This window comes from the organism of the source record quoted next, unplaced genomic scaffold (assembly GCF_019419815.1).
Source record: "Pyrus x bretschneideri cultivar Hongxiangsu unplaced genomic scaffold, Pyrus_bretschneideri_v1 Contig28, whole genome shotgun sequence".
Lineage (NCBI taxonomy): Eukaryota > Viridiplantae > Streptophyta > Magnoliopsida > Rosales > Rosaceae > Pyrus > Pyrus x bretschneideri.
In genome coordinates, this window is record NW_025999590.1 from 2,773,282 (window position 1) to 2,836,504 (window position 63,223).

Sequence of the window (63,223 nt, forward strand, 5' to 3'; positions counted from 1 at the left end):
TCCCTTTTGATTACAATAGTCATGGTCCCTAAACTCCCACTATCTCTCTTGAAACTTATTTCAAATGTGTTATACACATCAAACGATTTGGAGAGCGTGCGGTTATTGTTCACTATATAGTTTACAATAAACTTAGTGAACCATTAGGATAGGGACACAAAGGTGAAGTCCTTGCCTAGTTTCCGTCTCATTAAGTGTTTTAACACTTCAACACTCAATGATTCAAAATCATCATAAGTCCATATAAATGGACTATTTTTGTCAACCAACCATTATGTTCTAAACATAACAACAAACTCTCAAGAGTTGTTCAAGGCAACTCTCATTTCTTCATACAACAATTTGTAAGTGAAGAATCATGGCACATAAAGTGTCCATGCCCTTGTGCTTACTTCTCAAGTTCCTTGTTCGTGTAACAAAGAGACAAGCACTAGAGTTTGCATTGTCCTCTTCATGGTAGACTTATCTAACATGTTCTTCCATTGATACATTATCAATAGGAAGATTGTGAGGATGAGACTACTTAGTTACATCTACAAGCCATTAAAGACAATCTATGGGATTGTAGAACTAAGTCCGGAAATTAAAGCGTTCGGTTTTTCTTTGTCAAGTTTTGGATAGCGTTTGCAAATATATTGGTAAACAAATACATAACTAATATAAATTGATTGATTTTAAGCCATTTGATTCGGGTCTTTAAATCAAATAGCACCACCCACTATTTTTGGCAAATTCCATATCCCTCATCGGAATTCGAGAGTTTTGGAGGAAACTCTTAGTAGGGTATGGGAGGCTCACTATTACCAAGCCCACCTCACGATGATACGATATTGGCTAGCATTAATAATAATGAGAGAGTACGCTTACTCATTTGCATCTCATGCAAGTACCCATCTTATTTGGCCTCTAGAGAATGTTGCCTCACAATGATATGATATCGGCGCCATTGCACTTAGTTAAGTTATTCCCACCATGCTTAGTTCATGAAGGGGTTCAAGAATAACCTCACAATGATATGATATTGGCCATCCTCGTTGCCTACACTCACCTCATCATATGCGTATAGACTCCTCCTGAGTGTAAGCATGCACTTTGTACTCCCCCATGATAGGGTGAAGCCGGTGTACAAGTCACAAACGATTGGAGCCTACCACGGTGGAAGGCCACGAAGAGATATTCAAAGCATCTCTCGCTTATCAACTTAATATTGGTTTGTTGAGGGTTTTAGGTCTCATCACATATAAACATACATTTTAATCCAATTAAAACATTTTGGTCCTATTACAACTATTGGTCCATTTGATTGATTTAGTTGTATATAATACTCCCACTAAGCTTTTAAAACGGTTTTTAAAGCAAGAGTATATGATACTACTAACATAAGGTTTGCATTCATTGATGGATTATATAGTTGCCTTAGGGCCTTAGGATGACTATGAACCTTTGATTCGATTCAAACACGAGCCTAGTGTTGAATCTCGGTCTAGGGATGGTGATTGATTTTAGTTACGCGTTTAATCACATTAAGGCGTGTTGTCTTATTGGGCGTTGGACCCAACTACTCCAATTTCATGCATATCGAATAAAACAAGAAAGGAGTACTTCAAAGTAAATAAGAGCTTATGCTCTTTTACAACAATTGATCAAATCAAATTACTTTAAAGTAAAGAAGAGCTTATGCTCTTTTACAACAATTGATCATATCAAATTACAACCAAAATTTAATCTACACATTCCCATGGTTCAAACAAATTTGAAACGGCCTTTCACATAGCTCAATTATCGTAGGCTAAGGTTCATAATCACCCTTTCTTTAATTAATTAACGCTTTAACTAATTAAACTTGAATGCAACATTTTCATTTGGTTTTTGTATCCATAGAATTGATTTAAATGGAACTAAATATAATGAAAATCCAATTCTCATTAAAGAGACAAAACAATTTTTGTTCTCATTCTATTTGGGCCATTTTGCAAAAACACAAACTTTTGGGTCAAAATACAAATACACAAAAGTATCAAAACTTTATTTAATTGCACAAAAGCACCCCACTAAAGGGGTGGCCGGCCTTAGGATAGTAACATAGAGTTTTTTTTTGATAAAAAGAATTTTGTAAGTGGATTTTGGTGGGTGAGATTAAAGATGGTGGGGATGGTTTGAAAAGAAAATATACCTTTGATATAATTAAAAACATTTAATTATTTCTTACCAACAAACATCATCCATCAACTAATATTCAAAATTATATCTTTGACATAATCATCACCCATTAACTAATAATCAAAATTATATCTTTGACATAATCATCACCCATCAACTAATAATCAAAACTTTATGTAAAACATAAAACTTTTGAATCAAAACTTCAAAACTTTTTGTTCTTGATAAGAACTTCAAGAAATATGAAGAACATACATGAAAACTCATAATAGCTCCATGGATGTTTTCTTTCATCAAAAACTCAAATTTTCACAACTCAAAAGAGGGTTAATATCCTAGGGTACTTAGGGGTTCCAAAAAACACTTTAAAACCATTTTAACAAGCCTAACATGAACCCAAAAAATCACCCTTTGGATTTGGCCGAATTTCCCAAAACACTTGGCACCAACTTTTAGTTCCATTATTCATGCTTATATGAACTACATCTACAACATTTGAGATGGCAAATTTTCTAACAAAATTTACATTCAAAGAAGCAAGAATAAAGCTTGTAACAATTACAACATTCAAATCATAAACTATGAACTACAAAACCCAAAAGGATTCACCAACTACTAGACTTAGGCTCTTGATACCACTTGAAGGAAAATTTGTGAAAAACATGTTCATTTAAGCAACATCAATAGCATGCAATTAACAATTAAAGGCGGAATCATGCTTGTATGCACTTAAAACAAAACATTTACCCATGAAATTCAAAGCCTAGTAGATAGGTGAATCAAGACTCAACTCAAAAATAAAGTGAGTTGAGAAATCAATACCTTTGTAGATTCTTCTTTGCATAAGCAAAGGCTAATCACCCAAAGAGAGGGCCTTCATTCCTTGCATCTTGGATCCATGGATTTGGATGGATGAAAAGGTTTCTCCAAGTTCCCAAAATTGAGAACCTCTAAGTCTCCACACCAAGGTATATTGTAGAAGAAATGAGTGACCTAGAGGAAGTAAGATTGCTAGCTATTCCCCTCTAGATTGGCCAAAATTTTAGAGAGAAAGGAGAGCTTGTGTTCTCATCCTTTCCCCAAAAAATAACCCTTAGTAAATTTTAGGCTATAAAGTCCTTTATATAGTCCCTTCAAAATAAGTGACCTAATGGACCAAAAGCCCTATTCTTTTACACATGGCTAGCCTATAGGTTTATTGGGCTTTCAAGCCCTTTGTTTTATTCAAGTTGTCATACAACTTGAGTTAATGGGCTTGACATTCAAATCCCATTGGGCCTTGCGGCCCAAAACTAACCCGAGGTCTTTAACGAACTTATTCGTTTGATTAATTAACATATTAATTAATCCTTGCCATAAATAATTAAACCATTTAATTATTCTTACTCATCTCCGTTGAATCTTCAAACTCTACCTTACACGGTGTACGATCCATTAGGTTCCTTTTAGCGAGGCAGTGGGTGATTCAAACTCTTTCAAATCGATTGTGAATTAAAACTTACTTTCAATTCTCCCGTTAGTGATAATACACTTTTAGGGCTTCCACAAACCATGAGTGACACCTAGCAGCATATCATGGTTACCCAAGCTAATCAGAAGAGGTGGAGAACCTATTCAGTTTAGGATTACAAATGCAATACGGTCTTTCTCTAATACAATACTCTTGACCACATTGTTTGGTTTGATAGTTTATTCATGTCTACTATCCAATGTGAATCTTTGTACTTATATGATTACCTTGAATGCGATCTGGAACGCATTCCAACATCTCATTCATACTCTGGCCAGAGATTCTAAATCATATCATAGAGTATTCTTCCTCAAACAGTTTGAAGGTTAGAGATCCCTTGTTGCGCATTCACTTGCCTCCATGGCTAAGTGGCTTAACCCCAACGATGCCGTGGACACCCTGATAGAGTGACGTTGACATAATCAAAGATTAAGGACCTAACCACAAGACAACTGTGATGCCTCAGGTCAAAAGACTAATTTGCATTATCCCAACCATGAGTTCTCATGTGACATGAATATGAGAACTCTTCGTTGATCGTGTTCAGTGAACTCATTCTCTATTGAGCACCTACGTACTTGTCTTGATGTCACACACACCAATGACTCGAGACTAGTCACTCTCCCTGAGAGAAGACATAGCACGTACTGATCTTAACGAACTGTCAATGCCCAATTGACAATCCTATGATCAGGAACGTTTAGGATGTGTCAACGAAAGAATGGTCTCATGAATCTAACTTCTTTAGATCACATTCTTCCAATCACATATTCCTTGGACTTATCGTTTAAGCATATAACATTTATATTAGACGGCTCAAACAATAATCTTTACCCTTTACATTTAAACTATATTAGTTTGAAATGAACTACATTAGTTTGAAATGTCCGTAAAGTATCATCATATGATTGGTTTTAGGGCACATTTCCAACAAGAGCTATGTTTAGTTCCTTGGTGGAGATGACTTTACAAAATGAGTAAGCTATTCGGGTTATATATGATCATTAAAATACTCGTGGTTCTGTTGTGATAGCAAATGACATGCAACTCAGTTGGTCAACATATGCATCCTTGCATACAAGAATCCAACTCCCTTTACCTCACTATCGCTCGTATAAAAAAAAAATGATACTAGGCCCACCCCATTGTCTTATTTTCTCAACCACATTATAATTTCACTCACCCTAAAATTTACAAAAAATCTAACTATCTTCCAACCCACCATTATTCCCTAACTATCTCTACTAGCTTAAGTTCTACAAAGTGAAAACAAAAAGACTGAAAAACTCAACAACAAAAAAAAGTAAAAACAAAAAGAACGAAAAAATCAAAATACAAACCAACAACCATAACGCCACCCACCCCAGCCATCGACAATAAATCAGGTATGGCATCTCTTTTTCTTATATTCTAACCACATTTTCTATTGCAATTGAAAATTAGAAAGAGAAAGACGGATGGAGATAGTTTTTTTTTTTTCTTTTTTTTCTTTTTGGGGGGGGGGGTGAAGAAGAGTGAGATAGGGGAAGAGAGAATTAGGGTTGGTGTAGGAATACAGAGGATAATGAGGGGAGGAAGAGAGAGAGGTTGAGCTCTTCATCTCATTATTTACTAGGGAGCTTTAATGAAAAGAGCTTCTCAAAATTTTTAATTAACCAAAAACCATTTACTAACTTTATTTAATAAAAAAAGATTCAAAATTTAATGACAATAACAAAAGTTTTACATAATACCAGAAAAAAAAAAAAAACATACACTGACGCGCGGGACCGTGCATCACATCACACACATACACTCTCTTCCTCGCTTAACCGCTCAACCTCTTTCTCTCTCTCTCTCTCACTCATTCATATATTCCCATCAATTTTTCTCTCTTCCTTTAATTCACCCATCCACATCAAATTTTTTTTTTTTCACATCTCCCCACTCTTCTCTCTCCTTTCACCTCACTCTATAAAAAATTTATTTTTTTATTATTTGACTATTCTTTCAATTGTTTTAGAACAAACTAAGTAATAATATTATAAGATCAAAAATAAAGAAAAATTTCATTATTCAGTTATATGAACATTAATACAGTCACTATTTATTAAACAGAACATTAATACTGTCACTATTTATTAAACAAAACATTGACTACTTCTTAAACCGAACATTATTTCTTAAACTGAACATTGACTACGTCTTAATCTGAACAATATTTCTTAAACTAAACACTGATTATTTCTTAAAATAAACGCTAGTACTATTACTATTTCGTAAACTAAACACCGACTATTTCTTAAACCGAACACCTTATAAACTAAACACTAGTTATTTCTTAAACCTAATACTAGTACTATCACTATTTCGTAAACTAAATAGACTATTTATTAAACCAAGTAATAGTACTATTACTATTTTGTAAACTAAGCACTGACTATTTTTCAAACCAAACACTCGTACTATCCCTATTTCGTAAACTAGTACTATCATTATTTCGTGAACTAAGCATTGACTATTTTTAAAACCAAAATCAAGTTTCTAGCGAATCGACTAAACTCGATCACAAAAGCCAAAATCACTAAAACCATAGCCAAAATCAAAGTAGTACTGGCACTGCTGGATGGGGAGGCTAGTAAGCTTGGCCATGATGCTTTTGTGACCCTTCAATCTTCTGACCTTCAAGGCTCAACATTGAGCCTTCACGGTATAGGTTAACCAAATCACAGATTAGCTAAATCAAATCAAATATACATTCCATGTTGTACTGAAACAAATATACCTAAGAGCCTTCCTTGGATCTTCTGACCTTCGAAGCTCAACATTGAGCTTTCTTGGTATAGAATAGCCATGGCCGCGCGGTTGGCATCAAACATGTACGTAGTACTGCTCAACAAAGGCCTTTAAAAATGCGTTTGAATTGCGCCGCACCTGATTTCCGCGCCAGAGAGGAAACTCGGCTGTGAAATTTGTTAGAAGGGACTGCCGCAAAACGAAGCGATAGGAGGAGACGGAGACTACTGCAAAACAAAGTGATGGGAGGAGAAATTAAAAGTTTTGAAACTCTTTTCATTAGTTTTCCTTACTTACTATTGTTCTTTACATGGGCCTTTTAGATCCAGGTCAAAAAACATGGATGATTTTTAGAAGTGAGTCAAGTTATCTATTTACATGTTATTATTTCTTTTATACTCATTTTACATTTTCTAAAAGTATTAAAAATCAATTAAAATATTCTAATATTATGTATTTTCCAACTCCAAAAATTCTAATTAATATCTTATAACAAAAAAAAAAAAAATATGCTAACATAAATCTATTTGCAAAACATTATATCCTAACTTAAGTAAAAAATATATGAATGTGTATTATACTTATAAGCGAGATATGAAACTCAACTAAAAGGTAGAAAAACATAATAAACCTAGAAGTAAGACACACCAATCTGTGACAGGTCGATTATAAAAAAGAATCTATCATATAGGTAGATAAATATAATTAACATGTGATATAGGTTGCTTATCAAAATTAAAAATAAAATCTATAAATAGGGTTTAAAGCAGGAAGAAGAATAAGAAATAGCAAAAAAAAAAAAAAAAAAAAAAAGGAACTTTAACAAAAAGCTCCTGATATTATTTGTAACATCTTATATCGCTTAGGGGAGTGGATCCTGTAGGCCTTATATGTATACTCTTATCTCTACCTAGCACGAAGCCTTTTGGGAGCTCACTAGCTTCGGGTTTTGTAGGAATTCCGAAGTTAAACGAGTTCGCGCGAGAACAATCCCAAGATGGATGACCCAGTGGGAAGTTCCTGTGTGAGTTACCAGAAACAAAATCGTGAGAGCATGGTCGGGGCCCAAAGCGGACAATATCTTGCTACGGTGGAATCGAGCCCAGGATGTGGTGGGGGCCCGAGCCGGGATGTGACAATTTGGTATTAGATCCAATCCTTGGCCGGAAGTGTGCCCACGAGGATGTCGGACCCCTAAGGGGGGTGGATTGTAACATTCCACATCGCCCATGGGAGTGGATCCTGTAAGCCTTATATGTATATTCTTATCTCTACATAGCACGAGGCCTTTTGGGAGCTCATTGACTTCTGGTTCTGTAGGAACTCCGAAGTTAAGCGAGTTCACGCAAGAGCAATCCCGGGCTCGACTCCACCGTAACACGATATGGTCCACTTTGAGCCCCGACCACGCCCTCATAGTTTTGTTTTTGGGAATTCACATGAGAACTTCTCAGTGGGTCACCCATCCTGGGATTGCTCTCGCGCGAACTCGCTTAACTTCGGAGTTCCTACGGAACCCGAAGCGAGTGAGCTCCCAAAAGGCCTCGTGGTAGGTAGAGATGAGAATATACATATAAGGCTTACAGGATCCTCACTCTTGGGCGATGTAGGATCTTACATATTCCCATTTCTACCTAGCACGAGGCCTTTTAGGAGCTCACTGGCTTCGGGTTCCATAAGAAATCCGAAGTTAAGTGAGTTTGTGTGATAGCAATCCCAAGATGGGTGACCCACTGGGAAGTTCTCGTGTGAGTTCCCAGAAACAAAATCGTGAGGGCGTGGTCGGGATCCAAAGCGGACAATATCGTGCTACGGTGGAGTCGAGCCCGGGATGTGGTGGGGGCCCGGGTCCAGATGTGATAATTTGGTATCAGATCCAATCCTTGACCGAAAATGTGCCGACATCGAGTCCTTAATAGGGGGTGGATTGTAACATCACACATCGCTCAGAGGAACGGATCCTATAAGCCTTATATGTATATTGTCATCTCTACCTAGCACGAGGCCTTTTGGGAGCTCACTGACTTCGGGTTCTATATGAACTCCGAAGTTAAGTGAGTTCGCGCAAGAGCAATCCCAAGATGGATGACCTATTGGGAAGTTCTCGTGTGAGTTCTCAAAAACAAAACTGTGAGGGGCGTGGTCGGGGCCCAAAGTGGACAATATCGTGCTACTATGGAGTCGAGCCAGAGATGTGGTGAGGGCCTAGGCCGGGATCTGACACTGTTCACTTTAACGAAAAACCACATTTTTACACTAAAAAATCAATCCTAGTACTATTCATTTTACCCTTTAATTTTTCCTTATCGTTAAAACTCAAAGTTTTCAAGCTATTTTCATTAGTTTTCCTTAAAAAAGAAAAAGAAAAATCAAATAGATAATTAAGAAGAAATTTGATTTTTATAATAAATTTTATCATTGAAGAGATAATTATTGATAATTAAATAATTAAATTTAAGGAATTTAACTTATCTTTACTAATTAATAAAATCTTTTTTGTCAACCAAAAGAGGGTGAAAAGACAAATTAGTCTTCTATCACACAAAAAAATGATGGGCAATAATGTAATTTCACAGGTTCAAATTTTACTGTTTTTTATTGAAAACTCACCTACATGTGATGTTAAAATACCTCAAATATTAAAATAAAAAAAATAAAAATCCAAAAACAAAAACCTCCCACTCCCTCCACATTCTCTCTCTCCCACTCCCCTTCTCATTTTCTAAAAAACTTTGTTCATACACTTGCAAATGCTAGTTTTAATAAAAGTAAAATGAAAGTGATGGCATACGGCGAAAAAAACCAATCTTTAAAAAGTTAGTTGAATAGTATTCAAAAAGAAAAAGAAAAAAAAAAAAAAGTTAGTAGACCAATTAACATGTCACAAATTATATAAAAGAAAGTCTTAGAAGGCAGAGAGCATAACTGAGAAGCATCGTCGAAACGCGCTATCCATAACAAGACAAACCATTTCACCTGCCGTAGTCGCACAGCTCCCACCACCACCAACAATGGCAGTGACGGACTTCTTCGTCGGCGAGATCACGATAGAGCTCCTGAAAAATTTAGTCGCCCTCTCCCGCAAGTCATGCAACAGCAGAGGAATCGCCGAGGAACTCAAAACCTCAGTCGAGCAGCTCCTCCCCATAATCCAAGAAATCAAGTACTCCGGCGTCGAGCTACCGGCCGAACGGCAATTCCAGCTCGACCGCATGTCTGAAGTTCTCCAGAAAGGCCTCGAACTGGTCCAAAAAATCCTCGCGACACCGCGCTGGAACTTTTACAGGCACGTCCGATTGGCGAAAAAGATGCAGGATTTGGAGAAGACAGTGTCCAGATTTCTTCAGGGCCCATTACAGGTCCATATCTTGGCCGACGTCCACCACATTAGGGCGGGGATGGATCAGCGGTTCGACCGGCTTGATTGGTCGAACCGGATGCTGGAACAGCGGCTTGGGACCTTAAAGATTGGGACTTGCGGGGGCGGGGGTGTCGGTAGCGGGTGGATGGAGGAAGCTGTGAGGAGGGTGGAGGAGGAAAGGCAGATGAAGTGGGAGGTGAGCAGTTCGGTGGTGTTGGGATTGGGGGTGGGGATGAAGACGGTGAAGGGAATGATTTTTGGGAGGGAGGATTTGAGGGTCGTTGGGATTTGTGGGATTGGTGGCTCTGGAAAAACCACTCTCGCTAGAGAACTTTGCAAGGATGATCAAGTTAGATGTAAGTAACTGAGTGCCTTTTTCGGATTGCGTACTTGTGATCATAATCGATTTTGCTAGAAGTGCTTTTATTTTATGAGAAACAAGTTGAAATTCGTATTGAAAATTCAAGTGCTTTTCAGATGATATAATCGCTTTTTCGCCAATTGTTGTCAAAAGCGTTTTTAGATGAATTTTCAAAAATCTGCTTTGTTTTCCTTCTTTTGAGAATGTTGTTTAATGGGTTTTATAGAACTTGAATTTTCTTTAATGGGTTCTCTAGAATTTGAGTTCTTTAGAATCAAACACTGACTCTGTTTTGTGTTCATCGCCGTTCGAATGCAGCTTATTTCAGTGAGAGAATTCTGTTCCTGACAGTATCACAGTCTCCAGATGTGAACCAGTTGAAGGCCAAGATTGTGCAGTTCATCATGGGGAACCAAATTCTCAGTCCCAATTCTGTGCTTCCCCAATGGAACTTGCAATATGAATGGATAACCACAACGAAAACTCTGGTGGTTTTGGATGACGTGTGGTCACTGGCAGTGCTTGAGCCGCTGCTCTTTAAGATCCCGGGCTGCAAGTTTCTTGTGGTCTCACGTTTCAAATTCCCAACCATTCTCGATGCCACTTATGATGTTGAGTTGTTGAGGGAAGAAGATGCACTCGCTCTGTTTTGTCACTCTGCTTTTGGCCAAAAGTCCATTCCTCCTGCTGCTGATAAAAATTTGGTCAAGCAGGTACTATCTTAGTGCCCGTTTGCAATTCTTTCCGCTCATAAGCGCTTTTGCTAGAATACAATTGCTTCTTTGAAAACCTCTAGAAAGTGCTTCTATAATGCATAATCACTTTCTATGTTCTACTGCCAAAAGTAGTCATAAGTCTCCAATCTCCATTTTTTGCTAATCAAGATGGGTTGTTTTGTGTTTCTTTACATCGGTAACTGATTGTTTTCTTGAACTTTAGATTGTTAACGAGTGTAAGCGGCTTCCTTTGGCTCTCAAAGTGATTGGAGCTTCACTGAAGGACCAGCCTGAATTGTGTTGGGCAAATGCAAGGAGCAAGTTGTCAAAAGGGGAAGCTTTTTGTGAGTCCCATGAGAACAATCTACTTCAACGGATGGCAACAAGTCTCGACTGCTTATCCAAGAAAGTTAAATCATGTTTCTTGGATTTGGGTGCCTTTCCAGAAGACAAGAAGATCCCTCTTGATGTCCTTACCAATATGTGGGTTGAAATACATGGCATCGAGGAAGAAGAAGCGTTTGCTATTCTTGTCGAGCTTTCGAACAAAAATCTCCTCACCCTAGTGAAAGATGCACGGTACGATGCTTAAAGTTCGGTACTTGATTTCTTGTACTTGAGTGTGATTAGTTTCTGTTTTGAACCCTTTGATTATATTAATGTTGCAGAGATAGAGACATATATAGCAGTTGCTATGACATATCTGTTACACAACATGATGTGCTGAGGGACCTTGCTCTTCATTTGAGCAATGATGGCAGTGTGAACGAACGCAGTCGGTTGCTTATGCCAAGAAGAGAGACTGAACTTCCAAGAGAATGGGAGAGGGATTCAGATCAGCCCTTTCACGCGAAGATTGTATCAGTTCATACCGGTATTAACATGCCTCAGTAATTGCATTATTGATTATGAATTTATTTGTTATGTTTAATCTTTCGTGCTGATTTAAACCGATTCATCCCTCGACAATACAGGTGAAATGAAAGAGATGGACTGGATCCAGATGGAGTTTCCCAAATGTGAAGTGCTGATTTTGAATTTTTCATCGGACGACGAGTACCTTCTTCCTCCTTTCATTGAAAACATGCCAAAGTTGAGGGCATTGATAATCATGAATTACAGTACATCAAATTGCATCCTAAATGGCTTTTCAGTCTTCTCAAACTTAACCAACTTGAGAAGCCTCTGGCTCGAAAAAGTATTTGTCCCTCGATTATCTACCATCCCCCTGAAAAATCTGAGGAAAATCTATATAATCCTATGCAAGATCAGTAATAGCCTTGATCAATCGGCCTTTCCTCGGCTCACAGAGCTCACCATCGATCATTGCGATGACTTATTCCAGCTGCCTCCGTGCGTTTGCGCAATGCCTTTGCTCGAGAACTTGAGCGTAACCAACTGCCACAGCCTATACCAGCTCCCACCTGATTTGGGAAGGCTGCAATCTCTACAGATCCTAAGGCTATACGCGTGTCCGGCACTGCGGACGCTTCCGGCCGGCATTTGCGAGCTACTTCGCTTGAAGTACATTGACATTTCCCAATGTGTAAATTTGAGATGCCTACCCATGGACATTGGTAAGCTAGCAAGTTTGAAAAAGATTGACATGAGGGAATGTTCACAAATTAGCAATCTGCCGAAATCCGCTGCAGCGTTACAGTCTCTGCGCCGTGTAGTGTGCGACGAGGATATTTCTTGGATATGGAGAGATGCAGAGAAGGCATTGCCGGAGCTGCATGTTCAGGTGGTGGAGAAACATTTCGATCTGGACTGGCTCGATGAATGAGCAAATTGTTGTACCATTGGTCAATGTTAATTTGTATAAACTTTGATGGAAATTGTAAATAATTTGTTCGTATGAAGTTAAATAATAGGAATTGAGATCCTCTCTGGATCTTTGTGTTTGGAGTTTCGGAGTCTGGACTACTCATTTTAAACCATACGGTCTCCATTAGTTCATCATACTAGTTCACCTAACATAAACTAAGAGTCCGAATCTCTTTTCAACCGCTCGGATTTCTTAGTCCTTAAACTTCGAACATAAAAATGTCAATTCAAATAATAGGATAAAAGTAGAGGATAATTCTACATGTGATGTTTCTGTGGTTCTGTTTTCTTTGAAGACTTCAGAAGTCGTTGGAGGTGCTTTCTTTTAAGGACAATCAGCTGATGATATTTGTAACGTTAGGACAAGCACTTTTGAATTATTTGTAACGTCTGATTGACTTCAGCTGGTCCAATTTTATTGAGCTTACATCAGTGTTTTCGTTAGTCTACCCTTATCCCCTCCGCCTAATACGACGTTAGCACACTTCCCAAAATGAAAAATAATAGATTAATTTAAGCTTGTGGATTAACTTAATCACAGCCGTTCATTTTTTAAATCATTGTTGTTAAAATTTACATAATATAAAAATTATTTAACTATTTTTTTATTGTACCGAGCAACAAAAATGTCATTTTACTGGTCCAATCGTTGTTAAATATGTAAACTCTTTGGTTTGAGTGAATTTGTACGACAAGTCCAAAACAGTCGTTAAAACCGTCAACATGTACATATAAAAATTGAATAAATCTAATTGCCAAGGGATGATTATGTGTTAATATATATGATCAGGGTCCATTATCTCCAAAATTAGGCAAACACGTATTGAGGAAATGGAGAGAAAACGTGTGTGGGTCCACGAGAGATAGAGACCTCCACCAAACCAAGTGAGTTGCCAGTCAATTTACAGGCTAAGTTTTCGGTCATAGTCCATCTTTGGGGCGTTCGCACTTTAGGTCTTAAGACTACGTGGATCATGAATGTATGTATATATTATATATTTTTGGGCAAATTCAGGTTACTGTTGCAGTCATATTTATAATAGGAATGTGATTGTGTAAATCCTAAGAAATATAGAAAAGTATTTTATATTCCTATCAGAAGTAGATTACCTATTAAATATTGTAATCCTAAAGGGAGATGTTTTTACATATCCTACTACATAAATAAAGGCGCAATGTGATGAATTAAACACACCTCACAATTAAATCACTCTCTCTTCTCTCTAACCATAGCTGGCCCCCTCTCTCTCTAAACCCTAGATCATTCAATCAAAAGCTGAGGAATTTGACTGATCATAGGAGGAGGTTATCTTCTACAAAATTCAAAGGCTTATTTCTGCTAATCAGGTACGCTTAAAATAAAAGAAGATATTTGAAACGTCCACGAAGCATGAAAATATTCCCCATATTTATGTTTTCCTTTCAATATATATAAATATATATTGTGTGTATATATATATATATATATTTGTTTCATGCATCACACAATTAAATTGCTATGTGGAATTTGTGAGTCAATGTATAAAATTAAATTATAAGCAATTTAAGGTTTTCTAAACCCTATGGGATTTCGAGAAAAAAAAAGCGAGAAAAGGGAATTGGATATGGTGCGACACACCCACCGCACCATCACTATGCAAGCTGAAACTAGGCCTCGGCCTGGGGTTAATTTGATTGGCCTGAATCCCTTCACTCATTTCCACCATGGCCCACACATCCAACCAGCCCATATTGGTTGGGTTTTTCCCCCCGCACACCGCAACCTTTAAGGTTGCTAGGTTTTGTGTTGCCCAGCCCAGCAGCCCACAACAACTGAAGCCAGCCATGCGGCTGGGCTTCTCGTGCCAAAGACCAAGGCCCCAACTTTCGCCAGGCCTCCCCGTGTGCTAGCCCACAAGCCAGCGTGAGCTGGGCTTGTCCCCGTGCCACCCCACCCAAGCCCGTGCCCTGCAGCCACCATGGGCTGCTTTCCTGCAGCCAACCCGAGGCCATTTTGGGCCATGCCTTTTACTCAAGGCACCCAACCCGAGCCCAATTATGTTTGGGGTTATATTTTCGACCCAATAATATTATTTTAATATTATTTACCTTCTACAATCGACCCCGTATGGTCCGATTTATTGAATTAATTAAAAGTGACCTGCAATCCATTAATCTGATAATGAATCCAAAATTACTGACCTGAATATCACTTTTGGACATTAACGATTCAATAATTTATTTTTATACTTTGAACCGTAACATACTTTCATAGTAACGAAACTCTCACACTTGAGTTCCCGAATAACCTCAAATCCATTATATTCAAATTAGTATATGCATTTTATGTTTCTTGCAGGAACCTCTCATTATGAACTAATTGTTCATAAAACTAAATTGAACCTGTAGTTTCAAATTTAATGCCTTTGAAACCCGAAGTTTTCATTCAAAACATACGACATGAAACCTATAGTTTTCCTGCATAAATTAAACCAATACATGTCTATAGAACCTATATGTTCTACGATATATGTCTATGGCTTACCATATGACTAATCATGTTTTTTTCCTTTCATTTTAGGGACATGTCGAACTTGAACAAGCTTGATTTCTCCGCTCTAGAAGTCTCTGGAAGAAACTATCTAAAGTAGGTTTAAGACGTGAAGCTCCATTTAACTGCAAAGGGTATTAAAGCCACTATCGAGACACCTATCGCCGATAAACATGTTGATGAAGCTCATAAGGTTACTACAATGATCTTCATTCGAAGACACATCCATGATGCGTTGCAGACTGAGTATCTCGCTGAGGGGGACCCATGCATCATCTAGCTTGCTCTGGCTGACTGTTTTGATCACCAGAAAGACATATACTTGCCTGAAGTAAGACATGACTGGCAGCATCTTCGCTTCCAGGACTTTAAGTCCGCAAATGAATACAACTCTGAAGTTTGTAGAATCCGTTCACTGTTGAAATTCTACAAAGTGGAACTAACAGAATCAGATCCCTTGGAGAAGACCTTTTCAACCTTCTATGTCACCAATATTGTCCTGCAGCAATAATATAGGGCATAAAAATTCACCAAGCTTTTCTCTGTTTTACTTCTCGCTGAAAAGTAGAACCAGCTTTGGATGAAGAATCATCAATCTTGACTTACTAGCTCGAACGTCGCACCTGAAGCGCATGCGATTAATTCTAGCAGCCATAAATGATGAAAGAATCGTCGTGGCCGTGGCACCGGCTGACAAGCCCCACCACTGGCTAAGGTTAACAAAGTGCCGCACCTAAGGGAAGAATTGTGACCTAGTAGAGTACACCGCTCGCCCCTAAGGTCCCAAACTTCAATAACAAGGGCAAAGCTCTCGTTCACAATGCTTCTACTGAACTGGACATGTGCTATCGCTGTGGATCAAAGGATCATTGGTCACGCGTCTGCCGAGCTTCCCCTGAGGCTATTACCAAGTATCATTCCCGTCGTGAGTCTAATTTTGCACATGTGGATCATCCGGCAAATGCAACTACATCAATAGAGATATCAGATTTTCAGGAGGCGTCAGCTTCTATGGATGACTAAATTAGACTTGTTTTTACGGTATTTACCCCTAGGGGCCAAACCCACTAGGAGTGGCCGACCCTACCCCCCTATTTTCTAGGTTTATGGTTTAATTTTGAACAATTTTTCTAAGTATTTGGAATAATTTGTTTGGTTTTGGTTTGTTTTGAATTATGGATTGTTATTTGAATGGATATTATTTTCTCGAATTGTTTAATTGAATGAATGGACTTCTATTTATGCATGTGACCGATTCAACCAATTTATTTCTAGATATGTCTAGTGGGGAAGTTAGTTGTCTGGCAGATAGTGCAACCACGCACACCATCTTGCGTGAACGACGCTATTTTACTAACTTAATACCCAAGAAAGCTCATTTAACAACTCTTTCAAACCCATCGAACATGATTGAAGGATACGGAAAGTCACGTATCATGTTGTCTAATGGTACAATCTTGATCATTAAGGATGCACTCTATTCTCCACGTTCCGGAAGAATGTTGCTGAGTTTTAGAGACATTCGAGATAATCAATATCATCTTGAAACCACTAAAGATCATGGTTTTGAATTTCTTTGTATCACTTCGTATGAATATGGCTAGAAGTATATTCACCAGAAGTTGGAACGTTTTCCGAGTGGGTTGTACATCACAACCATTCGCGGCATAGAAGCCCACAGTGTAGGCAACCCTATGCCTGAGTTCTAAGACACTTTGTTGCTTTGACATAATGGTTTGGGACATCCTGAACGTGATATGATGCACCGTATCCTCAAATTTTCACACGGGCATAAGTTACATCCCTATGTTGGACTTCCACCATGCAAAGCATGTTCTTTAGGGAAGTTGAATACTCGACCTTCCTATACAAAGATTATTCATGACCTCCCCTAAGTTTCTTCAGAGGATTCAAGAGGACATTTGTGGACCCATCCAACCAACCTACGGACCATTTAAATATGATATGGTGTTGGTTGATGCATCGACACGATCTTCAAATATTTGCTTGTTGCCAAACTCTTAGCTTAAATCATTAAGCTAAGGGCTCACCACCCTGATTATTCGATTATGTCGATTCGACTGGATAACACTGGAGAGTTTATGTCACAGACTTTTGATGATTATTGCATATCAGTAAGGATTGATGTGGAATATTCGGTGCCCCATGTTCACACCTAAAATGGCCTGGCAAAAGCTTTCATAAAGCGCCTTTAATTGATAGCTCAGACTTTGGTTATGCGAACCAAACTGCCGATATTTGCTTGGGGCTATGCAATGTTGCACACAGCTATGTTGGTCTGCTTGAGGCCCACTGCTACTCAACCATATTCACCGTTACAATTGGTCACTGGATACGAGCCTGGCATCTTGCATTTACGGGTGTTTGCGTGCGCCATTTATGTGTCAATAGCGCCACTACTACGTACCAAAATAGGTCCTCAGAGAAAAATGGAAATCTATGTCAGTTATGATTCGCCATCAATTGTTTGGTACTTAGAACCCTTGACATGAGATCTCTTTACCGCATGTTTTACGGATTGTCACTTTGATGAGACAGTCTTCCTGTTGTTAGGGAGAGATAAGTATGCTAACGTTCCCGTAGAACGCCGTGAATTGTCGTGGTATGCTCCCACTATGTCTCGTTTAGATCCCCACTCTGCCCAGTCTGAAACTGAGGTGCGATGAATTATATATTTTTAGAGCATTGCTCAGAGCATGCCAGTTGCTTTTAATGATTTAGTAACAGTAACAAGATCACATATACCCGCTACAAACACACCTGCAAGGATAGATGTACCCCACGTACATCCATAGCCCGTCTGGGAAGGTCGGACTGTCCTCAAAGGTGGGGAGGCCGCACCTTCCACGTGGCAAGGTACATTGACGGCTAGCTAATTATTTGCTCTGACCCTGAAGCGTGGCAGACCCCTTGGTTTAAAGGATTCACAACCCTAAAAGAGGAAAATGACACCAACTAGTGACCCTAGTTTGAATCCAACCATCGCTCACTCATCTGTTCCAACGCATGAGGTTATTCTAGATTACTATGATGCTTTAGACGAAACATGCTGGCCTCTCGAGAATCACAAGATTTTGGTCCACCACGCAATATTGGATGAGGTTTGGAATAGGAATGAGATGATTGTCGACAACGCATTCTCGTACTTAATATCTATTGACATTATGCTTAGCGATGATATTGAACCACGTTCCGTCGATGAATGTCGACGTAGAACAGATTGGTTAAATTAAAAACAAGCAATTTAGGTCGAACTCGATTCTCTCGCGAAACGTAAAGTGTTTGGACCTATGCAGGCACTGGAATGGTGTTAAAGACATTTTCCATTACCTCAAGGGTACTATGGATTTGGGCTTGTTCTATACCTGCGAATCTCCAAGTGTTGTCGTCACTTATGGTCCTCAGATTGATTATCGCCTTGTTGGTTACGCAGATGCTAGATATTTGTCTAACCCACATAGAGTACGTTCTCAAATGGGCTATGTCTTTACTGTTAAAGACACCACTATATCTTGGAGGTTTACCAAGCAAACGCTAGTTGCGACTTCGTCAAACCATGCTGAGATTCTCACTATGCATGAAGCATCGTGTGAGCGCTTTTGGATGAGAGAAGTTATGGAACATATTCGAAGCATTAATGGTCTTACATTAGTTGTTGACCTTCCTACGACGATGTTTGAAGAAAATAAAGCATGTATCAAGCAGTTGAAGAAGGGAGACATCAAGGGAGACAACACGAAGCACATAACAATTTGCAATCACCCGCAAGCCAATACTCTGGCTCACTACACTGTTGGAGTAAAATCTGGTTCTCACAAGGTTTTGTGGTCTCACAATCATTGTAAGTTACTTGAGGATCAAGTTAGGATTAGGGAATTAACTTGGACTTTACCGGTTGCAAAAGGAATGTAATATTAAGTTGTTATTCTTGCTGAAGGGGTTCCTAATCCTGATTGGTTAAGGAGATGTAGACATATTCAGTTACCTATTAGGTCTCAATGATGGGCTAAGCCAATTAGGTTAACATGCCTATATAAGTGAAGGTCTCTGCGTTTGCTGATACACGCAATATTCACAAACTCCCCATACGATTTGATTGCTGAGAATCAGTACAACGTAGAAGACTCTTTGAGCACCAAGCTTTCATCCATGGCGTCTTCAGGTTAGTTACTTACTTGCAAGCCAGTACTCTGGCTCGCTACACTTGGTGGAGGGGGAGTAGCACCTGAAAGCCGTGCTGCCGCAAAATACGCTTCAGTTGACTGCAACAAAACATATTATTTACTTTATCAAGGATTAAGCATAGAATCATATTTAAGATACGAAAATCAATATCAATTACGAAATTTTCAAAGTGCATAAAAAAGTGTATAGAACCAGTATTAGACCTCTGCAGACGTAACAATTGCTGCTCCCATCATTCCAAAGACATGGCTCGCTCGGAATATGCGTTTACCCCACTGAAACGGATACGGGAATCTAATCCTTCATTTCAAACAGCCATAACAAGTGTTATGAAAAAGAAAAATTCTTCTGAAGGGAATTTATTAACTTTATTACGCAAGAAGAGAGACCCCGATACATGTACATACCAAGGAAGGAGCAGATGCTATAAGGTAAGAGCGATCTGCACGGCAATTTTATTTAGTCTGCTGTTTAGCATTGTTATAAGCACCAGCCACCATACAAGCCCAATGCAGAGAAGCAAAGCAAACCTCTCGAGTATGTTATGGGCTCTAGGAAGAGCACACCTCAGATACTGCCCAAACATTATTATCATGTTAATCTTAGAACATTTATTCTAAGAACAAAAAGTGGCAGATCGGATAAAATTTACCTGTTGAGAACTGACGAGCAGGATCAGCATAGGCAGACCAGTTTCCACGCAGTTAGCGAGCTGTGCAGAACATAAGAGAGAGATCAATGTTTTGATAATATCCTTATGAATGTGATGAGAGAAATGGAGTGTTTTGTCAGATACATTACAACTGGAAAGCCCCGTGCAAAAAGACCAAGACCGACTACACAAACCACTGGCACGATAACGATTGGACTAAAAAATCTGATGGAGAAGAAAATGACGGTTTAGAAAATGATAACGAAGAAGAATGTCAGGTTGAGGCTTCAAGCATCACTCTTGAGATAACCGTATGAATGGATAACCGTAATATGAATGGATGATGTGTGGTCGCAAGGAGCAGATGCTATCATGGGGAACCAAATTCTCAGTCCCAATTCTGTGCTTCCCCAGTGGAACTTGCAATATGAATGAATAACCATAACGAAAACTCTGGTGGTTTTGGATGATGTGTGTGATGAAATTGAGGTTTCACCATAAAACCAGTTGGGAATATGGGGAGTAGGCCAAGACCATATAAGCACATAGCAAACCTTGTCCCTCACCGATGTGGGACAACTCTCAACAGTGAAGTCACTGGCAGTGCTTGAGCCGCTGCTCTTTAAGATCCCGGGCTGCAAGTTTCTAGTGGTCTCACGTTTCAAATTCCAAAACGTTCTCGATGCCACTTATGATGTTGAGCTGTTGAGTGAAGAAGAAGCACTCTCTTTGTTTTGTCACTCTGAGCTGTTGAGGGAAGAAGAAGCACTCTCTGTTTTGTCACTCTGCTTTTGGCCAAAAGTCGATTCCTCCTGCTGCTGATAAAAATTTGGTCAAGCAGGTACTATCTTAGTGCCCGTTTGCAATTCTTTCCGCACAGAAGCGCTTTTGCTAGAATACAATTGCTTCTTTGAGAGGCTCTAGAAAGTGATTCTATAAGTCATAAGTCTACTGGTAAACATAGTCATAAGTCTCCAATCTCCATTTTCAGCTAATCAAAATGGGTTATTTTGTGTTTCTTGAGATCGGTAACTGATTGTTTTCTCGAACTTTAGATTGTTAACGAGTGCAAGCGGCTTCCTTGGGCTCTCAAAGTGATTGGAGCTTCATTGAAGGACCAGCCTGAATTGTGTTGGGAAAATGAAAGGAGCAAGTTGCCGAAAGGGGAAGCTTTTTGTGTCTCCCATGAGAACATTCTACTTATACGTATGGCAACGAGTCTCGACTGCTTATCCAAAAAAGCTAAGTCATATTTCTTGGATTTGGGCTCGTTTCCAGAAGACAAGAAGATCCCTCTTGATGTCCTTACCAATATGTGGGTTGAAATACATGGCATCGATGAAGAAGAAGCGTTTGCTATTCTTGTCGAGCTTTCGAACAAAAATCTCCTTACCCTGGTGAAAGATGCAAGGTACAATGCTTAAAGTTCGGTACTTGATTTCTTTTACTTGAGTGTGATTAGTTTCTGTTTTGAACCCTTTGTTTATATTAATGTTGCAGAGATGGAGACATATATAGCAGTTACTATGACATATCTGTTACACAATATGATGTGCTGAGGGACCTTGCTCTTCATTTGAGCAATGATGGCAGCGTGAACGAACGCAGTCGATTGCTTATGCCAAGAAGAGAGACTGAACTTCCAAGAGAATGGGAGAGGGATTCAGATCAGCCATTTCATGCGAAGATTGTATCAGTTCATACTAGTATTAACGTGTCTCAGTAATTGCATTTATTGATTATGAGGTTAGTCATTATGTTTACACTTTCGTGCTGATTTAAACCAATTCATCACTCGATAATGCAGGTGAAATGAAAGAGATGTGTTGTAAACTAAAATAGAAAGGAACGAAGTTACCCGAAAAAAAAATAGAAGCCTTGAGTGGTGAATAATTCGTGGGATGAGTCGCGGACTAAGTCGCTCTCTTTAAGACGTTTTGCGGCTTTGCCCAAAGTGTGCAAGCAGTTCACAAACACCACGTCGTACCCAGGTTAAAACAACCCAGAACCTTATTCTGATAAGGTTCTTCCTTGCACAATGGAAGAACCTTCAAACTTGCACCCTTTCGATATGTTGCTATCAATCTATGTAAAACTTCTAATTTTTCCTTATTTACTTTTTGCAAATCGCATGACTTCAATTTCAATTTTTTCTATCTTCTGTATCTAAATATATATATATATATATATATATAAGAAAATAGACGTTGGGGTTGCTAAATGATCAGAAATCAAGGGAATTATTATGAGGATTCAAAACCGTAGGAAATTAAAAAGAAGATTGAAAAAGGGACAAGACCAAACCATACAAATCACAACGGACAAAGTTATGTATATAGACTTGATCTTGGAATCCCATCTTTAATAACAGCTTACGTTTTATATTTAATGTTTGTAATAAACCAAAATATAAATATATTTTAAATAAAAACATATTTACTCCAACAATCCCCACTTGTTTTTGTTTAAGCAACATATTATTAAGCTATGCATAAGTAAAGGTGTTTCTCAACTTGAACCTATACATAGTGTTAGTCATCCAAATTATACTAGAGTAACTTACAATTTTGAACTCTATTTCTGACAACATTATACACATAACTTTATTAAGGTGAAGTTTGCAAAGCTAGTACATTACGGCCATGTGCTTGTATCCCAGTATAGTGAATGCTCTATAAACTTGCCCAAGATTTCATAGGAAGCGGCCTCACTTCCACATTCACATAGGTAAGACTATCAAGGATATTCCTGCAGCTAGATATCCCACTCAACATAGAGTATAGACCTTACTAAAAGAAAAAAAAATCTCAACCTAAAAACGCTTTAGGATGTCATGCTGCTTAAGGATAGACAAGGAATAATATTCCAAATTAAAATTAGCAAGACTTCACTCATATCATTTGTGACTCGTTATTACCCTTTGAACCTATTTCTTGGGATTTCCAGTCTATAGGTTGGGTTGCTATCGCAAATTGCTCAATTTTCTATGGGCTTTAGTCCCATACCTTTCGAGGTTTTCCAAACCTTTTCTCCTGCTAGTCCTTTCATCAAAGGATCAGCTAAGTTTTCTTCATACCGTTTATGATCCACTCTTACAGCTCCATTAGAGAGGTAATCTCTTACAATGTTGTGCTTACGACATATCTGTCGCCTTTTCTCGTTATAATTACGGTTTTGCACTTTAGCTATTGCCGATGTGCTATCACAATGGATCAAAATTGCTGGAATCGGTTTCTCCCATAAAGGGGTATCTAATAGTAAGTTTCTCAACCATCCTGCTTCTTCGCTTGCCATAGCTAGCGCTATTAATTCTGACTCCATAGTAGACTGAGCCAAGATAGTCTGTTTCTTAGACTTCCATGACACAGCCCCACCACCAATACTAAAAATATATCCACTAGTGGCTTTAGAGTCATCTGAAAGAGTATTCCAATCAGCGTCGTTGTAACCTTCTAGGCCAGCGGGAAACTTCTCATAGTGTAATCTAAAATTCATCGTTCTTTTAAGGTATCTCATAAGCCTCTCTATAGCATGCCAATGCTCCAAACTAGGTCTGCTAGTAAACCTGCATAAAACTCATATGGCATAAGATATATCAGGCCTAGTGCAATCAGTAGCATAACGAAGGCTACCAATAATACTCGCATACTCAGATTGTTTAACATGCTGACAATCAAAATAATTATACTTTTTTAAAAAAATTTCTATGTAGTGAGATTGATCTAAAGAAAACCCATGTTCGGACCTAGTTATTTTCAAACCAAGTATTACACTAGCTTCACCTAAGTCTTTCATATCAAAATTAGCACATAAGCAAATCATCCACATATAGGCATAGTATAGTGCATATATTACTTTCAGACTTATAATAGATGCATTTATCACTTTTATTTATTTTAAAACCATTCGAAGTAACCAAACTATCAAATTTTGCATGCCATTGTTTAGGAACCTGTTTCAATCCATAAAGTGACTTAATCTAACTTGCAAACTTTATTTTCTTGTCCTGGAATAATAAAACCTTACGGTTGATCCATATATATTTCTTCCTCTAATTTACCATTTAAGAAAGCTGTTTTAACATCCATTTGGTGCACAACAAGATTATGAATAGAAGCTAAAGCAAACAATACACGAATAGATGTTATTCTAGTCACAGGTGAATAAGTATCACAGAAATTAATATTTTCTCTTTGTCTATAGCCTTTGGCAAAAGTTGGGCTTTAAATTTCTCAACTGATCCGTCTGGTTTTAATTTTCTTTTAAGAATCCATTTGCAACCTATTTTTTTGCAACTGGGTGGAAGATCCACCAAGTGCCAAGTTTGATTTGACTCCAGGGAGTCCATTTCATCATTTATAGCTTATTGCCATAAATCTGCATCTAAAGAAGTTAAAGCTTCTTGAATTGTATTAGGATCTTCTTGTAAGTTATATACATGGAAATCAGCTCCAAAATCTTTAGCTATTCGAGCTCTTTCACTTTTCCTAGGTTCTAATGCAGATTGACTATGTTCTATGCGAGTAGGTTCATAACTTTTAGAAGAATTAGAACCCCCACTATTTCTAAGATTAAAAGGAAATTTATTCTCATAAAAATTAGCATTAAGTGACTCAATTATGACATGTTTTTCAAATCATAAAATCTATATGCTTTGATATTACATGCATAACCAATAAAAACCCATTCATATGCTCTACTAGCCAATTTCGATCTTTTTGGATCAGGTTTACAAACATAAGCTAAACAACCCCAAGCTCTGAAATACAACACATTTGGCTTCTTCTTTTTCCAAATTTCATAAGGAGAAATATTCGTTTTTGAGTTAGGAATTCTATTTAACACATAACATACATTCAACACAATTTCACCCCACCAATAAGAAGCAGCTCCAGAACTAAGTAAAGTAACAACAGTCAATTCACAAAGAGTTCAATTTTTTCTTTCCGCTTTACCATTCATTTCAGGAGAATAAGGAGCAGTAGTTTCATGAATAATTCCATTAGACTTAAACAAATTAACAAATTTAGTGGATTCATATTCTTGTCCTCTATCACTACGAAATCTTTCAATCTTACGATTAAATTGATTTTCAACTTCAGTCAAGAAAGTTTTGAACATGTCAAAAGCTTCACTTTTACTTTTCATAAGATAGACAAAACAGTAATTTGAACAATCAATAAAATAACGTTTTCCATTTCTAGTTAACACTCTATTAAATTTGCATATATCGGAATGAATTAAGTCAAGTGGCTCAGATTCTCTATTGATAGATTTATGTGAAGTTCTAGTGATTTTAGCTTGACTACAATATTGACATTTTTCAAAATCATTCAATGATAAGTTGGGTAAAAAACCTAAGTTACTCATGTTCTTAACCAAGCGTTTGTTAATATGACAAAGTCGAGCATGCCAAATATTAAAAGAAGACAACATGTAAGCAAAAGTAGACATTTTATCAACATTCAATTTAAACATTTTATCAGTAGCATATCCCTTTCCCACAAAAACTCCATTTTTAGTAAGAGTATACGTATCTGCTTCAAACGTTTGAGTAAATCCAGCCTTGTTAAGAAGAAAATATGAGACTAGATTCTTCCTTATTGCTGGAGTGTGCATCACATCTTTCAGTGTCATGGTTTTTCCAGAGGTCAACTTCAACTCCACCTCTCCAGTACCAGCAACATCAGTTGAAAGCGAATCACCACCAACACCTTTCTTCCCTGAGCCACGTAATAGGTCTTGAATAAGGAAAGATCATAGCAAACATGGCGAGAAGCACCATTGTCCACCCACCATCCCTCGGATCCATCAATTACGTTGATTTCTGATATCATTGCAATCAGTTGCCCTTCAACAATATTTGCCTGAGAAGTAGAGTTTGCCTTATAATGCATGGTAGATTGAATGAGTCTTAAAATTGTTGTAAACTGAAATAGAAAGGAATGAAGTTACCCAAAAAAAAAATAGAAGCCTTGAGTGATAAATGATTCTTGGGATGAGTCGAGGACTAAGTCGTTCTCTTTAAGACGTTTCGCGGCTCTGCCCAAAGTGTCCAAGCAGTTCACAAACACCACGTTGTCCCTAGGATAAAATAGCCCAGAACCTTCTTCTGATAAGGTTCTTCCTTGCACAATGGAAGAACCTTCAAATTTGCACCCTTTCGATATGTTGCTATCAATCTATGTAAAACTTCTAATTTTTCCTTATTTACTTTTTGCAAATCGCATGACTTCAATTTCAATTTTTTCTATCTTCTGTATATATATATAAAAGAAAATAGACGTTGGGGGTGCTAAATGATCAAAAATCAAGGGAATTATTATGAGGATTCAAAACCGTAGGAAATTAAAAAGAAGATTCAAAAACGGACAAGACCAAACCGTACAAATCACAACAGACAAAGTTATGTATATAGACTTGATCTTGGAATCCCATCTTTAATAACAGTTTACGTTTTATATTTAATGTTTGTGATAAACCAAAATATAAATATATTTTAAATAAAAACATATTTACTCCAACAAGATTGGTTCCAGATGGAGTTTCCAAATGTGAAATGCTGATTTTGAATTTTTCATCCGACGACGAGTACCTTTTGCCTCCTTTTATTCAAAACATGCCAAAGTTGAGGGCATTGAATTGATAATCAGAATTAAAGTACATCAAATGCCATCCTAAATGGCTTTTCAGTCTTCTCAAATTTATCCAACTTGAGAAGCCTCTGGCTCGAAAAAGTATCCGTCCCTCAATTATCTACCATCCCCCTGAAAAATCTGAGGAAAATCTACATAATCCTATGCAAGATCAGTAATAGCCTTGATCAATCCACCTTTCCTCGGCTGACAGAGCTCACAATCGATCATTGCGATGACTTATTCCGGCTGCCTTCGGGCATATGCGCAATGCCTTTGCTCAAGAACTTGAGCATAACCAACTGCCACAGCCTATACCAGCTCCCAGCTGATTTGGGAAAGCTGCAGTCTCTACAGATCCTGAGGCTATATGCGTGTCCGGCACTGAAGACGCTTCCGGCCAGCATTTGCGAGTTACTTCGCTTGAAGTACATTGACATTTCCCAGTGTGTAAATTTGAGATGCCTTCCCATGGACATTGGTAAGCTAGCAAGTTTGGAAAAGATTGACATGAGGGAATGTTCACAAATTAGCAATCTACCGAAATCCACTGCAACGTTACAGTCTCTGCGACGTGTAGTGTGCGACGAGGATGTTTCTTGGATGTGGAGAGACGCAGAGAAGGCATTGCCAGAGCTTCATATTCAGGTGGTGGAGAAACATTTGGATCTGGACTGGCTTGATGAATGAGCAAATTGTTGCACCATTACCAATATTAATTTGTGTGGATTTTGATGTAAATTGTAAATCATTTGTTTATATGAAGTTAAGTGATAGGAATTGAGATCTTTTTCAGATTTCTGTGTCTGCAGTTAAGGATCAGGAGATCCAGAAGACTTATTTTAAATGTTGCGGCTCCCATTAGCCTATTTCACTTGTCCACTTCACACAAACTAAGGGTGCGAATCGTTTTTTGCAACGACTTGGATTTCCTTGTTCTTGGGATCCAGACACAGAGATTCAGAGAGGATATAGATTCAAATAATAGGGAAAAAAAATTAGAGGATTATTCTACATGTGTTTCTGTGGTTCTGTTTTCTTTGAAAACTTTAGAAGTCGTCGGAAGTTCCCTCTTTAGTGACAGTCAACTGATGATAGGCGACTAAGAAGCAACAAAGTGACTTATTTCCCAAGCACTTTAGCCTGAAGCCAAAAGTTAGAACAAGCACTTTTGAAATATTTGTAACGTTTGATTGACTTCAGTTGGGTCCAATTTTATTGAGCTTACATGGAAAGGGATCTTTCCAGATCCCTTCCACCTAATCCACCAAACCAACAAATCCGGACTCTTGAAATTTGATCCAATGATTACAAACAAAGGATCCCATTTAAAATTATAATAACTTTAATAGTTGGATCAAATTCAACAGTCTGATTGTTGGATTTGATGGATTAGGTGGAAGGGATCTGGAGATGATCCATTTCCAGCTTACATAAGGTCTCGTTTGGCATGCCGTATTAGATATCGGATAGTACTATTTAATACTATCCGATGTTTGGTGTCATTTCGTATTAAATTAGTATTGAATTATTTATGCGTCTCCGCCTATTTTATACAATGCACGCCGGATAACTTATACACTCCAAATCGTTGGTATTATTAGTCAGGTCGCTGGAAACAAAATCAAGTTGGCTCTTTTTCCATCTTTCTCTTGTTGAATACTCCATCCTTTTCCCAATCAATCTTCTCAAACAGTATTCATTCTCTCTCTCGACAAAGAAAGAACAAGAGTTTGGGGTGTGCGATTGTATATGGTTGATGGGGATAGGGATGGGGATTGGGTGGTGGAATAAGTTGGAATTGTGGCTAATCGAGGAACAGGATGTCGACCTGCATTTGCAAATGCTCATGGCAAACATCCATGGTGGGAACGTTTTCGTCTGGATCAGAGGTGGTGGTTTTTAGTTTTTTCCAATCAAATCAACGGGCTCTAATACCAAATTTGGTTTTAAATTGGGAAACTCGGTGCCATAAATGTTCTTCAATCTCCTTTTGAGGAAGTAAATGAAGATGATAATCTTTGATTCTTTGTACAGTAGCAACTTTTATTAATAGGAGGAAGAATTACGGACAAAAACAAGTCCAAGATGAATTGAGTTTTTATTTTTTTTTAACTGAGAGCAGATCTGATCGATGCTCTTTAATTTGTTAATTATGTTAAAAAGTATATATAGACATTATTTAAAATAAATAAAAAAATGTTTTTTAATCTGGTACTGCACCAAACGCCCGATTAAATAGTCAGTACGCCCGACTAAATAGTCAGTACTATCCGATGACAGATTATCCTATCCGACTGAAATAATCACTACAATCTGAGTTGCCAAACGAGGCTAAGTGTTTGAATTAGTCTACCCTCATCCCACGGTCCCATCTATCCCACTTATCCCCTTCCCCTAATACGACTTTAGCACACTACACCACACCCAATATTAAAAATAATTGATTAATTTCAAGATTCTAAAAGATTTTAAACACTAGCCGGGTGGTAGGCAGGGGTTTAATGCCTAGGCGGTTAGGCGAAACTTAGACGGGCGCCTAGTCGGGCTTGGCGGATTTAAGTAAATTTATAAAATATCTTATAAATAAGTGTTTATTTATACTTGAAAAAACATATACTTATAATGTATTGAGAATTTGAAAAAATGTAAATAAAGTTTAGAGACCCTAATGAGTTTAAAATTGGGTTCGAAACGTTCTGAGTTTTTAAATTTTGGGGTTTGAATCTTTCTATGTCACATCCCGGCCAGGGGCGGAACACTTCCCGGGCCCGCTCCACCACCGTAGCACAATATTGTCCGCTTTGGGCTTACCATTCCCTCACGGTTTTGTTTTTGGGAACTCACGAGCAACTACCCAGTGGGTCACCTATCATGGGATTGCTCTAGCCCCCTTCTCGCTTAACTTCAGAGTTCCTACAGAACCCGAAGCCAGTGAGCTCCCAAAAGGCCTCGTGCTAGGTAGAGATGGGAATATACATATAAGGATCACTCCCCTGGGCGATGTGGGATGTCACAATCCACCCCCCTTAGGGGCCCGACGTCCTCGTCGGCACACCACGGCCAGGGTTAGGCTCTGATACCAAATTGTCACATCCCGGCCCGGGGGGGGACCACTTCCCGGGCCCGCTCCACCATCGTAGCACGATATTGTCCGCTTTGGGCTTACCATTCCCTCACGGTTTTGTTTTTGGGAACTCACGAGCAACTTCCCAGTGGGTCACCCATCATGGGATTGCTCTAGCCCCCTTCTCGCTTAACTTCGGAGTTCCTACAGAACCCGAAGCCAGTGAGCTCCCAAAAGGCCTCGTGCTAGGTAGGGATGGGAATATACATTTAAGGATTACTCCCCTGGGCGATGTGGGATGTCACATTCTATATGGGTTTCTCTGTTTCGGCTTCATAAATTGTTAGGTATCTCTTTTGATTTGGAGGCCGATCAATGACATACAGTGTACGAATGTGCGATTAGGAATTTTGGGGTTCCTCAAAGTTTTTGGGTTTGTAGGATGCGCAGAGCTTCTAGGTTTCAAGTCTGAGATGAAAGCTTCTTGGTTTGCACAGAGCTTTTAGGTTTCTGGTTTTGCACAAAGGTTCTGGGTTTCTAGGTTTCGACTAGCATTTCGCCTAACACCGCCTAGACCACCTAGTGCCGCTAGTGCCGCCTAGGCGGCCGACTAGACCCTCCCCGATTTTATTGAACGTTTTGTCCAAAATCGCCACAGAACCTCACCGCCCAACGCCTAGACACCGCCTAAACCAATTTTTAGAACACTGATTAATTTAAACTTCTAGACTAATTTAATAACAGCCATTCATTTTAAATCATCATTGTCAAGATTCACCTAAATTTTTTTTTTTTTTTTTTTGAAAAATGGAATTTTATTGATAACGAACAAAGAAGTTACATCGATGTAAAACTAACCTCTCAAAACAAAAAAATAAAAATAAAAGGTTGGACCTAAAAGAAGATGAAGCTCTTTCCAAGGCTTAAAGGTGGATCTTTGAAGATAGTGTCAATGGTATTTGTCAATCGAGTGAAGGCCTTTGAACTAGTATGTTCAAAAAATACTGAGTCGCCCAATGGAAAAACAACTTTATCTGAGGTTGAGCAAATGGCATCAAGCCTTCACAAAGGCTTAAAGGAGACATCAAATGGATAGAATGTTTGAAAAATTATTACAAACTTAAAATTCGATTGAAGATGGTGTATGAATATGGCCTGATACTGTTCATTTAAAAATAATTTTTTTTTGTAGGCTTATAATTATAGATAGGGCTATGTTTAACTCCTTAAGTTGGAGATGACTTTACAAAATGAATAAGTTATTGGGGTTATATAAGATCATTAGAATACTCGTGGTTCTGTTGTGATAGCGAATGACGTGTAACTCAATTAGTCAAAATATACATCCTTGCATACGAGAATCCAACTCCCCTTCCCCCACTATAGCTTGTATAAAAAAGAGTGCTACTAGGCCCATTCTATTGTCTTATTTTTCCATCCACATTGCAAAAAGTGAAAACAAAAGGATTGAAAAACTCAACAACAAAAAAAGTAAAAACAAAAGGAATGAAAAACTCAAAATCAAACCAACAACTATAACGCCACCAACCCCAGCCATTGACAATAAATCAGTATCTTTTTTTTTTTATTTTTTATATGCTGCCCTTGTTTTCTTCCTCTCTTTTATTCCTATCTCTCTATCTATCTCCCCGCACCAAATTTAATTATATTCAACACAATAACATCAAAATTGAAAATTCTAACTACATTTTCTATTGCAATTGAAAATTAGAAGAAAAAGCAATGGAGAGGGTTTGGGGAGAGGGTGAGAGGGGACGGAATAAAGATATATCGCAGGGAAGAGTGAGATAGGGGAAGAGAGAATTAGGGTTGGGGTAGGAATACCGAGGAAAATGAGGGGAGGAAGAAAGAGGGGTTGAGCTCTTGCATTATTTACTATTGTTCTTTACATGGGGCTTTTAGATCCGGATCCAAAATCATAAATGGTTTTTAGAAGTGAGTCCAGTTATCTAATTACATGTTTTTTTTTTTAATTTCTTGTATACTCATTTTACATTTCCTAAAAATATTAAAAATCAATTAAAATCTTCTAATATTATGTATTAGAACGAATACTAATTACACAACACCCAGAAGGTGAATCCTACATGTGTGACGTTCTGTCAGAACCACCGTCAAGTCCTCGTGAACCACCAAAGCTGCTTCTAACTAGAACATGGAGGGGCGCAAAACAGAAAGTGTGAGTGAGCAAAAACAAAGCTTTTCAAAATCATTTCATTAACAAAAGTTCTAACCCTTTGCTGTAAAACCTGTATAGTTTTCCAGAAAATAGAATATACACATATATCGAAAACGTGTTCAGAAATATGTCATGTCGAACGCCTCCACATAAACTGTAAGTAACACAAGTAATGTCAATCAATGCAAGTAACATGTCAGCCGGAGTCACCTAATGTGACATGTACGGCTGAATCCAGAGCTCAAATCCCCAACTCATTGACTATACCTGCACACAAGTCGGAACCACCTAAAGTGGTCTGTACGACAGGACTGGGTGTAAATAAATATGCTCAAGTGCTACGATCACTTGAAAACTGGGCGAATAATCGCAGGTCACCTACGAGTTAGAACCACTTATAGTGGTCTGTACGACAGGACTGTGCACCCAACTTGGATCCAAGATGAGCGTGTGGTGCGGGAGGTGAACATCATGTGAAAGACTATGCCCTACTTTGGGCGAGAGCCCCAACACCGAGGGTGCAAGTTATGAGCTCTCTATGCATCTCACATAACCATTAATGCACAATCATAAACTATAAACCTACCTGGCACTTACCTGTGCGTCCGCAGCACTAAATATACATATATACAACTACTAATGCATAAATAAATAGGCAAACGTTATGCATGGCATTTAAAACCTATAAACATTCCATTTCATTTTCTGGGAAAAACCACAAGTATATAGGTATATATGGAAAACTAAAAGCCCACTCACTGGTATATGGAAGAGTCATAACCCCCTTGCCTCGAGTGACTGCGCTCGTCTTCAGGATAGGTCTCACCTATATGCGAAACAACTATAAAAACATCAATTTAAAGAGCATAACCAAAACTAGGTAATAACTTCTCATACAATGCTCAAATGGGGTGTATGAATACACCAACGTGATCTACTCAACCTCATGAACATCCCCATATTTTTAAAATAATTTTTCAAGGCTCCACGTGCCGGTGAGGGCACGGCCCTACGCGTTCCCACGCGCGGCCACGTGCCAGGCACACTGACGGCGTCAGTTAACGCCGTTAGGAATATTCTGTTAAACCCTAATAGATTCCGTTAAATCTGACTGACTGCGTCAAAATATTCTGTCCAAACTGATGGAATATTCCTTCATCTTCTCCGGCGAGACGCCGATCGTCGAAAACCTGGAAAAAACTTCAAACCCTTCGTTCTCACTCGTTTCTTCACCAATTTCTATGAAATTTGCACCAATGGAAAGCTGGAGATGAGTAGAACAACGTTATACCTGTTTGAAACCTCAAAGATCATAGGATTGCGCCGGAAAAATTGTAGAAAAATCGGCCAAACTTGCAACTCATGATCTCGATGTCCAATTCCTTCCAACGAACCACCCCGAGCTTCCTAAGGACCTCATTAAGCTTCCTTAAAGCTTCAAATTCCCTGAAAATCAATAATTCATGTGTGCATGAACAGTGACCAAATCAAAGATTCCTGGTTCGATGTGAAATTGAAGGATTCCTTACCTGAAATTGGTATGATTGAACTCATATGGTTCTCAAGAACACAAAGGTACAATTTTTCACTTCAATCTGCAACATTTGCAAGGGCTTTGAACCCCATCCGTACAAGTGAGAAGGGGAAAGAGAGAGAGGGAGTTCGAGACAGAGAGAGAAACACATGAGAAGATGATGTGGGTGTGGGTGTGGTCCAGATGCAACCAACAAAACCACAAAACAATCACCCCAAAATGACAAATACCCACCAAGGGCAAAATCACCATTTCACACTTACGGTACGAATAATTCAGGACGGGCTGTCACAAATATCTTATAACAAAAAAAAAAAAACCTAATATACTAACATAAATCTATTTGCAAAACATTCTATCCTAACTCAAGCAAAAAATATATATGAATATATATTATACCTATAAGCAACATATGAAACCCAACTAAAAGTTAGAAAAATATAATACACCTAGAAGTAGGGCACATGAATCTTTGACAGGTCGATTATAAAAAAGAATTTATCATATAGGTATATAAATATAATCAACATGAGATATAGGTTGCTCATAAAAATTAAAAATAAAATCTATAAATAGGGTTTAAAGCAAAAGGAACAACAAGAAATAGCTAAAAAAAAAAAATCAAATAGATAATTAGGAAGAAATTTGATTTATAGTAAATCTTATCATTGAAGAAATAATTATTAATAATTAAATAATTAAATTTAAGGAATTTGACTTATCTTAATAAATTAGACTATTCATACTATTGCTCAAAAACTTGAAGTTATATCAAGTTTTCTTTTTTTTCATTTATTTTTTGCCAAAAATATATTAAATTAGTTTTAAATAGAGTTTTTAAAATCTTTTGACAAATGGTATATATTATCAAAGGTTATGGCTGAAAAAACCAATCTTTAAATAGTTAGTTGACTAATTACACACGTCACAAATTATAAAACAACGTTTTAGAAGGCATGGAGCATATCTGAGAAGCATCGTCGAAGCGCGCTCTCCATAAAAAGGCTAGTCATTTCACCCGCCGTAGTCGCACAGCTCCCACCACCACCAACAAGGGCAATGGCGGACTTCTTCGTCGGCGAGATCACGACGGAGCTCCTGAAAAATTTATTCGCCGCCATCTCCCTCAAGTTATGCAGCAGCAGAGGAACCGCCGAGGAACTCAAAACCTCAGTCGAGCAGCTCCTCCCCATAATCCAAGAAATCAAGTACTCCGGCGTCGAGCTACCGGCCGAACGGCAGTTCCAGCTCGACCGCATGTCGGAAGTTCTCCAGGACGGCCTCGAACTGGTCCGAAAAGTCCTCATGACACCGCGCTGGCACTTTTACACGCACGTCCAATTGGCGAAAAAGATGGAGGCTTTGGAGAAGACAGTGTCACGATTTCTTCAGGGCCCATTACAGGTCCATATCTTGGCCGACGTCCACCACATTAGGGCGGAGGTGGATCAGCGGCTTGACCGGTTTGATTGGTCCAACCGGGTGGTGGAACAGCGGCTTGGGACCTTAAAGATTGGGACTTGCGGGGGCGGGGGTATCGGTGGCGGGTGGATGGAGGAGGCTGTGAGGAGGGTTGAGGAGGAAGGGCAGATGAAATGGGAGGTGAGCAGTTCGGTGGTGTTGGGATTAGGGGTGGGGATGAAGACGGTGAAGGGAATGATTTTTGGGAGGGAGGATTTGAGGGTCGTTGGGATTTGTGGGATTGGTGGCTCTGGAAAAACCACTCTCGCTAGAGAGCTTTGCAAGGATGATCAAGTTAGATGTAAGTAATTAAGTCCCTGTTTCGGATTGCTTAATTGTGATCGTAATCGATTTTGCTAGAAGTGCTTTTATTTTATTGAAACATGTTGAAATTTGTATTGAAAATTCAAGTACTTTTCAGGTAATATAATGACTTTTTCGCCATATGTTGTCAGAAGCGTTTTTATAGAACTTGAATTCGCTTTAATGGGTTCTCTAGAATTTGAGTTTTCTTTAGAATCAAACACTGACTCTGTTTTGTGTTCGTTGCCGTTCGAATGCAGCTTATTTCAATGAGAGGATTCTGTTCCTGACAGTGTCACAGTCTCCAGATGTGAACCAGTTGAAGGCCAAGATTGTGCAGTTCATCATGGGGACCCAAATTCTCAGTCCCAATTCTGTGCTTCCCCAATGGAACTTGCAATATGAATGGATAACCGTAACGAAATCTCTGGTGGTTTTGGATGATGTGTGGTCACTGGCAGTGCTTGAGCCGCTGCTCCTTAAGATCCCGGGCTGCAAGTTTCTTGTGGTCTCACGTTTCAAATTCCCAAACGTTCTCGATGCCACTTATGATGTTGAGTTGTTGAGGGAAGAAGAAGCACTCTCTCTGTTTTGTCACTCTGCTTTTGGCCAAAAGTCCATTCCCCCTGCGGCTGATAAAAATTTGGTCAAGCAGGTACGATCTTAGTGTCTGTTTGTAATTCTTTCTGCTCATAAGCGTTTTTGCTAGAATACAATTGCTTATTTGAAAAGCTCTAGAAAGTGCTTCTATAATGCATAATCACTTTCTTTCTACTGCTAAACGTAGTCATAAGTCTCCAATCTCCATTTTCAGCTAATCAAAATGGGTTATTTTATGTTTCTTTAGATTGGTAACTGATTGTTTTCTTGAACTTTAGATTGTTAACGAGTGCAAGCGGCTTCCTTTGGCTCTCAAAGTGATTGGAGCTTCATTGAAGGACCAGCCTGAATTGTGTTGGGCAAATGCAAGGAGCAAGTTGTCAAAAGGGGAAGCTTTTTCTGAGTCCCATGAGAACAATCTACTTCAGCGGATGGCAGCGAGTCTCGACTGCTTATCCAAAAAAGTTAAATCATGTTTCTTAGATTTGGGTGCGTTTCCAGAAGACAAGAAGATCCCTCTTGATGTCCTTACCAATATGTGGGTTGAAATACATGGCATCGATGAAGAAGAAGCGTTTGCTATACTTGTCGAGCTTTCGAACAAAAATCTCCTCACCCTGGTGAAAGATGCAAGGTACGATGCTTAAAGTTCGGCACTTGGTTTCTTTTACGTTGAGTGTGATTAGTTTCTGTTTTGAACCCTTTGTATATTGATGTTGTAGAGATGGAGACATATATAGCAGTTGCTATGACATATCTGTTACACAACATGATGTGCTGAGGGACCTTGCTCTTCATTTGAGCAGTGATGGCAGCGTGAACGAACGTAGTCGATTGCTTATGCCAAGAAGAGAGACTGAACTTCCAAGAGAATGGGAGAGGGATTCAGATCAGCCATTTCACGCGAAGATTGTATCAGTTCACACCGGTATTAACGTGTCTCAGTAATTGCCTTATTGATTATGAGGTTATTCGTTATGTTTACTCTTTTGTGCTGATTTAAACCGATTCATTCCTCGATAATGCAGGTGAAATGAGAGAGATGGACTGGTTCCAGATGGAGTTTCCCAAATGTGAAGTGCTGATTTTGAATTTTTCATCGGACGACGAGTACCTTCTTCCTCCTTTCATTGAAAACATGCCAAAGTTGAGGGCATTGATAATCATGAATTACAGTACATCAAATTGCATCCTAAATGGCTTTTCAGTCTTCTCAAACTTAACCAACTTGAGAAGCCTCTGGCTCGAAAAAGTATTCGTCCCTCGATTATCCACCATCCCCCTGAAAAATCTGAAGAAAATCTACATAATCCTATGCAAGATAAGTAATAGCCTTGATCAATCGGCCTTTCCTCGGCTCACAGAGCTCACCATCGATCATTGCGATGACTTGTTCCAGCTGCCTACGTGCATTTATGCAATGCCTTCGCTCAAGAACTTGAGCGTAACCAACTGCCACAGCCTATACCACCTCCCAGCTGATTTGGGAAGGCTGCAATCTCTACAGATCCTAAGGCTATACGCGTGTCCGGCACTGCAGACGCTTCCGGCCAGCATTTGCGAGCTACTTCGCTTGAAGTACATTGACATTTCCCAATGTGTAAATTTGAGATGCCTACCCATGGACATTGGTAAGCTAGCAAGTTTGGAAAAGATTGACATGAGGGAATGTTCACAAATTAGCAACCTACCGAAATCCACTGCAGCGTTACAGTCTCTGCGCCGTGTAGTGTGCGACGAGGATATTTCTTGGATGTGGAGAGATGCAGAGATGGCATTGCCGGAGCTTCATGTTCAGGTGGTGGAGAAACATTTCGATCTGGACTGGCTCGATGAATGAGCAAATTGTTGTACCATTAGTCAATGTTAATTTGTATAAACTTTGTTGTAAATTGTAAATCATTTGTTCATATGAAGTTAAATAATAGGAATTGAGATCCTCTCTGAATCTTTGTGTCTGGAACTCCGAAGTCTGGATCACACATTTTAAACCATACGTTCTCTATTTGTTTATCCTACTAGTCCACCTAACTAAACTAAGAATCCGAATTTCTCTTCACTGGCTTGGCTCTCCTGGTCTTTGGACTTCGGACATAGAAATTCAGAGGGGATGTCGATTCAAATAATAGGGCAAAAAATTTGAGGATTATTCTAACTGTGGTGTGTCTGTGGTTCTGTTTTCTTTGAACACTTCAGAAGTCGTCGCAAGTGCCCTCTTTTAGGGACAGTCAGCTGGCGGCTAAAAAGCAGCAAAAGGACTTGTTTCACAAGCACTTTAGCCTGAAGCCAAAAGTTAGGACAAGCACTTTTGAAATATTTGTAACGTCTGATTGACTTGACTTCAGCTGGGGTCCAATTTTATTGAGCTTACATCAGTGTTTGAATTAGTCTACCCTCATCCCGCAATCCCACCGTCCCACTTATTCCCTACCCCTAATACGACTTTAGCACACTTCCCAAAATGAAAAATAATAGATTAATTTAAGCTTGTGGATTAACTTAATCACAGCCGTTTATTTTTTAAATCATTGTTGTTAAATTTTACATAATATAAAAATTATTTAACTATTTTATTATTGTACTAAGCAACAAAACGCTGATGTCCTTTTACTAGTCCAATCGCTGTTAAATAAGTAAACACTTTGGTTTGAATGAATTTGTACGAGGAGTTCAAAATAGTCGTTAAAATCGTATTAACATATACTTATAAAAGTTGAATAAATCTGATATTCAAGGGATGATTATGTGTTAATTTATATGATTAGAGCCTATTATCTTCAAAATTAGGCAAACGCGTGTTGAGGAAATGGAGAGAACGTGTGGGGTCCATGAGAGATCGAGACCTCTACCAAACCACGTGAGGTTGCCGGCTTCTTTTAGTCAATTTACAGAGTCGTACTCCTTCATCTTTCGGGCGTTCACACCGTTGGTCTTAGACTACATGGACCATGATTCATGAATATATGTATATATTATATATTTCTGGGCAGATTTAGGTTACAATATTTTCTTGATAATTTTGTTGTTTTTGGAGGTGATTGTCGTCCAGAACAATATATATATGGCACAATATGTCATTACGATTAGCAGTGACGGATTTCATTATCATATTTATAATATCATTATCTCTTTATTTACATTTTTCACTTTGTTCCTATTCTACTTAAATATCTCATTTGAAGAGATACAGTAACATTCTTACTTGAACATTCTAGCTTCCACTCTAGTCATGCAATGTTGTTTGAATATAGGAACTGTTTCAATCCTTTAACGCCCTGGAAAGAACAATTTTTCAAACATTCAATGAATCAAAAATCATTTAACCTTTTTATTTGTCTATTCGTTTGATATTAGATGATTAAACGATTTCAGACTTAATTATTTTCTTGGTGAGACATAGTTAATTTCTACTGAGGCCGGTTCTTCATATGATTCTGTTAATCGTTTAACGTTGTAGGATGAGAAAGAGAGCTGAAAAAATGGCATTCCTTCTCTTTGTTTCAACTTAAGTATTCTTAAACCTTCTTATGTACAAAAAATGGCATTAAACTCAGATGCCAAATAACACACGCATTTCTCTAACCAACTAATCTAATCCATATCAGCTCATTTCTTTCATTACAACATTACATTCATCATAGACGATTGAAACTGGTTTCCCCTTTCATAAGACCATCTTTCTGAAGGCGCTTAATAGCATCTTGGTCGAATGTGCTTAATAGCTCGAGTTCTTTCACTAGCAACTCTCAAGAGGAGAGAAACTTTGAAAGAACTGCTTGAAGCCACGCCGATCCCACCCAGTATAAGAGCACCCTAATTAAGAAGACCTACCGAAGTTTCTCTCCCATCTTTTTTTTCCTTTTTCGACCATATGAACAATTCTCCTCTTTCTTTATTGCCCTTTGGGCTTCTAGGATATATATTTCTGCTAAATTAATAACAAACCCATGTACCATGTACATAAACAGTTAAACACAACAAATAACATCATCTCACAATTTATAAACATGTTCTGTTATCTAATAATAGAAAAATCTGGAAGGTATGTACTCCCGTATCCTAACAGGTAGACTATAAAACTCCTCATTTCTAGCATCTCCTTTCCTGCTCTGGAATGGTCTCCACCATGCAAGTCCTCTGTCGCTGGCCGAATGCTTGGCGTCAAGCGTGTTATCCAGCAGCGTGCCCACGATCATCGCCACTGTTGGGCTCGATGAGAAGATTGTGTTCAGTATGTCATCAAACTGCAGCCATCAAAATGTTGTTGATTTAGAATCTCAAATAAACGAAGTCATAGTTGAAAGAGAGAGGGTCTAGGGTTTAGCGTAACGTGTCTGTGTAACTTACCCATACGCCATCCGTTTTGACTGGCCCGACACCATTCGGGGTGGTGTTCGAGACAAAATATTGAGGTATCGAGATCCCAAGAAACAGGGAAAGACCCAAAACATAGATGTTTCTCAAGGAATTATTATTTGCAAACTGCATGAATGTGAGACCAACAGCAGCTGCAGATAGAGAAAACAAAGGTGAAACACTTTTCGGTGATAGAATGGTATTAACAAGATTAGAAATGGTAATCGAATCACTCACCGACGATTCCAAATAAAACACAGTACATGGCAGCAAATATCGGCAAAGGAATTGATGCAAAAAAAGCTCCAAACTTCCCTGAAAGACACAACTTAACACTATCAAACACAATGTAGTAAACCCAGGCATGAGTCATGACATGACTAACGGAAGGAGAGAACGAACCAAATATAGCGAAGAAGAACATGAAAGCAGTTGAAATCTGCACCGCTCTCCTGCTCCCTATGTGTGTCAATCCAAGCAGGCCAACGTTTTCGCTGCAAGACATTACAAAAAATGAGTGAATTCATAATCTTTGTAAGCAAATTTTCTTCTGTTGATATCCAATACTCCTCGATAGCAAGGAAACCGTTATTATATAAAGGGAATATCAACATATATGTCAAGCAAAAAAGGCTTTCTTACACGGATGCTGTGGTACCGACAGCAGCGCCAAAAATACCTTCAAGCAGCATGCCAACACCCTACATTTGAACATACACAACTAAATCGTTTTAACTATTTTGAAATACAACGGTTGTTTCCCGCTCTTTTAAAGCATCACAGAGATTTGGAAAGGATGAGGGAGGGAGAAAGGAGCGGCATGACAATTTGCAATCACCTGCAAGCCAATACTCTGGCTCACTACACTTGCTGGAGGGGGAGTAGCACCTGAAAGCCGTGCTGCCGCAAAATACGCTCCAGTTGACTGCAACAAAACATATTATTAACTTTATCAAGGATTAAGCATAGAATCAGATTTAAGATACGAGATTCAATACCAATTACGAAATTTTCAAAGTGCATAAAAAAGTTTATAGAACCAGTATTAGACCTCTGCAGACGTAACAATTGCTGCTCCCATCATTCCAAAGACGTGGCTCGCTCGGAATATGGGTTTACCCCACTGAAACGGGTATGGGAATCTAATCCTTCATTTGAACAGCAATAACAAGTGTTATGAAAAGAATAATTCTTCTGAAGGGAATTTATTAACTTTATTACGCAAGAAGAGAGACCTGATACATGTACATACCAAGGAGCAGATGCTATAAGGTAAGAGCGATCTGTACGGCAATTTTGTTTAGTCTGCTGTTTAGCATTGTTATAAGCACCAGCCTCGGTGAGGATAGCAGCAAATGACCATGCAAGCCCAATGCAGAGAAGCAAAGCAAACCTCTCGAGTATGTTATGGGCTCTAGGAAGAGCATGCCTCAGATACTGCCCAAACAATATTATCATGTTAAACTTAGAACATTTATTCGAAGAACAAAAAGTGGCAGATCGGATAAAATTTACCTGTTGAGTAATGACGAGCAGGATCAGCATAGGCAGACCAATCTCCACACAGTTCGCGAGCTGTGCAGAACATAAGAGAGAGATCAATGTTTTGATAATATCCTTATGAATGTGATGAGAGAAATGGAGTGTTTTGTCAGAGACATTACAAGTGGAAAGCCCCGTGCAAAAAGACCAAGACCGACTACACAAACCACTGGCACGATAACGATTGGACCAAAAAATCTGATAGAGAAGAAAAAGAAAGCCGATGTTGGTTTAGAAAATGATAACGAAGAAGAATGTCAGGTTGAGGCTTCAAGCATCACTCTTGAGATAATGATTTCGTACCTTGTGAAGTTCCCCCATGCCCTACTAAACCCGATGAAGATGTTGAAGAAGGAAGCTACAATAAGTGACCCTTGAATCGTTCTCATTGTGGTCTCAAACCTCTGCAATCATACACATTAATCATCAACGTGTTGGAGTCAAGTAATAAAGTCCAACCCTAATTGGTTTGCATAGTTGCAACCGAATGAACTAGGGTTAGTGATTTAATTAGTTAGCTATTCCTTGTGCCACAGGGAAGAGTGAAACCGGATTAATTCCAATTGCTTAAGGGGTTGCTGCCTGGAATACAACTCCATTGGCTTTATTATTCTGGTTAGAGGATCATAAGAGTTTCTAGTCTCCGTTAGTGGATAGGGTTCTAGGGACGTGAAGCCTATGTAAGTTTGAGGTCCCTGTCACATTGCTAATGCCACAACCCTAGAACTCCCCATCAGTTCATTGCATATGACGCAACAGTGCATAGACGTGCTTCAATCTATTCCATCCTCAAAACCAGAAATTCATCATGACGTCTTCTACAGGTATGTAAGGTTTACACGTTTTGATTTGATCTGCATCAACTGGTATAAAGTTTGCACCACGTATTTTTCATCTCAAAGTCTATAACTGAAATTTCTTAAAGCAATTTAAGAAGTAAATTAATGTGATGTTAAATCCTCTATGAATAACATGTTTCAAACTTTACATACCTCATGTTCACTTCTAAAATTCCGATCAGAATAATCATTGATGATTGACATCACCGGAAGGGTGAAAGCGAATGACGAAGTCATCACTGTTGGAAGCCTTGTCCCGATGAGTGTTTGGATCAAAGTGTTTATTGCTGCCATAAACAGCATCGTTTGAATCACGCGTGCCTTGTCACCCTGATCACAAAGGGAGAATAAAACCCAAACATTAACATCACGGATTCAAAGCTACGTGTGTGATCGCTAATCTTAACCGGCATATTATAAACTTTATGACATAGAGGACATAACTTACATGATCCCCACCCATCCGAGGCACGAGACTAGTGGCAATTATAACTATGGATCCGAGCATCACAACATAGTGCTGGAAAGCGAGTACGAATGTTTCCGCTGTAAAATTCGATCCATTAGAAGCGGTTTGTTACATTCGATCAGGAAAACATGGGAAATTTACTTTTACACTACCTAAACATTTTCGAGTGAAATCGATTTCTTGTAAGCAGGATAAGTTGAAACTGGTTATGGAACATATGCTTATTATTTTGTTAGAACTAATTACAGTACTTAAAAAGATTCGAACACAATAAATTAGAGAATCCGAAACAAAAATAGTAAAAGTAAATTGCAAAATTAGGACTAAAAAGCAAACTAGTAAACTAAATAAGAAGTAGTGCCAAAAGCTTCAACTTTTAAACCAACCCATTAAAATAGCACAACTTTAATCAGCTTTTTACTCAAAAAATATAGAAACCCAGAACGAAGAAATAACAGAAACAGAGAGAGACTAACGCCAAGAGGGGTTGGAGTGGATGCAATACTGAAGGTGGTGGAGCTGCTCAGTTGGAGTCCAAATGGGACCCTTCGCCGCCCCAAGAGGCATCTGAGACGGCCGAGCAACCACCTGTGGTGGAGGAGGCGGAGCATTTTCTCCCATCTTTTGTTTTGCTTTTCCTTCACTCTTCCACTTCCTTATCTTTTCTCTGAATTTCTGAAGACTAAAAGCTTCTTCTTCTCTGTTGAAGCACTATCACTTCTGGTAAATCATCAACACCATATATATATATATATAAACGGATTGAACTGAATTCTCAAAAAAAACAAAGGTCTTCTGAGTTTGGTTTCTTCCAAGCAACTGCAAGGAAAGGAAAGTACAAAATCTGAAAAAAAAAATGCAAGCAATGAAAGAGAAAGTTCCTTTCTGTTGAATTAAAGTCTTAATATTTACGAGAAGTACAAGGAACCCAGAAAAAAAAAAAAAAAAGATAGAAAAGGATTGAGAAAGTGAAGAGATAGATTACGTTATGATTGTCGAGTTCTCTTACTCTTCGAGGAACTTCCACTTACTTGTAAACGGTGCTGACGATTCTCTAGCTACAATTTGACATTGCTGTTTGTGATAATCACGATTGTGCCATCCGTTTCTTTTCAGCTGGGACCTGGTGGTGGGGAGAGAGGGATGATTCCACGAAGGAAAATAAGGAATTTCCTTTCGTTTTCCTATTTTTTGGATGGATTTCTCTTTCGGGATATGTGGTGTGACTTGATGGTTATCCTATGATAAAAGATGTCGACTGCCATAATAATACTATGGGTTGATTCAATTTTTCATTTTCTTCGAGCATACAAACATCTTAAACGGTTACGAAAATATGTTAGCAAGAACTTAGTATTTAGAATTTCAACTCTCAATATCTAATTGTGTACAAAATAAACCAGTCTTATTCGTTTACGAGAAGGAAAATATTGTTAGAGATTATTCAAAACGGACAACTTTGCATTTAAATATTGATTTTTCAATTTTAAAATGTCAAGGTTACTAATTAAATAAAGGTATTACAAAATTCTAAAAATAATAAATATATTATTGTTTTATAACAAAATGAAGATTTTAAGGATGAATATCCCAATAAATACAGATTTGATCAAAAACATGCTATGATTGATTACGTCAATGATAAACAAAAATTATGATTCTTCGTACCAAATTAAATTATTTTTCAAGATATGTTTGGTAGATAAGACACTTTGAGTGGCAAAGGGTGGAACATCCAAATCAAATCATAAACCCTATCTCTTATCCGACCGTCTAATCACTGTTTAGCAATTATTCTTGCAAAACTTCAACAACATTATGAGTATTAGAGATTGCTTAAGATTGTGTTTCCATGGGGGTACTGTTGTAATATTAGAACCAAACGATGGGTGCTTGTGACTTTGCAGCATTGCATGGGAGTCGTGACAAGGGGGAGAGATAACTACCATTAAATTAACGGTTTAAATTTCGCGCCAGCCACGTGGAACCCACACCGTCTGTTTGAACGAGGTCAGCAGGCGCTCCAGTTCCTTTTATAAATGTAATTACGTTTTCATGTACTGAAACATCTTACGTTACTAAACAATGTGAATAATTCCAAATTCTACGAGAATGACACACAAGGTGACAATGAGATAATTTTAAATCAGTATTTACAGTATTTTAAATCAGTCACGTAATAAAATAAATTTTAATTTTAACACGGAAGAATAATTATTATTTAAACTCAACTAAAGTCAATAAACGATTTCTTCCATGCAAACGGCCGTATGTAGATTTTTTTTTACATAATGGGACCACAAGTAAGCTTAATTATTAAACAAGTAGTCTTGACTATCGTGTGTGGCCGTAACAACATAAAATAAGTATTCAGAATCAAGATTCTACAAATAGATCAACTGCTGCAAGTACAGGGTGATTGGGTGATAACCAAACATAGCACATGTATACAAGGATCATACATTTTATTTACTATAGTCTCGTATTATTCTACGTACACATGATGCCTTTTCCCAGGGGATTGTAACACTCAGCCGGCAAGAGGGTTGAGCAGGTTACCGATGAACAGAACTGTTCCGGTCGTTTCTTCACTGATCGTGAAAAGGAACGGACGATCAGCCACAAATGTCATGGGCATCCTCCTATCACTTATAACGCCGGCAGAAGCAGCTGCAGCTTCTGTGCCTTCTTCATTCACTTCAATGAACGACTTGTGGAATATGCTGGAAACATATAGCCTCTCACCCTCGGGCGAGTCCACCATCTCCGTCAGACCTCCTGGACCCACGAAAGGCAGCACCAGTCCCAGACTCTTTAGGACATTGGAAGCTTCAAACCCAAATGAGATCTTAAATTTTGGGATTCTGAAGTCGCCCACTGCAACTGGTTGTTTGGGAAGATATCGATCTAAAAACCCGGACTCAGAGCCAAGTTTCTCAACCAAAGCTGGCAGCCCATCTTTCGCCTGTGGAAGAAAGATGTGCATGGAGAAGCGCCGCTTGTCTTCACCTTGTTTGTAAGGAAGCCCTAAGACTGAGAAACCGTCAAAGGCACTTACATACTGCTTGTTCTTGTTGGTCATGAAGGGCGCCTTAACTGCGCTCCCGTCGAGAAGGTGGAAGTCCTGCTCTTTTGTAGCTGATGCATCAAATTTCTCAGTCCAAGCTCCTTTGAAGTACAATGCATTCGTAAAGATGAGCCTGGTTGAGCTGTCAAGTGACTCGGGAGGAAGTAGATTCTTGATAAGGCCGCTCGTCTCCTTTTCAGCCCATGAATTCACTTCCGACTCCACTTGAGCAGCCTTGAGCACCAACAACAGTTACGACAAGTTAGAAAACAATGATATCAGCCTGCATATCTCGATCAATTACAACCACAAACAGTAACGAACAAAAAATCTACCATACGATTTCGTAACGGCTAAGCTATGCACAAGAACAAGCACGAACAGTAATGATTAGAGAGGAAGTATTTAGTTGAAATGCTACAAAAATAAAAGAGCATCAGCAGGCCTGCAATTTAGGTTCAACAAAGGAACAAACATCTCTAATCAAATCGAAAAAAAAATTGAAGACTTTGATCATGAGCAGCATTGAAATAAAACTATCGAAACGACATGACAGAGGGTTTGGGAGCTTACATTGGTCTGAAAATCGACTAGGGCAAGAGCGGCCTTGTAATAAGTGTCCACCACCTGCTTGAAGGAAGGCTTCAGCGGGAGATCCTTTTGCACCCAAACCCCATTTGCAAACGCCAGCTTGGGGCCGCCCACGGGGGACCCATCGGAAAAGATCACGGACTCGAGCTGGGAAGCGAAGGAGTTGAGGTGGTCGGTGGACTTTGAATTGAGGAACGAGAGCAGCTGCTCCTGGGTGGGACCCTTTGACCCAGCCGCGATCAGGCTCAGCACCACGTGGATGGACAGCGGCGAGTACACGAGGTTCGACTGCTTGCCTTCGGTCTGAACCAGCTGCTTCGTCAGCCTCCTTGCCACGTCGTTTTGGTTGATGATGCTTTCTCTCAGATCCATGTTTGCTGTGCGTCCGGTTGCAAGAAAATTGTTCCACTGTTCGTTTCGAATTTATACGAGAGTAAGGACCAAGGTTTGGGAAAATCTTGGTGTCGGTCGTCGGTCATCAGTTGCAGGTTCAAACGATCAATGCGAGGCCAAGTGGGGAAGAAGACAATAGTGATAAGAATAATATAGGTTTGTTGGATGTTATGAGTGATACAATTTGTTTGTTTGGATGATTTGTGATAAGAATAATAAAGGTTTGTTGGCTGTTTGTTATGAGTGATACAATTTGTTTGTTTGGATGATTTTTGGTTATAGTTTTTGGATCGGTTTCTTAGGGGTAGAATGACAGAGAATTAAGAGGATATTGGAGTGTGGTTTTCAACTTCAAGGTCGTGCAGAAAAAATGCAGCAGCCATATTTCATTAAGTAGAGAAAATGTGTAAGGGTATGGTGATTAGACAATATTTAAACACTAAAATTACCTTACTAGTCCAGATTAAATCCTAGCCCTTCATTGGGATTTAAGTGATCTAATCTGGAATGTAAATTTGTCACTCACACATTTAAACAACAAAAAACTAGCCGTTGGAGGCCAACCCTTCATTTTCTTCTTCTTCCTTCTTCGATGCAGACAACACCTTTTGCACAGGAGCTCCTTGCTGCCTTCGACCCCTCGACTCCAAGAGGTGGTCAGCTTCCAACACTCCCTTCTAAACTGCTTCTAGGAGTCATTCCGAGCAAACCCAAGTAATTGAATCTCTCCTTCGGTAGTGCTTTTGTGAATATGTCTGCGATCTAATCTTCTGTGCTGCAATAGATTAGTTTGATTGTATTGTCCTGCAATGCTTCTCTGATGAAATGATATCTTCTCTTGATGTGCTTTGTTCTTTGATGGAAAATTGGGTTTTTGGTCATGGCAATTGCAGAGGTGTTGTTACACAAGAGTGGTGTGGTATCAACCTGTAATTCGCCAAAATCTTTGAGTTTAAATCTTAGCCAAATAGCTTGAGCCGTTACTTCTGATGCACTCACGTACTCCGCCTCGGTTGTGGATAGTGCAACACTTTGTTGCTTCACAGAGGCCCACGAAAATACCCCTAAACCAAAGGTGAAAGCGTAGCCCGATGTGCTTCTGGTATCATCTTCACTACCACCCTAGTCACTGTCATAAAATTCAATTAGGATAATTGACTTCCCCATTTCATACTTGATCCCATAATCTAGTGTTCCTTGCACATATCTCAGCACTCTCTTAGATGTGCCCATATGTATCTTACTAGGATTCTGCATAAACCTAGAAAGTAGGCTTGCTGAGAACATTATATCTGGCCTTGTTGCACTTAAGTACAATAGACTGCCAACAATGCACTTATTGAGACTAGCATCTGCAAATTCACTTCCATCCTCCTTCTTAAGTTTCTCATTTGCAATTAGAGGTGTAGAGACCGGTTTGCAACCTTTCAAACCAAACTTTTCAAGCAAGGTTTTAGCATACTTCATTTGATGAATGAAAATGCTGTTTGCCTTTTGAATTACCCCAATGCCAAGAAAATGATGCAAAAAGCCAAGGTCTGTCATTTCATACCTCTTCATCATTTCTTTTTTAAACTCTTCAATCATTGCAGCATCATTTCAAGTGTAGACAACATCATCCACATAGATTGAGACAATGAGTGTCTTGTTGTTACTTTCTTTCTTGGTGTAGAGTGTAGCTTCACTAGGACTTTTCTGAAATCCTTTTTCAGTGAAATAGGAATCAATCTCACTGTACCAAGCTCTTGGAGCTTGCTTTAGGCCATAGAGAGCCTTCCTTAACTTGTACACTTTTTCAGGAAACTCTTGACTTATGAACCCTTGAGGTTGATCCATAAACACCTCCTCCTCTAGCACTCCATTTAGAAATGCAGATTTGACATCCAATTGATGTAACTTCCAACCCTTCTTGGCTGCTAAGGCTATCAAAGTCCTTATGGTGTCTAACCTTGCTACTGGAGCAAAGGTTTCATTGAAATCTACACCCGGTTTCTGTGCGTAACCTTTAGCCACCAATCTGGCCTTGTTCTTTTGCACAGAACCATCTAAGTTAAGTTTCATTTTGTACACCCATTTCACTCCAATCACAGGCTTGTCATTTGGTCGATTTACAAGTTCCCAAGTGTCATTATTCTCTATCATTTCAAGCTCTTCATTCATTGTTTTCTTCCAAGCTTTGTCTTTCTCAGCTTCTTCACATGTTTCTGGTTCTACTACACAGTAATTACATGTAGCATAAATCTCATCCAAGTTTCTCAATCTCACTGGAGTTGAACTTGGAGTTGTTATCTGTGATTGACTTGATTGTGGACTCATACTAGCTTGCTGTAGAGTCCCTTGTATGTAACCATTATCTGTGACTTCTTCTTGAACTAAGGTCTCCATAGGCTCCCTTGTTTGCCTTTTGTTAAGGTCAAGTTGTAGAGAGACACTGTCCTTTTCTTCTATCTTTGTTTCCCAGTTCCACTTTGAGTTTTCATCAAAGATAACATTCCTTGATAGGATTATCTTCTGAGTTAACACACTATAAACTTTGTACCCTTTCTCACTGGTACCATAGCCTACAAAAACACCCTTGTTACTTGATTTCTTCAACTTGTGCCTTAGTTGGTGAGGGATGAGAGTGTAACATACTGAGCCAAACACTCTCAGGTGCTTCACAGAGGGCTTCCTTCCACTGAACACTTAGAATGGTGTCTTCTTGTCCAATGCAGGTGTTCACAACTTCACCCCATAGTATATAAGGCATATTCTTCTCATGCATCATAAACTTAGCCATTTCGATTATAGTCCTATTCTTCCTTTCTGCAATCTCATTTTGTTGTGGTGAATATGCCACAGTGAGTTACTTCTCCAACCCCACATCTTCACAGAATGCATTGAACTCATGTGAGGTGTACTCACCTCCCCTATCACTTCTTAGTCTTTTGATTTGGTATCCACTTTGTAATTCCACCATTGCCTTGAACTTCTTGAATATTGTGAATACCTCAGACTTAAACCTCATGAAATACACCCAACACATCCGTGAGTAGTCATCAATGAAGGTTAGGAAATACCTGTTTCCACTGATTGTTGTTGTTTGTATTGGTCCACACACATCTGTGTGAATCAATTCGAGTGGCTTTGTTGCCCTCCAAGCCTTGCCAACTTCAAATGGATCTCTGTGATGCTTCCCAAATGCACATCCTTTGCAGATTTCATTGCAGTGATCCATCTTAGGTATCCCTTGTACCATTTCATACTTTTGCAGATTTTCTAGGCTTATCATGTTTAAGTGACCAAACCTCTTGTGCCATGGTTTCATAGAACATGTCATACTTGTTTTCCTTGCGATTTTGTCTAAGTACTTCAACACAAGTGGAAATCTTCTATTTTTCAATTCCACTTTGGTCACCAAATTTGGTAGGGATCAGTCATCATAGATCTCAACCACAGTTCCCCCAAAGAGTAGGAAATACCCATGCTCTATCATTTGACCCACACTAAGTAAGTTTTCATCTAGTCCTGGCACTAACATCACCTTCTTTATGCATCTTCTTTCTTTCTTAGTGTTGATAACCAGAGTTCCTCTTCTAGTGGCCTTGACAATGTTTCCATTTCTCATTTTCACTTTTCCAGTGAAGTTTGTGTCAATGTCAATGAGTAATGACTCATGTGCAGCCATGTGATTGCTACAGCCACTGTCAACGTACCACACTTCATTGTTTTTCTCCACTTTTGCACTGAAAGCATAGAACACATTTGCTTATTCCTCCACTTGATTTGCGCAGTTTACTTGCTACACATTCTTTGATCTGCAGTCTTTCATAATGTGCCCAAACCTGTTGCATTTATGGCACCTAAGCTTGTCTTTGAACCAACACTCTCCAAGATGAAATTTATCACAATGTTTGCATTGTTGTTTGGTTCTTGGACCTGCATTAACGTTGCTGCCTTGGTTAGGTCTAAAGTTGTGATACCTTTTTCCATCTCATTTCTTGTTCTTGCCCTTCCACTGATGCAACATTGAGTGATTGAAAGGCTTTCTCAGGTGCAAAATCAGCATGCCTCTCGAGTCTTTGGCCAAAGGCTCTTAAGGATGTCATCACATCTTGCACACTGAGAGTTTCAATGTCTTTGGTTTCTTCAATAACACTCATTATCGAATCATATGGTTTAGTCAAACTAATCAACAGTTTCTGGACAATTCTTTCATTAGGCAGTTCCTTATCATATGTTTTCATCTTGTTTACAACATCAAACAGCCTAGTGAAGTAGTCTTTTAACAGCTCATTTTCCTTCATTCTTGTATACTCGAAATATCTTCTAAAGGACTGAAGTTTTACCTTTCTGACTTTAGTGTCTCATCTGTACTATTACTGTAAAACTTCCTAAGCACCCTTAGCAGTCTCTTCATTTGTTATCCTCGGGAAAATGATGTCTGAGACAGCACCTTGAATGATTCCAAGTGCTCTAGCATCCTTCATTCGATTCTGCTTCAGTGTTTTGAGTTGTGTTTCTGTGAGATCCTCCTCTAGAGCATCGATCTCCATCTCAGGTAGTTCATACCCATGTTGAACCATATCCCATAGATCATAGGATTTCAAAATGGTTGTCATTCTTATTCTCCAAAAATCATAATTCTCCCCATCAAAGACTAGAGCTTTTAGCTCACTGCTACTGCTGGATCCCTTCATTTTTAGAATTGTTTGTTGGTTGTTGTTTTTTAGGACACTTTGTTGGTGCTCCCAAAAGTCTTAACTTGCACAGATTACGCCCAGAAAGTTTTCAGATCAAAAAACTAAGCTCTAAGGCCATGATACAATTTGTTTGTTTGGATGATTTTTGGTTATAGTTTTTGGATTGGTTTCTTATTTGTAGAATGGTAGAGAATTAAGAGGATATCGGAGTGTGGTTTTCAACTTCAAGGTTGTGCAAAAAAAAATGCAGCATCCATACTTCATTAAGTAGAGAAAATGTGTAAGGGTATGGTACATTTCCATCACCCATACTTGTGTAAAAGAGTTAGTGATTAGACAATATATAAACACTAAAATTACCTTACTACTCCAGATTAAATCCTAGTCCTTCATTGGGATTTAAATGATCTAATCTGAAGTGTACATTTGTCTCATTGGGATTTAAATGATCTAATCTGAAGTGTACACTTGTCACTCACACATTTAAACAGCAAAAAACTAGCCATTGGAGGCCAACCCTTCATTTTCTCTTCTTCCTTCTTCGATGCAGATAGCACCTTTTGCTCAGAAGCTCCTTGCCACCTTCGACCCCTCGACTCCAGGAGCTGGTTAGTTTCCAACAATGAGCTTATGATTTAATGGTTAGATAGAATGACAAATCTCAATAGATTGTGAGTTGAGTGTGTGGCTTAGTTAGTAAGCTACCTAGTCTGGTATATAACCAACATGTGTAACCATCTTGTACTAAGTTTGTGAATCATTAATAAACTGAATAGTCTCTCTCTCTCTCTAAATCTCTACTTCTCTCTCTATCTCCTTCTTTCTTTCTTTTTTGCAAGATATAGTGAGCTCTTCATAGTTATAGTTACATGGTATCAATCGCCGTAAGGCTTCGTGCTCGACAGTTCTTCGATCTTGGATTTCTCTGCTTTCGCTCTTTATCTGTGATCAGCTCCCTTTTCTCACATTTCTTGGGTTCTTGATATCTCTATATTTCTTGGTTCCTTGTGCTTATTCTTGTGCACTCCAGGTGTTTGGTTTAATTCTTCTGAGAATTTGCATTTGGGTTTTTCTCTTATTTAAAGTTATAGTGCGGCTACACAACTTCAGATCCTTCAATCTCCTATTACCTCTCTTATATCAATAATTTCTTCATCTGTTAACTGGATGATTCCAGCTATCTTGTGTGGAATTTACAAATGGAATTACTTTTGGAAGGTCATGGCATAATGGGTTTTGTCGATGGCACAAACCTTTGTCCTTCACTGTTTGATTCCACTGCATCTGGGGATTCAATTGAGATTGATACCTTCAAGATTTGGAAGATGCATGATAGGGCACTCATGCAGTTAATCACTGCCACTTTGTCTCCTTCCACCTTTTCTTGTGCAATTGGAAGTACCAATGCTCATGACTTGTAAACTCGTCTCAAGGAGCAATTTTCCATTGTTACTCGTACAACAATCTTTCAGATGCAATCTGAATTGCAAAACATCAAGAAAGGTACTGATTCAATTTCTTAGTATTTACAAAGAATCAAAGAGGCTCGTGATTATCTTTTTGCTACTGTAGTAACATTTGAGGATGATGATATTGTGATATTAACTCTGAATGGTCTTTCTTCTGAGTATAATACTTTAAAGTCTATAATTCAAGGAAGAAAAAATGTTATCTCAATGAAGGAACTTCACTCTCAGTTACTTGCTGAGGAAGCAATGATTGAAAATATGGCTGCCACTCTTTTCTTAACTGCAATGGTTACCAAGAATGGTGGTAATGATTCTAAGAATTCAAGTTATGATCGACAGTATAATTTTGGTGATCAGTCTAAATTTGGGAATTTTTTTCAGAATAATTCTTATGGTTCTCAATCCGGGTTCTATAATGTTTCTAGTTATAAGCTAAATTTTAACAAGAACAAGGGCACAGGGAAATTTTACAACAATTCACAGCCTAGGTTTGGGAATAACAAATTTAGTTACATCAATAATGCTCCTAGTATTCTTGGAAATTCACCACCATCTCAGCAAAGCCAGTTTAACACTACTTGTCAAATTTATGGTAAATATGGGCATTTGGCTGCTATTTGCAGGTTCAAGAATTCGGATACTGCAGCTGTTCAAGGTTGTCAAATATGTGGTAAAAAGAATTAGTGTGTAGTTTTGTCTTTACAGAAACTCCAATGTTCAAAATTCTTCACCTACTGTTATGCATGTCAACACTATCTCAAATTCTGTTGTTCCAAGTACACCTCCTCAGCAGTTTTGGCTCACTGATTCAGGGGCTACATCACATATGACGGCTGATCAGAATAATCTTTCCTTGGCTACTCCATATCCATCCACTGAGACAATTCAAACAGCTAATGGTGCAGTTTTATCCATTTCACATATTGGTTCTTCCAATATTCCAACTACAATCAAACCACTACAATTACATTCTATCATATATGTTCCTAGATTAACACAAAATTTGTTATCTATACATCGATTATGTCTGGACAATAATTGCTGGTTGATGTATGATGTTTTCTGTTTTTGGATTCAGGACAAGGCCACAGGGAAGATAATGTTCGAGGGGCTTTGCAGTGATGGGTTGTATCCAATTCCACTATCAGCATCTGCATCATCTTCATCAACTCGATCTCCAGTGGCATTTCTTGGACAACAAGTATCTTCTACACTTTGGCATAATAGATTAGGGCATCCATCAAACTCTGTAGTGTCTTCCATTTTAAAACAATGTAAAGTGTCTATTACATTTGATTCATCACCTGTGATTTGTTCCACTTGTCTAGAAGGTAAATTTTGTAAACTGCCATTTGTTGCTTCTGTGTCAAAATTTGTTATCCTCTTTGAAGTTGTACACACTGATGTCTAGGGTCTCTTTCCATGTATTTTTGTTGAAGTTTGAGATACTATGTGACATTCATTGATGAATGCACTAGATATTGTTGGATTTTTCCTCTCAGCAATAAAAATGATGTTTGTTCTGTCTTTGTTGGTTTCTACAATTTTGTTTTGAACCATTTTACAACTACCATTAAAACCTTACAAAGTGAATAGGGGAGGGGAATATATTAGTAAAACATTTCAAACATTTCTTCTTGATAAAGGAATCAAATATCAATTGTCTTATCCTCATACTCCGGAACAAAATAGTCTAGCTAAAAGCAAACATAGACATATCATTGAAACCTCTATCACACTTTTACAAACTGCTTCATTAGCTCCATAGTTTTGGTTTTTTGCTTGTCAAGTGGCTTTCTATCTTATTAATAGAATGCCTACCTCAACCTTAAACAACAAATCACCATTTGAATTGTTGTTTAATTTCATTCTTGATATCACTCATTTAAGAATTTTTGGGTGTTCATGTTTTCCACTACTCAGACGCTATAATAGTACCAAACTCCAGCCTCAGACCATAAAATGCATATTTCCGGGTTATGCTACTAAGTATAAAGGGTATATTTGTTATGAGGTATCTCATAAGAGGGTATATGTTTCCAGACATGTCATATTCGATGAAACTAAATTTCCATATACTAGTTTGCTTTCAAAATGTTCAGTTCCTTTGTGTTCCAAGTCTTCTCCATCATTTGTTGTATCATAGTCTCCAAATACGTCTGTCACTCATCAGAATATTGTAGTCCCTAGTCATACTGTTATGCCAAATATTGTTGGTTCTCATTCTTTAGATACCAATGATACTCACAGTTCCAATACACAACTCATTACTGGAATCCCAACAATATCAGCAAGTTCTTCTCAATCATTATCCTCTCCTCACCCTGTGGCTCCTGCAAGTACTTCTCAGTCTTATTCTGAGCAATCTGAAGATCCTATTGGTTTTTCTCCTGAAAGTTTACAGGTTATATTACCAATTCCAACACTAAATACACATTCAATGCAGACTCGATCTAAAAGTAGGATATCTAAGAAAAAAGTATTTCTCTCAGTTCTTCAAGATGATCAGTTAGTGGATTTGTCTCAAACAGAGCCTGCAACATATAAGTCAGCCTTGAAATCTTATGTGTGGTTATCAACAATGAAAGAGGAACTTTCAGCTCTTCATTCTCAGGGTACTTGGTCCCTTGTTCCTCTTCCTCTACATAAAAATCTTGTAGGGTGTAAGTGGGTTTATAAGATTAAAAAAAATGTCGATGGTACCATTTCCAGGTATAAAGCAAGATTAGTTGCCAAAAGTTTTAATCAAGAGGAGGGTATAGATTATGGAGAAACCTTCAATTCTGTGGTTAAACCAACTACAGTCAAGTTAGTATTAGCTCTTGCTGCTCACTTTGGTTAGTCACTTAGACAATTAGATGTGAATAATGCCTTTCTTCATGGCATATTACAAGAGGAAGTATACATGTCTCAGCCCCCTGGTTTTTTGGATCCTCAACATTCAACACATGTGTGTCAATTACACAAGTCCTTATATGGTATAAAACAAGCCCCAAGGGCTTGGAATAAGAGATTCACAAGTTTTTTGCCATCTCTGGGGTTTCTTACTACATACTCAGATTCTTCACTATTTGTGAAACATGTTGGACAATCAGTTGTTATTTTCTTATTGTATGTCAATGACATAATCATTATAGGCAATGCTACAGATGTAATTACTGAGGTTATTGGAGCTTTACATTCATAATTTGATATCAAGACTTAGGGCCTCTTCATTATTTTCTTGGTATTCAAATTACACATCAGTCCAATGGTTTGTTTCTTTCTCAATCTAAGTATGTCTCTGATTTGTTGATAAAAATTGATATGCTCCAATCCAAGTCATGTACAACTCCTTGCCTACCTTATAACAGATTGTTAAGGGATGATGGGAAACCATTTAACAATCCTGCTTTATATAGAAGCATTGTTGGTGCACTTCAATATTTAACATTCACAAGGCCTGATATTGCCTTCTCTAAGCATCAAGTTTGCCAATTCATGCATTATCCAATGGAATCACACTTTGTTGTTGTCAAAAGAATACTTAGATACTTGAGGGGTACACAAGACTATTGCATTCAGTTTAGTAAATGGGATATGGACTTCTATGCTTATAGTCATGTTGATTGGGCACGAGATCCTAATGACAGGAGGTCTACAACAGGTTTGGTTGTATATTTGGCATCTAATCCTATTTCATGGTCCTCTAAGAAGCAAAATACAGTTTCAAGATCCTCTACTGAGGCAGAATACAAGGCTTTATCTTCTACTGCAGCTGAGGTGGATTAGATCAAGCAGTTATTACAATTTATGCATATTTTTGTGAATTCTCCAACTTTCTTATATTGTGATAATCTCTCGACTATTGCCCTTGCTTATAATCCAGTTATGCATCAAAGGACAAAGCATATCGAGATTGATGTTCATTTTGTCTGAGAAATGGTAGCTAAGAAGTTACTCCAGGTCCAATTCGTTACTTCTAATGCTCAGTTTGCAGACATTCTCACCAAAGGCTTGTCTACCTCTTTATTTCAAACTCATTGTTACAATCTCAGGCTTGGAAATTCCCATCCTGAGATTGAGGAAGGATGATAAGAATAATATAGGTTGTTAGATGTTTGTTATTAGCTTATGATTGAATGGTTAGATAGAATAACAAATGTCAATAGATTGTGAGTTGAGTGTGTGGCTTAGTTAGTAAGCTACCTAGTCTGGTATATAACCAGCATATGTAACCATCTTGTACTAAGTTTGTGAATCATTAATAAACTGAATATTCTCTCTCTATCTAAATCTCTACTTCTACTCTATCTCTCTATTTCTTCTTCTGCAAGATACAGTGAATTCTTCATAGTTTACAAATAGAGGGAGAAGTGGCATTCGTGGGAGTCGACATGCTTCGTTTTGAGCGTGGCCATGTAAGAAGTACGCTAATATCGGGCCGTATGTTTTCTCACCACCATAAACGACGATGGTGCATGCTCATCATCGAGAAAATAGGAAAGTTGGTGTCGGTGGTCGATGGTCGGTTACAGGTTCAAACGATCAATGCGAAGCCAAGCAGGGAAGAAGACAATAGAGGGAGCAGTGGCATTCGCGCGAGTAGCCACGACTTCATTTTGGACGTGGCCACGTATAAAGTACGCTAATATTGCCGTATTTTTTCCCACCACTATAAACTATCGTGCATGCTCACCATCAAGAGATTCTCCAATAATTTCATAACAGTCTTAAAAAAATTTGCTCCTCTTGTATAATAACATAAGGTATTCCACCCTGTTCGGGCACATTAAAAAATCTCACATCGCCATCACCTTTAAAGCTTAAAATCTGCTTAAAAATAATCAGGATTAAATTACATAATTTTAATTCTTTCTGTATAATTATGAAGAGAGAAGAACACAACTTGGTAGCTACGTTTCAAATATACCCTCTGATTCTTACATTAACCCACCATCTTCCATAATCTAGGAAACTTTTTCTTTTCCTCTTCGCCTTCACAGCTCCTACACCGTATCGGCACAGTAGATTTTAAGCCAATCCACCACTAGACAACCACAACCAACAACAGCCCATTTATGTTGATTACCAAACGCACAAGACACACATGAATGTGAATTTTACTGCTTTGTGAAAATTTGGTAAAGACTTCGTTGAACAGGTTAAACCTTGGTCTAAGTTGCAGGTTCGTCGTTTTCTTCCTTGGTTATTGCAGGTTTATTTGCAAATTTGCAGATTTATTGCAGGTTCGTTGTCTTCTTCCTTGGTTATTGCAGGTTTATTTGTAAATTTGAAAGATAATGGTAGGGAGACTAAAGTTTTAAACTAAATTAATAATGTGTTACTAATAAAAAATAAGCACGTTAACACATCATCAACAATCACACTATTTTGTTTACAAAATTTGATCTCCCTAACACTATCCATATTCGAGATAAACATATCGGCCCTTACCCAAAAATAAACCTACAATGGGCCCCTATTTTTATTTAGTTCTTTGTTGTCTTGTTCCTCAAGAAAATTTGCTGGTTTATTTTTGTGCAAGGATAATACTAGGAAGACTAAATTTAGAGACCAATTTTGAAAACTAAAGGATATAGAAATTGATAATTGGTTAATATTTAAACGTTGATAACTGTGCTTATTTTTATTGGTGACAGATCATTTAGTTTGCAAATTTTATCTCCAAATTTAGTCTCCCTAACATTTAAACTGCAACAATAAGATATTATTATTGGTAGGGGTGGGCAAACGGGTATAGGAAGCGCAGGTCGGGGCAAGTACGAGCAGGTTCTTAATTTTAAAAATGAGAAACGGGACGGGGCGGGACAGGGCGGGGCGAGCCTTTGTAATTTTTGGTTCAAGCCAATTCCCGAAGTATAGGAACCACAGGTACCCGGACCGGCCTGTTTGTAATTGAAATGGACGGACGGGATTGAAGAGATCATCTCTCCATCCAATTTTAACCGTTAGTTTTAGGTTTCCTTGTCCTCGACCTCGACGCTGTCACTCGAGTCCTTGAACCTGATTCTGTCTCCCACACTCTCTCCACAGCCAGTGCCTTATTGGCAACTTAATCGACGATTGTTGGCGTTGCGAGGACTGGAGCAACAACCCAATCTCACCAGTCACCCTTCTCAAGTCTCACCAATCACTACAACCAGAAACCAAATCTCTCTCTTTAACCCCTTGGAGTTAATGACATGTTAATGACATGTATATGAGAATTCAAATCATTCTAATTTTTTAAATTTTGTTGTTTTAATGCAAATGAAATCCGTCTAGGTGTGAACAACTACTGCCTAAAAGCTTATAATTTAATATCTAAAAATTAAGAATTATATAAACTAGATGGCTAGTTGAACAGATTTATTTTGCTTATTCCTAGTTGAACAGATTTATTTTGCTTACTACCTTGCTCCAACGGTTTATGTATCTTTACTTGAAGTAAACATGTCATAAATATTGACTAATTGGGTTTTATATTGTTCTTTATTACAAGTGACATTGCTTTAAACTAGACTAAGAGGAGGAAGAGGATTTGAAACGCAAATGGTTGGAAAGTAACTTAACTAAATAAAGAAATGTAACTTAATAGAGAAACCTTTAGTTCAATTGTTCCAAATACAATCGACAAGAAAAGCATTTGTAGCAGTAATTGGTGAAGACCCTATCCCAAATACATTAGTTTCGTGTAGCCGTGACAAAGTAATTTCCTCTCCTTTATATCTTGTATTGTATGTAAGGTAAATTTAGCTCAGACAACTTTGAAATTCAGGGTCCATCATTGGATAAACAAGACGACTGTTACAAGAACAGGTGATTAGGCAATAACAAAATATGGCACATGAACATGATGATATAGCAAGTTCACTAAGTAGCCCAACAACAACCTTTTTCCTTTATAAACAATAAACCCTAATGGTTTACAGAATCGGTTAAATCACATAATAAATCAGCTATAATAATCAGATATCAAACTCATCATTTATATAACTCGAACTTAACACCTACCGCATCAAACTTTTCATTTGACAAGCTAAATTGTAGTGCTTTTTGAATTGATCACATACGTAACAGTTTTGAGAATAAAAAAATTATCATATGTATAACAAAATATTGATTTAGGACGGACAAATAGACAATAGTCTATAGTCAAAGCATAAATAAAACAGTTTAATTTGCTAATTCCAGAGTATAAATTATACTTTAGAACCAGAGCTTATGCATGCTTGCACAAGTGAGAAATTGACCAGCCAACACCCCATGCACATATAAAGATTTCAAATCAAAACACGTAAACCTTGCATACCTGGACAAGACGACATGATGAATTTTTATATTTGCCCAATGGATAAGATCTGCTCACTGTAAAACTTCATATGGGTTCGATATACTTTTATCTAGAATGCATGGTCCAGCGTTCAGTGCGGGTTGAAACATATGGTTACCGGTTGGATGATCAAACTTCAAGACAGAATAGATTGAAGCACTTCTATGGACTGTTGCTCCTTGGACAATAAACTATTGTGGAGTTCTTACTATTGTGGTGTTAGCAGTGTGCATAAGGGCCTCAGTTTTGTATAAGTTTCAAGTTACTAGAATTATGCTAACTCACGGTTGCTAGAAACCCTACCGATAAAGCCCATGAAAATGTATTCCACATAAGAACCCCTTAACCAACAGCAAGGAATACGGATTTCGCTTTTCTTTTTGGCACAAGGAATAGCTAACTAATTAAAACTCTAACCCTAATTCAAATCAATTATAACTATGTAATTCAATTAGAGTTGAACTTTATTATTTGACTCCAACAATCTTTTGGCATTTATATTTTGGCTAGCTAGTTAGTCATAACATGCAAGGTGAGAAATGACGATGGAGGAAAGTAACATATAAAAAGGATAATAAGACAGCTCTTATAGTTTCAAGGATTATTAAGTAGATTCAAACATTGCAGCAGTTCAAAAAATGAACAAGCGACGTTGCTTTATATAATGTTTTTTATTACAAGCCACGTTGCTTTAAACTAAGGGTTCTTTGGATATAGACCCTTCAAACTCCTATTTTCCAAGTAAAAACCCATCTAAATTTAAACATTCAAATAAAATCCAAATTTCAAATAGCCTACCATGTAGACAAATATATGACCAACTATTACAATACAATTACAACTTATGCCATAGAATCCTAATTTGGTCAACAAATGTTATTACTCATCCTAATTATGATGAGCAATTAAATCCATATGGATATTTTACCTTTCTTGTATCATAAATATTAGCAACATATATAAATTAATTTACCAAATTTAAAAGAGAAAGACAATCTTGTACGGAAAAAATAATATTGTTTGAATTATGTAATTACCTACATACAAATTAATTTATCTACTTATAAAATATTATACTAATAAACCTGCATTTTGAATCATGTAATTACCTACATACAAATATTATACTAATTTACCTACATTTAAATTAATTTACCTACTTATAAAATATTATACTAATTTACCTACATTTAAATTAATTTACCTACTTATTAATATTATACTAATTTACCTACATTTAAATTAATTTACCTATTCCAAAATAAATAAATAAATAGTGATATTAGATAATGTTCGAATGTTGTGGGTTTGTGCTTGTAGGCAATTAAATAAACTTTTAATCTAATGCACATAAATCATGTAGGTAAATTAGATCGTTTTGAAAGTAAACTAGACCCTTTAAATTTTGGTTTGATGTAATAGGTATAGACTATTTTGTAGGTAAGAATTGTGCGGAACATATAGCTTTTGTTTTGTGTATTAGGGATTGGAATATTAGCCGAAGCTGTTTTAGGTTTATTGTTGTGTTGGTAGGTAAATTAACTTATGTATGTAATGCACAAAATTATGAAATTAGTATTATTATTTTTCAATTGGCACGTTATAACAATTTGAAAGTTAATACATTGAATATACAATGAATGGCATGAATTATTTTGTAAAATATATAAAATTAATTAAATGGATATAACAAGTAACTGATCCAAAAACCTCATCCAAGTATTAATAGGGGTAGTTTAGGCATTCGAAAAATACACAATTTGAAAAGTCAAACTTAATTAGAGAATTTGTTTAGTTGGAGGCTAATCAATGGGCTTTATTCAAGAAAACAAAAGAAGATGGGTTTTAGTAGAGGAAAATTGTGACATCCCACATCGCCCAGGGGAGTGATCCTTAAATGTATATTCTCATCCTTACCTAGCACGAGGCCTTTTGGGAGCTCACTGGCTTCGGGTTCCGTAGGAACTCCGAAGTTAAGCGAGAAGGGGGCTAGAGCACTCCCAGGATGGGTGACCCTCTGGGAAGTTGCTCATGAGTTCCCAAAAACAAAATCGTGAGGGAATGGTAAGCCCAAAGTGGACAATATCGTGCTACGGTGGTGGAGCGGGCCTGGGAAGTGGTCCCACCTGGGCCGGGATGTGACATTGGTATCAGAGCCTATCCCTGGCCGGAAATGTGCCGACGAGGACGTCGGGCCCCTAAGGGGGGTGGATTGTGACATCCCACATCGCCCAGGGGAGTGATCCTCAAATGTATATTCCCATCCTTATCTAGCACGAGGCCTTTTGGGAGCTCACTGGCTTCGGGTTCCGTAGGAACTCCGAAGTTAAGCGAGAAGGGGGCTAGAGCACTCCCAGGATGGGTGACCCTCTGGGAAGTTGCTCGTGAGTTCCCAAAAACAAAACCGTGAGGGAATGGTAAGCCCAAAGCGGACAATATCGTGCTACGGTGGTGGAGCGGGCCTGGGAAGTGGTCCCACCCGGGCCGGGATGTGACAAAAATATAGTTTCAAGGGGTAATATCAAATTTTCAGTTAAAGGCTAATTACAAAGAATTTAAGCCTACGCAAATGGTTAAGGAATGACTATTCACCGGGACAATC

At 38.3% G+C, this 63,223-nt stretch overlaps 6 protein-coding genes and 1 pseudogene across 6 annotated transcripts; 3 read left to right on the top strand and 4 right to left on the bottom strand.

Annotated features, from left to right (window-relative positions):
• The first annotated feature begins 9,441 nt into the window (after positions 1-9,441).
• On the top strand, positions 9,442-12,791 carry LOC103949635 (putative disease resistance protein At5g47280). The gene is made up of 5 exons (XM_009360740.3): positions 9,442-10,162; positions 10,486-10,880; positions 11,107-11,462; positions 11,552-11,757; positions 11,858-12,791. The coding sequence occupies exons 1-5, from the start codon at positions 9,457-9,459 to the stop codon at positions 12,667-12,669; spliced, it is 2,475 nt and encodes an 824-aa protein (XP_009359015.2). The 5' UTR covers positions 9,442-9,456; the 3' UTR covers positions 12,670-12,791.
• Positions 12,792-20,434: 7,643 nt separating this feature from the next.
• Positions 20,435-27,669, top strand: LOC103949762 (annotated as a pseudogene).
• A 6,806-nt stretch (positions 27,670-34,475) lies between these two features.
• LOC103949636 (probable disease resistance protein At4g33300) lies at positions 34,476-37,846 on the top strand. Its single transcript, XM_009360741.3, has 5 exons — positions 34,476-35,296; positions 35,559-35,953; positions 36,177-36,532; positions 36,621-36,826; positions 36,927-37,846. Exons 1-5 carry the CDS (start codon positions 34,594-34,596, stop codon positions 37,736-37,738), a joined length of 2,472 nt encoding a protein of 823 aa, XP_009359016.2. The 5' UTR covers positions 34,476-34,593; the 3' UTR covers positions 37,739-37,846.
• Positions 37,847-39,770: 1,924 nt separating this feature from the next.
• LOC103949633 (nucleobase-ascorbate transporter 3) lies at positions 39,771-44,096 on the bottom strand. Its single transcript, XM_009360738.3, has 14 exons — positions 43,581-44,096; positions 43,084-43,181; positions 42,789-42,965; positions 42,100-42,200; positions 41,919-41,994; positions 41,770-41,829; positions 41,507-41,691; positions 41,306-41,402; positions 41,093-41,179; positions 40,897-40,955; positions 40,657-40,748; positions 40,492-40,569; positions 40,246-40,406; positions 39,771-40,142 (listed from the first exon to the last, which is right to left on the bottom strand). Exons 1-14 carry the CDS (start codon positions 43,723-43,725, stop codon positions 39,918-39,920), a joined length of 1,641 nt encoding a protein of 546 aa, XP_009359013.2. The 5' UTR covers positions 43,726-44,096; the 3' UTR covers positions 39,771-39,917.
• A 1,352-nt stretch (positions 44,097-45,448) lies between these two features.
• Positions 45,449-47,446, bottom strand: LOC103955478 (serpin-ZX). The gene is made up of 2 exons (XM_009367378.3): positions 46,745-47,446; positions 45,449-46,405 (listed from the first exon to the last, which is right to left on the bottom strand). The coding sequence occupies exons 1-2, from the start codon at positions 47,132-47,134 to the stop codon at positions 45,635-45,637; spliced, it is 1,161 nt and encodes a 386-aa protein (XP_009365653.2). The 5' UTR covers positions 47,135-47,446; the 3' UTR covers positions 45,449-45,634.
• An 831-nt stretch (positions 47,447-48,277) lies between these two features.
• On the bottom strand, positions 48,278-48,742 carry LOC108867809 (uncharacterized mitochondrial protein AtMg00810-like). Its single transcript, XM_018649460.2, has one exon. It carries the CDS (start codon positions 48,740-48,742, stop codon positions 48,278-48,280), a length of 465 nt encoding a protein of 154 aa, XP_018504976.2.
• Positions 48,743-50,567: 1,825 nt separating this feature from the next.
• LOC108867808 lies at positions 50,568-51,441 on the bottom strand. Its single transcript, XM_018649459.2, has 2 exons — positions 51,146-51,441; positions 50,568-50,880 (listed from the first exon to the last, which is right to left on the bottom strand). Exons 1-2 carry the CDS (start codon positions 51,439-51,441, stop codon positions 50,568-50,570), a joined length of 609 nt encoding a protein of 202 aa, XP_018504975.2.
• Positions 51,442-63,223: the final 11,782 nt, after the last annotated feature.

What these genes read in the sequence shown, in the direction of transcription:
- LOC103949636 (XM_009360741.3), top strand. Translation starts at nt 34,594, where the DNA reads ATGGCGGACTTCTTCGTCGGCGAGATCACGACGGAGCTCCTGAAAAAT. An exon ending in CAAGGATGATCAAGTTAGAT is followed by an intron (nt 35,297 to 35,558) that starts GTAAGTAATTAA and finishes GTTCGAATGCAG; the next exon opens with CTTATTTCAATGAGAGGATT. An exon ending in ACCCTGGTGAAAGATGCAAG is followed by an intron (nt 36,533 to 36,620) that starts GTACGATGCTTA and finishes TTGATGTTGTAG; the next exon opens with AGATGGAGACATATATAGCA.
- LOC103949635 (XM_009360740.3), top strand. Translation starts at nt 9,457, where the DNA reads ATGGCAGTGACGGACTTCTTCGTCGGCGAGATCACGATAGAGCTCCTG. An exon ending in ACCCTAGTGAAAGATGCACG is followed by an intron (nt 11,463 to 11,551) that starts GTACGATGCTTA and finishes TTAATGTTGCAG; the next exon opens with AGATAGAGACATATATAGCA. An exon ending in GATTGTATCAGTTCATACCG is followed by an intron (nt 11,758 to 11,857) that starts GTATTAACATGC and finishes TCGACAATACAG; the next exon opens with GTGAAATGAAAGAGATGGAC.
- LOC103949633 (XM_009360738.3), bottom strand. Translation starts at nt 43,725, where the DNA reads ATGGGAGAAAATGCTCCGCCTCCTCCACCACAGGTGGTTGCTCGGCCG. An exon ending in TTGCACGGGGCTTTCCACTT is followed by an intron (nt 41,830 to 41,918) that starts GTAATGTCTCTG and finishes TGTTCTGCACAG; the next exon opens with CTCGCGAACTGTGTGGAGAT. An exon ending in TGTTTTATTTGGAATCGTCG is followed by an intron (nt 40,407 to 40,491) that starts GTGAGTGATTCG and finishes CTCTATCTGCAG; the next exon opens with CTGCTGTTGGTCTCACATTC.
- LOC103955478 (XM_009367378.3), bottom strand. Translation starts at nt 47,134, where the DNA reads ATGGATCTGAGAGAAAGCATCATCAACCAAAACGACGTGGCAAGGAGG. An exon ending in TAGTCGATTTTCAGACCAAT is followed by an intron (nt 46,406 to 46,744) that starts GTAAGCTCCCAA and finishes TTGGTGCTCAAG; the next exon opens with GCTGCTCAAGTGGAGTCGGA.
- LOC108867808 (XM_018649459.2), bottom strand. Translation starts at nt 51,441, where the DNA reads ATGAAGGAAAATGAGCTGTTAAAAGACTACTTCACTAGGCTGTTTGAT. An exon ending in AATGTTGCATCAGTGGAAGG is followed by an intron (nt 50,881 to 51,145) that starts GCAAGAACAAGA and finishes CTATGCTTTCAG; the next exon opens with TGCAAAAGTGGAGAAAAACA.
- LOC108867809 (XM_018649460.2), bottom strand. Translation starts at nt 48,742, where the DNA reads ATGATTGAAGAGTTTAAAAAAGAAATGATGAAGAGGTATGAAATGACA.